General features: G+C 45.9%; 1 protein-coding gene across 2 annotated transcripts; it reads left to right on the top strand.

Annotated features, from left to right (window-relative positions):
* The first annotated feature begins 36,096 nt into the window (after positions 1–36,096).
* On the top strand, positions 36,097–49,070 carry NR2F2 (nuclear receptor subfamily 2 group F member 2). Of its 2 annotated transcripts, none has more exons than XM_082841696.1 (3): positions 36,097–36,152; positions 44,031–44,558; positions 47,298–49,070. In XM_082841696.1, the coding sequence occupies exons 1-3, from the start codon at positions 36,110–36,112 to the stop codon at positions 47,570–47,572; spliced, it is 846 nt and encodes a 281-aa protein (XP_082697822.1). In that variant the 5' UTR covers positions 36,097–36,109; the 3' UTR covers positions 47,573–49,070. The 2 variants fall into 2 exon arrangements, with proteins under 2 accessions (XP_082697822.1, XP_082697821.1); XM_082841695.1 differs by lacking the exon at positions 36,097–36,152 and adding an exon at positions 41,567–42,458.
* The last annotated feature ends 22,417 nt before the right edge of the window (positions 49,071–71,487 follow it).

Here is a 71,487-nt window from a genome sequence, read left to right as displayed (position 1 = left end):
GCGGCCATAATAACATGTGAACATATTAAAGAAAACATCAAAACTAACTTATTCATTATACTAACTTACTTTACAAACCTTAGTTATCCAAGTGTAGATAAGACTCTGAGGAAACTGTATCTGTGTTTGAACGATTTAGGAAAGAATATCCCCCAAATTGTGGGACAAAGAACACTATGAAAGCCAAAACATATAAGGGAATTTTAATTTAAATCCTCAAACCATCAATGAACCCAAAAGATTTCAAAGTAGAATAAAAGTAGATAGATATGCAATAAAATGTTGTATAAATATTAATACGATGGGCTCTTGTTAACTGCGGATTCCTCATCTGAATGTTCAACCAACCAAAATTTGATCCGCAGTTGGATGAATCTGTGGATTCGGAACCTGCCGCTAGGGAAGGCCAATTGTACTACATCATTTATACAAGGGACTTGAGCATCCGTGGATTTTGGTAGCCTCGGAGGTCCAGGAAGCAATCCCAGATGGATACTGAGAAATGACTGGAGAGAGAAAAACAGAGACAGACCATAGTTATCATTAGTGTTTTCAAATATGTTCTCACACAAAGTAAGTTAAGAACCACTGGTCTAGGACCCAGTCCACCAGAAAATTCTCAATTCACCCTGGACAGAGTCTTTTCCATCTGCGTACAAGAATTGCTCTCATTAAGATTTGCTTCTTTAAGTTGGCAGAATAATATTACTTAGATTCTCTTAGTAAAAGATCAGACATGTCAAGGGGATATGGGGATATATGTATAGGAATAGCTGATTCACTTTGTTATACAGCAGAAACTAACACACCATTGTAAAGCAATTATACTCCAACAAAGATGTTAAAAAAAAACAAAAATGTAGGATCTAATTCCCATCCAGAGGAAAGACCTTAAACATTTAAGTGTTGTTTCAGATAGCTACCTGTCATTTTATTAACTGGTGGAAGATGAGTCTTTTCAAGTTTGGCTGTTTTCTCTTGGTTTAAGCTTTCCTATTTACTTTTTCATGTGATTATCATAAGAATAGAGCTTGTCAGATGTTTGTTTATTGGTGTTGGATTGCTTTTAGTTTGGGGTGCTTTTTTCTTTCTTTCTTTCTTCTTTTGTGGTTGATGATTGTTTTTTTTACTCAAAATTAACCACATAGCATGAGGAATTGCCTGTTGTGTAAGGTCTGTCATCAACCAGGATGGGGTTCAAATTTCACCAGCAGTGTTACTCTAGATAAACCAATTCCTGTGACTCTCTTTCTTCATCTGTAAAATGGAGATATAATAAATTTGGCTTAATCTGGTGAGCAGATTAAAGGAGACATGACTATAAAGCATTTGACACATTGCCTTTTATATATTAAGCAGAGAATAAATTTTATCTATTATTATAATTCTGCATATTTTGCCTGTGTATTTGTAATCATTAAGAGTGCATATCCTATTTCAATATTATTACAGCAGCTGCATAACAATGAATATCAAGAAAATATTTTATACTTCCATTTCCTGTTCTAACTATTATAAGCAAGAGTTTGATGAACATTTTCGAGCATAATCTTTTTGGTACTGAGAATGGATTCCTAGAAGTAAAAATTAATTGGTCATGGGTTATAAAAAAATCTCATGGCTCTTGATACACATGGTCAAATGAGTTTCCAAAAGGGTTTTGCCAACGTACCCTCATCTCAGCTATACAGAGTATCAGTTTTGCTGCTCTTTGGTGAATAATGGGAATTCCTATTTACCAGTAATAAAAAGAAAAAAAATTAAAATAATGAAAAGACTCTGCAAGTAAGCCATTGTGTTTCCACATCTAGGAAAAAAACATTCTTTGAATGGTACACATTTCCATTCCTTCAACATCAGCAAGTTTCCATCCAAGTGTTTTCTCAAGTGTTATATTCAACCTCTCAGGAACTTTTCATCCTACAGTCACACACCTTGTAGTTTTCTGGCTGAGCGAAGTCACAGAAGGGAAGGAGAAGTTTCCTGGTTTCCTGCCAGCTGTCCAGTTGTCCCATGAAGACCAGCGATTCACTGCCTGCCGCTGGCATGAAAACACTGCACGCAGGACCATTCCCAGAGAAAATGGGACCTAATGAGACTCATACATAAATATTTTCTTGCAAAGTGGAATACTATAGAATGACACAGCCCACATCAGACCACAAAACATGGAAGGTATAACCCAAGGAGGCATATCACCTGAGCCCTGAAAGGGATAATCTGAGGAGGAACAGTTGGTTTGTGCCGCTTTGCAAGAGACCTAAATAAGAGCTGGTTTTGTGGCAAGAGAGAAAAAACAAAGGAAAGAAAAGAAAGAGAATACTTTGGCCTTTGGTAGTGAATTTACTACACGTGAGAGGTGAGGGATCGACAATGTTGAAATGGACATTTTCTAACTCGAGGTGACCAAGTAGAAGCTTTTTCTTCCCTTTCCACATTAATGTACTGCTGACCCCCTCTTTCTCTTTAAACAAATCTTGAGGAGCCCCAGAATTTCATTTGAAATCTATGTGGGCATTGTTCTAATAAGAAAGCATCTGACCACCCTCCACACCAAACTGTCCGATGAGAAATCTCTTTTAAGATGCTATCACTTAGAAGGCTAGTTCAACAGCTTCTCCTGGCTCAGTTACAATGCAGTATTCACATAAGGCGCAAATCACAGTTGGGCTCTTTCGACATTTATGGATGGTGTAGCATTATTTATTAAATTCCAGAATCTGGTGTTGGTTAAATAGGCTAAAATGATTAGTGACTCCAAAGATGGAGACCATTGGCATGACATTTTATCCTGGCTCCATGGATGTCTGCACACGTGGGTATGAAGCACACCTAAAAGCAGGCAACAGGGTAGAAGGGATAAAGACTCAGCCTCCTATTGCTACTACCTGTGTGACCCTAATCAAGCAATGAACCTCTCTGGGCCTTTGCTGCTACTCTGTTAAATGGAGATAGTAACACCTGCCTTGAAGAGTTATGTGAGGAAAGCGCCAGTTCCCAGTACAGCGGAGATTCACTGTTGTGGCCTCTCCCGTTGCAGAGCACAGGCTCGGGACGCACAGGCTCAGCGGCCATGGCTCACGGGCCCAGCCGCTCCGCGGCATGTGGGATCTTCCCGGACCGGGGCACGAACCCGTGTCCCCTGCATCGGCAGGCGGACTCTCAACCACTGCGCCACCAGGGAAGTCCCCAGGGAGATTTTTATGTCTACACACGTGAGCGCACACACACGCATATGTGAATATGTGTGCGTGCACTTGAGTTTTTGAAAATCAATTACACCTCTCCATTTTTATAGCTCACAAGCTGAGTTTTGAAAAGTCAATCAAGAAAGGAAGGAAAGAAACAGATTTTCCTTTCCAACAAGAAAAAGCAATTAAACGTCAAATATGAACTGTTCCTGGGAGTAAATTTTTTTAATGGGTTAAAGGCTTGGCCATTATAGACCTCCAATATGTAATTTCTAAGAAAGGACCAGGTAATATATATATTTTTTTAATTAAGTGGAAGATAAAACGCTAGAACCAGTGGATCCATTCAGAAACCACTTTTTTAGCCATTTTCCAGAGCTTCCCGATTGCATCATGCCTTTTAAGAGGCCCGATTTATTTAACAGCACTTTATTTTAAACCTTCATTTGTGAAAAGCATTGATTTATGATGGGCTGATTAAAGCAATGGTATCTTAAGCAATAATTATTTCAATTATTGGACTTCCACCAATGTGCATTATTCTGGCTTGCTCTCCATTCTTTCCCCATTTTGATTCACTATAAGAGAATATGGTAGGTGACTTAATTTTGAAAAATTCCTGTACAAATGTAACATGAGAAAGAAAGGTATAGACAGATGGACCGCTGTACCCTTTTTGATGATGTGAGGGTATGGTATTTTAATATGCTCTGACAAACTTGAACAAGTCCCTGATGGGCTCCTACTCAATATCATTTGGATTATTCTGAGCTCCAAGCCTGCTCTATTCTCCCTGGAGCACAGAGGAGTCATAGGAATGTACATACTAAAGATGACCCCTCGAAGCCTAGTACTTAGAATCTTGCCTTCTCTTTTCATGGACCTGGAGAAAACAGTTAAGCTCGCACTCAGATCTTTAACTCAATTCAAAATTAGCACTGATATAATGCAGACCAGATATTCTCTCCTGATCTGAGAGCCTGTCCCGTGGACCAGGCTGGTAAATAAAACAGTGAAATTGGCCTGGAGTCATATGCTAGGGAATAGTGGCAACTTGGAAGGGACACTGTATAATGGGGGCAGCTGCTCCTGGGCCCCAGCTAATTGTCACCAGCTGTGGCCCAAACGGTCCCACATCTTTAGATTTTTCAAAAGAATCCAGAAATCCATACTGTTGTGTGAAGTTGAAGTTTCTCAGTTTCTAAAGGTTAGAAAAGCACTGGCCAAATTTAGCCTGTAGGCCACCTCTGCTCTACTTCCTAGTTGGTGCACAAGTGGTCAATCATCTAGTTACTGGGAAGAAGATATGCCACACATTTTTTAAATTAACAAAGTATTTTTATTCCACTATTTCACAAACATTTAATGGAAATATATTATGTGCTAAGAACTACATGCTGGGCACTGGGAAAGCAAAAAGAAAGTAGCACCTAGTATCTGCCATCAAGGAATTGACAGTCTGGCTTTTATGTATATGAACCATGAAGGACTTGGGGTTTAAAATCTTAAGAGGAAAAGCAACCTAACATTGGGGCTCAGTCTATCACATTCCTTTTTGTACATAGCTCCTTTGTTATCCTTCAGGTAAGTTAGTTTGTCCCTATGTTCTGCTTTGACGCTCTCTTTCAATTTCAGGACTACTCCCATGAATACTAAAGTCCACGTCACGCACATTCCCATAAAACCCTCAACAGCAATTGGAAGGGAAAATTCCATTTGTACCTTGACAGTTTATCTCCATCAAATCAACTTTACAGATTTCTTAGTTTGGTGCTATTAACTAGACTCTTGCATGATTTGAATCTAGTTATTCTATGCTGCTGTAGTTTTTATGAGAGCTGATCAGCAAATGCTTTATGTATTAATCCCTCTGGAAAATCACCTTAATAACTTTTTTAACTTTTGGGGGGGAATTATAGAAGTCCCAAGGCACAAATGAAAGCGTTTGGGTCCAGCCATTAGAATTTTCAGTTTAGCACTTGAAAAATGATGCACCTAATTGCTTTACAGAAGAAAATCAGATCAAAGTTAAGATTCTTTCTTCTTAAACTCTGTAATTATTTCTCAGACTCCTACTTGAAGTGGCTTAAAGTACTTCCATTGAAATGTATATGGGCTTTTTCCCTCTTTCTTTTAAATATGCCTTGACTTTGCTGGGTCGCTTTTCATTGCCCTCTTTGATGGCACGACCTGAAAGGAAAGTCCTCAAACATCACCATCACTTGCATGGTATAGAAACAGACAAAACAGGTGGGGTACAGTGCTAAGAGCCAGGCATTGCACCAATTTAAAAACAGCATTTGATACAGTCTGCTCAAAAACAGGCAATTACAGGTGGTCTCATTTCCTTCTTTGCGTATAATTCCCAGTCAACCCTTTGCATATAGATCCCCTTCCCATCCTCTTTTTCCCAGCCCATCCCCATAGCAAGCTCATGTATGGCTTCTCAGGGAGCATTGAATCATGGGTAACATGCTCTGACTGCTGTGGGTACTGGATGTTGGGGGACATTTGATGCTTCTCATTTGCTTAACACAGCAGGCAATTCTTACAAGGTCACTGACTTTCTCAGTTGAAGCTACTGTGCTGATTCATTGCCAAACCCAGTATTTGACAGATGAAGGAGGAGAGACTGAGAGAAGGGAGGTGACTTGCCTGGGGTCACACAGCTGGCCACAGTGACTTCCGTCTAGCGCTCTCCCCACTGCCACTCACGGCCATGGTACTGTACAAACCTCGTCTCAAACAGAATTTTACTTAGGCTTCACAATAAAAACTAAAGTATGATAAAAGCACAGATGGGCTCCTGTTTTGCGCCAAGAGCCTGCCCATCGCCAGAGACTCAACAATGAATGGGAAGCAGCCTAATCCTGATTCAATCACCTGCTGATGAATTGTCCCCCCGAATTGATGCACAGAGGGATCATTGACTGAACACTGCCTAGATTGTAAAAGGAGGAACCTTAGAACTTTCTTCCCAACTTTTGTTTTACAGAGGAGGAAACTGAGGCCCCTAAAAACCTTAAGAGCTAATTCACACCAGAGGCAGGTCTAGAACCCATGATGCTGATCACTGAGCCATGTTCTCTTCACTTCCGTGCATCCATCTAATTCCGAATGCAACCTAACTTGGGGGCCCAACCTATCACATGGATCCCAGATATCTCCTTTGTTATCCTTCAGGTAAGTTAGTTTGTCAAGTGCTCTGCTTTGAAGCTCCTTTTTAATTTGAGAACCAGTCCCATGAATACTAGAGTTCATGTAAGGTACATTCCATCAAAATCCCCAACAATTGGACAATGGTTCCTGGGACCCAGAGTTTAGCATGCAGTGACTGGCACAGTACACATGGGTCCCAAGGGGCAGAGATTGGGGACATCTCAGTAAAGAGGGGCAGGTCATGAATAGAGCCTCCATTCCCAGCTAGGGGCTCTTGGGTTCTCCCAAGCTCTGGGCTTAAACGTGAAAACTGGACAGTACACAGAACAGCACGTACCCATAGCTCTGACATATTCAAGACAAACCCAGAGAAGTGGAGTGATAAGCCAATGTCCACTGAGACCCTGGGGTTAGTGTTTGTACCTTTACCAGACTAATGGGCTTTTTAGGCTTCCCATAGATATATTTAAAATAGTAGCTGCAGTTTATATATATTTTCAATGACCTTGTAAATCAATAGTATTCAGTAATCTTAGCTGAAACTATAAATGGCTGCTGGACCCATTAAAGAAGTAAGTTAGATCTTCTATTTTTTTTAATATGATCTTCCAGGAAGCTGCCTCTGGACATAAGTACAGAAAATTAACACAATAAGTAAAGCATTATAGAACAGCTATTAACAGATTACACTAATAAAAACCAAATGGGGGCCTTAATGCTGCCCCTCTGGGAGAGAAGGACAGATAAAATAAACAACAGGAAAAGAATATGGAGTAAAGGAAATTGATTTTAAACAATAATAATACAGAAACCTCCCACCACGTTAAAAAAAAAAAATTAGATCTCTAGCTTCACTTTGGGAAAGATAGAAGGAAATTTTCACTCTGCCTTGGTAAGACTTAAGTTTGATACTAATAAGCGTGTTATCCAGGCTAACAAATTGGAAAAATGAAGACGTGCTGACAAGGAAGTTCTTAAATGCCAGGCACATGGCCACAAGGACTATTTACTGTAATATCAAAATGAGGAGCCCTTCCGGTCTCCTTCAGCAGAAGAGGAAATCTAAACATTTGGAGCTCATGGTCCGTCACGGTAGGACGAAAAGTCGGTTCCAATCATACTTGGCATTCACAGCAAAGGCCACGCCACACAGAGGAGTAAGAGTTTCTATCTCCTTGGGAGGTGTTCATGGGGATGTGTAGTTTAGAACTGCACACACACACACACACACACACCCGCCCCAGGTACAGCACTGCCTGTTGGCTAAATCCTAAAATCCTTGAGCGTGCTCGGGGTTAACTCTATGTAGAAATTTATAGTAGAGAAGGGTCTCTTCTTTCCATTTTGTTACCTATAACATGGCCCATATCCCTACCTTCAAACCTAGCCGGAAGCTAACAGTTCGTCTTTGTGAGTGCCTGCTAGTTGCCAAGTGTCCTCCAATATGCCTTACACATGTTGTCTCTCATTCCTGTATTTTGCTTGCAAGGCAGGTAATGATCCACAATCAGAGTTGAAGAAATGAAGGGTCAGTGTGATCCAGAGACTAGTTCCATTTCCCACCTTGTAGACACTCACCCTTCTTCCTTCCCATAGGTAACCCCGGCAGGATCCCTAACTGTCGCTGTTACTCTTTTCCTCACTCTGTCTTCACATATTGTTCTAACCAGCTGAACCCATGGAGCCAATCCTTTTTTGCATGGCATATGCAAAATCCCAGGTTATTTTTACTTTTCACTGGCAAAAAGTCAGCAAATTCAAATGAAATGATAATTTCTATGTGAGAAAAATAGTTTAGCGTTTTCTTAAAATGCAAACTTAAAAAAAAAATCTTACACAAGACTCTAACTTTTAATTTGGCAGAATATAGCCCGGTGGTTTCGTGGGATACACTAAGTAAAACAATAGTGGTTTAAATGTGTTGGTCTCAGAATTGAAGGTGAGCTTTACCACAGTGAAATGTGGGTGTTTCAACTAGAAAAGAAGCGTCGGTAGGTAAGAGATGGGGTTGTCTGTATGGAGATAGACCACTCGTGTATTAAAAGGGGATGACTTGTTCAATACTGGGCAGAGAGGGGCTGGGAGGTATACAAGGGAACCAGTGAACAGAAGATTCAGGAAGGGAGATTGAAATTTGAAGCTTTGAACACATTCTAAAAGCTGTAGCCCTGCAAAAATACATTGTTTTCAGGCCACCACACGTGGTAGTAAAATATTGGAGTCATTCCGAATAAAGAATATTTTAAATAATGTGGAAGTTTACTCTTTGGTAATAAGACAGGGAAAAAATGAAGAAATTATATAATTTGAAGGAAAGGGACAAAATTATCATTTTCTACAGATGATAAGATTTAATTAGATGGCTCAAAAGAATCCACTGGCAAACTCTTTGAATAAGAAACCAGTAAAGTGGGAAAATAAAAAAACAAAAATACAAAATAAAAATCACTTTCCTCAGAAAAGTTATAAGATTTAATAGGGAAACTGTATTCACAATAGCAATGAATAAATTTGACACCATGCACATTGAAAAATACATGAAGAAACTACAAATTTAATAGGAGTTCACGTGAAAAAATAAATTAGAAGGCATGCTTTACTTCTAAATGAGAAAACTCAGTATTAAAGACCTCAAATCCTCACACAGTAATGTATCAATTGTCTTTTCTTACATTTTGAACTTGATAAGTTCTTATGGGATAACAAATAAGGAGGCATAACCCAGAAAACTAATTGTAATGAGAAAAAAAAAAAACTTTGCATTACTGGATATGAAAGCATATTCTTAAATTGTGATAATAAAAATGGAGGGTTTTGGCAAAAAAAGTGATGAAGACAGAAAGATAATGAATAAAATTTTAAAATACAGAAATAAGCCCAATAGCATACAACATTTAGATCAGTGAGGAAATAGATTCTTACCACACAGACCAAATATGTGACAGATTTAAATCCTTTAAAAAGAGCCACAATAGCACTAGTGGAAAATATAGGTTAACATTTCTCTGACCCTGAGATGTGCCTTTCTAAACATAAAAGTAGAGGAAGAAAAGTAGAGGCCTTTCTGAACATAAAAGTAGAGGAAGAAAGACTAAATGAAAATAATTATGTATTTAAATTCATAAACATATACATTAAAAATCCATTAACAGGGCTTCCCTGGTGGCGCAGTGGTTGAGAGTCCGCCTGCCGATGCAGGGGACGCGGGTTCGTGCCCCGGTCTGGGAAGATCCCACGTGCCGCGGAGCGGCTGGGCCCGTGAGCCATGGCCGCTGGGCCTGCGCATCCAGAGCCTGTGCTCCGCAACGGGAGGCCACAACAGTGAGAGGCCCGCGTACCGCAAAAAAAAAAAAAAAAAATCCATTAACAATTAAAACTTAAGTGACAAAATGAAGAAATGCTTGCAATGGGCAATAGTGAAAGGGTTAACAAATTTAATAGGCAAAGAACTTTTACAACTTTATATGCAAATAACTAACACAATTGAAAAATTGAATAGAACTTCTACAATTTTAAATACATAGAAATTAGAATAACAGACAAATAACATACACACAAGACAGCCAAGAAACATGAAGAAGCTAGAATCACAATCGAGGAAATCCGAATCACAGTAGGTTCTAAGTTTCTTATCTTAGTTTGGAAAGAATTAATGATGGTTTGTGAATTCTGTATTCTCACTCACTGCAGGTGGGAATATAAACTGGCATAAATACTTTGGAGGGCAACTCTGCAAATTTTAGCCCCAAAAAGACTTTGACCCAGGAATTTCACTCACAGTAATTTCCAGAGGGAACAGAGATGCACACAAACATTTTAAAAAGGCAAAAAGTTACATGAATATCTAACTAGAGGTCAAATGAACTATGATACCTTCAAATAAGGAAATATGATGCCAACATAAAAATCATGTTTTATAATAGTTTTAACAACATGAACAAATATATATAAGGACTTGTCAGATGGGAAAACCGGATTCCAAAATAGTGGATGACAGCAAGGCGTCAGTCTTACTTTTCCAACATACAAATATATGCGTGTAAAAAAGGAGAGGAAAAAGACGAGAAAATGCATATCAACACGTTGACAATGATTATATACAAGCGGTGGGACTAGCAATTTGTATTGACTTCTTTGTGCTTTTCCATAATTTCCAAATGTTCTGTGATGAATGTGTATTATTTTTGCAATCAAGAAAAACATTGTTTCATGTGTGTTTTAAATCCTAGCTGGCTGGAAGCGTGGAACTGTGAGGTAGGCTGTCCAGAGAGAATGCTGCAGGAGTATAAAGGGAACTTCTCAACCCCGTGAGTCTATGCCTTTACCTTATCCTGGCCTTTTTTTGCTCTTTTTTGTCAGTTCTCGGAAAGTTTGCAGCTTCCAACACCATTTTACATGCTCCTCCTGTGACTGACAGAGCAGTGTCCCAACAATACTTAATGTATTTTGGGTCAGGGGCCCGTGGGTCAGCAAGGTTATTAATAAACATCGCCTCTTGTTCTAATTTGGGTCCCTTCTCTCCTTCTTGTCTCTCCTCCTGCCCTGCTTTTCCTTTCATATCTCTTTCTGTCTGACCCTTTTCCCCTTCTCCCTGATCTCAAAGATTTGGCCTTCATTTTAGCTCGACTTCTGGCACTTTTACCGTAACACTTTTCTGATGTATTTGTTGGTCCTGTTAAGTTTTCATAGGGAATTTCATTTGTGAGGAAAGATTTCGTGTCCTAAATCGATTTGATGTGGGTTGATATGATTCTCTGATCTGACATGCCTGGGAGGTGGGGGGATAAGTCAAATTGAGGCAAATGTGGATGAGCAGGGGAAGGACCTTGTTTTTGAAAAAGAATTTTTGTTAAACAATATTCACTGACCACAGAATTAGCCAGATTTAAGAGGCCACTACTACGATCAGCTCTACACAAGAGGAAGAGAGCTGGAAGGCAGAAGTCAGCTTAATTTTATTATTATTTTTTCTATTATCTTTGATGAGACAAAAAGAATTTAAAGAATTTATCATGTATATTTGGATGTATGTACACCCATTTTATTTTCTTTTTTAGAGCTTGATTTATGACCTTAGCTTATATTTAGAGTAAATCTTGTTGTATTTTTTCTGATTTTATTACACAAATAGAAGTGGCTGCATGGTCATCACCACTACCAAATTTTTACACATCAGCTCTTCAAAGCCCCTGAATTTGGTACAAATTCAATTTTTGTTTTTACTTTCAACATTTTCTAACTGCAATTTCAAACCAGACAAGATTCCTTTGTCAACTGAAAAAAGTCAATTCCTACACACACACAAATTTGCATGTACTCTTTTCAAATTTATTAAACTTCAGTTGTTATTTTCTTCTAATAAACATAATATCGCATCTCCCATCAGAGCGTTCAGAGTTAAATGTGCCAATGGGAGTTACTTAACAATGATAGAGCAACATATTTATATCAGGAAACATATAAAAAGAAATGTTTGAATCTTTACTTAATTACTCATACTTTTCAAATTTACCTATTGCACTTTTTCCTGTTCAAGAATGCCTTCTTTTTTAAATGTGACCTAGACTACCCTTTTTAGAATGACTGGAAGTCTTTTAGAGTGATATAATTTTTTAACACATGATTAACATGATTAATTCTACTATAAACTAGGGTCCTCATATTGAAAAAACTGAAAAAAAAAATGAAGAAATGGCAAGGAAGCTAAATTTATCCAGAAGAAAGATAGTTTTCTATACCTAAACTTATTATCATGAAACATACTAGTTTTGTTGCATTACCAGAATTGCACCTGAGTTTGGTCTTTCACAAACTAAGACAATCTATGTGAACTTTGAATGAACTATGCATTCCGCTTCTTAATATGTTCACCCCTCACCACTGTACATTAACAGTCAGACAGGCAGGGATCCTGAACTCAGTTCAAATCACCATTGGAAGTAGCCATTAATCAGACTTGACTAAATGTCTAATTTGGTTCCTTGCTTACTCTTTAGTTTTTGATTTTCCTTTTGAATAGATTATTCTTATCTGTTCTGTAACAACTATCAAAGGATGAGAATAGCTTTAAATGTGCTCTGTTACATGTGTAGCCATTTGTCACACATGGGATAATATTTATTTTCTTTAAACGCCGCATTTTTCTTAATAGACCTAGGTTTGCATGAGCAGTAACTTATTAGGCTTTCTTGGGTAAGAAGAGAGGAAAAAGAAGGAGGAGGAAGCTTTTCTTGAGTGCCTACTATGTGCCATACAGTATGACATGTGCATCCATCCATTCGATGGAGCTTTTATGTTGTGCTAAGTGTTTCACACATCTTTTCTGGTATTGTCTGCACAGCATCACAGTGAAGAAGAAATTGTTAACCTCAGGATACAGATGAGAAAATTGGGGCTTAGAGATGTTAAGCAACATGTCTAAGACACACAATTAGGGTGACATGAAGCACAGATTGGCACCCAGGCCCTGCTCGCCAAACTATGGCACTTACACTGATTATGAATAGACTTCATTGTCTGCAGTGGCAAGGGCTCAGAATACAGATTAAACCCTGGAGTTTATTGCAGGCTGGGCTTGAGGTCAATGACACCTGATCACTTATAAGGTATGACTTGGGGTTGTCTGAAAAGCCAAGAAAGACCTCCCAAAGAATTACATTAGATAACATGGCAAAAACGTTATGAAAGGACTAAAAATAAATTCTCATATTAGTATGAAAAATATATATTATAACACCCATGACACCGTCTGACTCAGACTAGTGGCTTTCAAGAGGTGGGCATCTATGTACCTTTGTTGTACCTATTTTAAATATTCTCTATTTAAAGAGGGTCACTGGTTCCAAGATGTTCCTCGAAATTTTGATAAATAAATGTTCTGAGGATCATCTGTGTATGGGGAATTTTTCCCTCACATAATCAGGTTGGATGCAGAGCACAGTTTTATGCCCTGTAATAGGCCTTTTTTTTTTTTTTTCCTGATCTCTCTGTTTCGGCTGCTTCCAAGTCCCAGGCTGGGATCCGCAGGCTGTGGGATGAGGGTGGTGTGGCAGGTGGCAGGCTACAGTTCTTCATGCTCTAGGGGTAAGATTTCTTGTGAAAACGGACAGCTTTTTTGTTCTTCCTCAGCCTTTTTAACACACAGCCACATCTCTGGCTGCGCCTGCTGTGGTTGTGACTGTACTGAGCTAAATTTATGCTGCTGACAACTCGCACTGAAGTACATCGGTAGCACGGAGTCAGTGGGAGTTGTGTGTATATAAACTCGGGCAGCCCTTGGCCCGCTGAGTGTAATAGCATCTCTGCCTTGGTAGATTATGGGTATGATACGGATGATGCGTAATGGATGGGGCAGTCTGTGTACAAATTTCCAATGACTTGCTACACCCCTTTAGGATGGTGGCTGTCAAAAGTGTTAGCAGGGCTGCCCTGGTGGCGCAGTGGTTGAGAGTCCGCCTGCCGACGCGGGGGACACGTGCCCCGGTCCCGGAAGATCCCACATGCCGTCTGGGCCCGTGAGCCATGGCCGCTGAGCCTGCGCGTCCGGAGACTGTGCTCCGCAACGGGAGAGGCCACAACAGTGAGAGGCTCGCGTACAAAAAAAAAAGTGTTAGTACTTTACACCCACAACAACCACGGATCCTATTACCTACCGGTGGCCCCTGCGCTCACAGACCGCCTCTTCCTCCGCTTCTAGTAGGTAATTGCTGTAGGGGTACCTATCGAACATATACAAAGGAGGAAACACGGGTGAATTTTCTTCCTTGAGCTCCACTGTATTAATAGAAGGAGGAAAATACGGAACGTGTTTGAATTAGCCTGGACGGAAGTTCAAAGGGAATTCCATGTAAAAGATATCTCTGAAAGATTTCACATACAGAAACTGAACCAAGGGGGGCATTATGTTGCTATGCACTTAAATCAAGACCTACCCTGATATCAGTCAGCGCTTCATTTGGGGTGTTAATGGAAAGGTACACAGATGTGGAAACTTCCACGCTGTGGATGATGTTTAAAACATTTAAATTGTTTATCATGTCTTTTTGAATGAGTCTGACGATGGCTGGGGAATCTACAAAAGTTTAAACATGAAGATCTGACTAAGGAACGCTAGCATTCTTGGGTTAAGAGACTTTTCATGCTAAAAATAGACAGTGTCACCTCTCAGATTGGGGCAGGCAAACTAAGCTGTATCCTTGCTCTTTTTCTGAGCTGAGACTAAACTTCGTAGTGTGATTTTTCTGGTCTTCCAAGCTAAACTGAGACATAACAGATTAGCATCAATAAAGACACTGGTGACAATGATGATCGTTCCTAGAAAAATTGGGGGCAAAATAACCACCCCGATGATGACCTGAGATTGAATGTGGACAACTTCGTTTTTATAATAGTATTGAAAATCTGTTAGCATTGGAAATCATAGCATTGATTATATTATCTGTCTGCATCTAGTGTCTAGAACACTATGGAAACTCACTCATCCATATACTCAATTTACTAGCCCTAAATATATTCCAGGCACAGTGCTAGTCTCTGGAGACACAGATACAAACGAGAGACTGTCCTTGTCCTTAGGGACCCTGTCTTGATTTATTTTCATTGTATAATAAATAGTGTATGCTATGTATCTGTCACTCGTCTAAGTGCTTTACATATATTAACTCATTTAATCATCAAAACAACCATAGGTATAGTTATATTATTCTCCCCCATTTTACAGATGAGGAAACTGAGGTACTAAATTAGCAGGCCCAAGGCCACACACCTGGTATGTCAGCAGACCCAGGATTTAAATCCAGGCAAATCTAGTTTCCAGAAACCTTACTATTAATGGTTGCTTAGGAGCTAATTAAAGAAATAAAGCTTTAACTATTTTCAGCGTAACTACTAGTGACATCAAAGAGCCTAGAAACCCCAGAAATCCTGGCTTCTGCAATATTCAGATCAATGATTGGGCAAAACTGTAAGAGACATGCTAATGCAATTTGTAAAGGAACAAAAGATGAGAGAGATAGACTCTAAAAGCCACCAAAAGCCAAAACAAAATGCAGTTTAATGGGGATAAACATGAGACGTTCTTAAATGCAATAAATCCCCCATACAAGCCGTAGATGACTGAAGTCTGACTCCACAGTATGGGGGCTCCTCCCTGACCAGGGCTCTGATTAAAGTCACGTGACCTGATAGATAGCACTGGTCACGAGACTTCTGAATATTTTATTTTTTTCTGGATTCTTCTTAAGAGACTCTGGCAAACTAAGGCCAACTCAGGAAGACAAAACTTCTGCGTCCGTGTCATATGGGGCACTGGGGAACTTAGCCAATAAAACAAAAGCAGTGGCTTGAAGGGGTGGGGGAGAATGAAAGTTACCTTCAAGGTTTTGAAAGTCTGCCATATGATGTAGGGATGAGGTGTTTCAACTCTGTTGCTTCTGAGGACAGACTCCAACTCTGTAGAAAGATGCTCCAGGGACACCGTTCTGGTTCCCACAGAAGGAACAAAACTTTCTAAAAAAAAGCTCCCAATAGTGGTAGCCTGGGGGAAAGGGAACCCTATCCCTCCCATCTGTCTTAGGTGGCTGGCCAGGGCTAACTGGCAACCTTCACCCAGACCTTCACATATTTACATTACCTGCCTTGAATTTACAACTCTTGAAAATGCTGAATCGGTGTCTGCCTGACCATCTGCCCATTTCCAGACCTCTGGCTTCAGTGGGAAGTTGGACCAGTGTCCTCCAAGCTTCCTTCCAAGGGAGCCGTTCATGACTTCTTGATTCCATTATGGAGCCTTGAATTCCACAATGTTTTAGAAACCGGTTATCCCTGTTATATAGATGAAGAAATATCAGAGGGCTTAGTAACCAGCAGAGTGAGAGGCAGATAACATCTCCCCCTCACACATAGATTCCTGCTCACACTTGAATAGCTACTTCTACACAACCAACCTTAGCGTTGTTACAGAGCAACTTAGCCCTAACCTTATTCTAGAAAATTGGTCTGGTCCCCAGTGGCCACTATATCATTTAGCTGAGAGCTTACTATCATTTCTAAGTTAATTTGTGAGTTAATTGTAAATGTCAGGAAGCTCTGACACTGCCAAAAATGGTAAATTATTGAGATAGACCAGGGTCAGAAGAATCCAAAATTGAATAAATTTGGTTGTTGATCAGTTTTTATCAAAAAAATATGTTGACATCCAAGGGGACCGGAATGCCCTCAGATATGAGTTGCCTCAGAAGACAGCCCTCCATGAAGTGGACCCTGGATTACGGGGTAAAAAATGTTTTCCAAAACAAAAGAAAATGTTTTCCGATCCTAAGATTTCCATAATACTCCACAATCACAATGCCAATCACGTTTTCATCTAAATGACTATCCAACCTATAGAACTTTAAAAAGAGCTCAGTCCCTGCCTCTGGATACATCCAGTTTGATGGTCTAAATGTGGTATTGAAAGTGGTTAAATTCTAAACCTCTGAACACGTGCATTATGGCCATTGGTAAAATAATGACTCGTCTTTTCCACACCACTGGATTTGGCAGGTCTGTGCTTCAGGAATAGATATGCCTCCCATTCTTCTTGCCTTCTGACCTCTGTGGTTCCTTTTCCCCCGGCAAGGTCAAGCCCTTAACATCAGGATTATGTTGAAAGAAAGATGAATATTTTCCCCAAACTTCTGGAATTATCAGGATTATATAAAGTGGGGGCTGGCCTCCTTAGTAAAGGGAGAAAACGAAATCTCATTCCCAAATGATTCTGACCTGTATTGGCCTCCAAGTTTTGGCCAAATGATGCCTCTTTTTTGCCCACATGGCTGTATTTACCATAATCTGTGTCTCTCCATTCTCAGCAGTACAGTCCTCATGGTAATGATGCCACTAACTCCCATTTGTTACTGATTAATCCACAGCATATTGGAAAATGGAGTTAAAGTGGAATGCAATGGTAATTAAGCAAAAGATGTCAGAGAGCCTTTACTTTTAACTTCTTTTGCAAAAATCATTTTTGAGGAGTTGCAAACTGAAAAACCACATCCTGACACAGCATCCACAGTCAATTAGCCCCTTCCCTGAGTGAGAAAATGCACGCTTTCCTTGCAGAGGATCTGTGTTAAACATCTTACCTGGAAGACAACATTCAGTTCCCCATTCATTGACATTTTAAGGCAAGTAACAACAGGGTTTTTCTAGCTGCTTTTCTCTACCCTCAGACACACAGGTCAAAAGAGAAGGCAATGTTAGGCTGAAATTTCTGTAATTTACAATCTCCAGTTTGTGGGCCAGAGCCAAAGGGCTCTTGGCTACAAAGTGTAAACAGAGCATTGTTGCCTCTTAATCTGGGTAATTGGTCCCAAATGCTGTTGCCACTTTTCAGATCAGATGCTTTACATACTTTTTAAAGAACCTGGAACTTTTCTCCTTTGGCAGAGAAAAGTTTGGTGCATTAACTCAGTCTTTTCATCAGCACTAAGACTCCTATAAACAGCCATGTGATTTCATTTGGGGGCCTGTAAACACAGGAGACTGGGGGCCCGCTTGGAGAGTTCCAGTCCATGTTTGAATGTTCATCCATCTATCGTTTGCTCCCCCATCCAAGCCAACTTCAGAGTGTTTACTTAATATACATAGCTTCTGCAAAAGTTGAGCAGACAGGCCACCTCCTAGAGGGTGCCCCCAGTTATCAGAAGCCAGGTTATGTCCCATTCCAGCAGAACGTGTTCTTATCAGTACATGCCTTAAGTGTGATGCACCACAGTAAATTTGGCCTAAAACCAGTTGTTCTGTGACATCATCTTCTGGGAGAAGTCCTGGGGATGCTGTGGGAGAGAAGACAGTGTATGGTGTTCTGGGAGGAGACGAGGCTTGGGACGATGCAGGGGGACCACAGGCTGCATGACCCTGGGCAGGTAACACAACCTCCCTGAGCCTCGGTTTTCATATCTACAAAATGGAGCTAATAATATAAACTTCACAAACTCATCATGAGAATTAAATGAGAAAGTGAATATAAAGGTTATGGGGGCATTCCACATACTATTATGAGGTAAAGTAATTTTAAAGCCATATGGCTTAAAAAATACTTTACATCATAATAGTATATATATATTAATAATTGTATAGTATATATATTACTATCATATAGTAATATATGTAATAGTATATATATTATATATATATGCCTATCTTTCTGCTTCAACCTACACAAGGCAGGGAACATATTTTTGTTTTCCTGTGAAATCTCTGATTTAGGCTTCAGTATTCCAAGAAAATATAGCTTTCATTACTGGTCTTACAAGAAAATGACAAAATCTGAGTTCCCTTAATTTGTTTTTCTCTTAGACCTTCCTCTTTACCTATTTCCAATCTCCCTGGTGACATTTGTAGGCCTTCATTTTCCTTCTAAATATTTCTAGAGTGCTATTGAGTTCTATATTAACTATTGCTTCTCCAAGTTTCCCTTATTTAGTTCTTCTGATCTTTCCTCCCAAGTCAATCTCTCACCCTGTCATTTTTGTACTTTTTTTCTTTGAATTCCAGTCCATTTATCGCTATCTCTTTGGCATTAAGGTATTCTACATATGTAGCATTCCAAGTAGACACTCAGCAAAGACTTCAGGGAGATTTGGGACTTCGACTCCCTTCCTACTTCTGGGTTAAGAAGATTAGACAAGAATGAGCTTTCTCGACCTTGGTTTCTGCCATTACATTTACTTCTGTTCTCAGCAGTTAAAAATGGGAAAATACTTCTCCTATGTATAGTCTGTAGCAGTTTGTTTTCCAAACAACATTGCAATTATATTTTCTCTAGGGAGGCAGTATAGCATTGTGCTTAAGTACAGAGATTCCAGAACCAGGCATCCTGGCGTTCAAATCCCTTTTAGGAGCAGTGTAACCTTGGGCAAGTTATGTAATTTCCCTGTGCCTAGTCTTTCTTATCTGCAAAATGGAGATAATTGTGTTTGTTTGGTACTGTTATGGTCAACTAAGTTGAGTTAATACATGCAAAGTACTTAAAATTGTGCCTGGTTACAGTAAGCACTCAAGAAATGTTGGTTACGGACATTTCATTTAGATTCTCCTTTTTTAAAAAATCGTATGCGTATTTAACTGTCAGTTTCCCCTCTGGTCTCTCATATGTGGTCACATTTCCACATATATCATTGAAAATGGGCTTCATATACTGTTCTTCCCTACTTCAGAATGTTACAGGAAATACGAAATAAAATAGGACAAAACAGCAATTCCCAAAACATCTAGCTCTCTTCCCCAGCCCATCATCTCTTCATCATTAGCTAAAGTGGGATGAAAGTTTTATTATGAACCCAAAACACAACTGTAGTTTACCCCAAAGTGAGTGACTCTGGGTTAGCTTTAGGAAAATCTGGTTTGAATTTTAGGTGAACCTCCTTTTTACTCTCAAATGCCGAAAGAGGATTTACAGTTTCAGGTGGATACCAAATGAAATTTGGTAAGTTCATCTGAGTTTTACTTTGGGTTTGTCATTTGAATGAACTCAAATTTCATGCAGCCTTAATCCTTATATTTATGGTTTTCCTGCCATTTTCACCTCAGTTGATAAAAAACATTTTTAAATAAAAATTGAGACATGCTGTTCAATATTTCAGCAAATTGCAATATTTTAGAGCATATACATTTCTTTGTCTCAATAATATACAACTATGAGGAAAATACAGTTTTGGTAATATATGCTTTAATGAGTCATGTTATTTTTGCAAATATTCTCCTTTACTTCATACTGTGTTTATTAGCCACAAAATTCCAAGTTGACCAGACATTAATTAACAAGATTATCTATTTCTGTCAACATTTAAAGATCTGCAGCTGCATCAATTTTTAATCCCTGGCTCAGGTACCACCATGACTTTAAAATCAAATTTGTATAATATAAGCTTTCTCCAGTTTTACATTTCTTCCCCCCCAGAAGTCAGAAGCCCAGACTTTAGCTAATTTCCTCAAATTATATGCTAGAGGTTTGAGGAGATTTAAGGATAGATCTTTTATGTCAAAATGGTAGGTTCACAGTTTGTGGCTGATGATCTTGGACATATAAATGATATATGCCCATTAAATAAAGAGGCCTTTGGGATGAGAAGATTAGGCAAAAGTGAGTTTAGGGAAATTTCCAAATCCTACATTTGCAGAGATATGGGCAACATGCTTACAGTTTCTGTTTTATTATAAGGCAAAATAATCTTAAATAACTTATATATTGAGACTAATATATCAATGAGATTAAAAAGATTATTTGCCTAGAAGTGCATTTTTCACTCCAATAGTTAACTAGAAGCTTTGCAGTTACATTACTTTGAATACCTACTTTTTTTAATGGAACTAAACAAAGTTACTCTGGGATTTTAAAAAAAAAATTCTCTTAAGAAATGTGCATTAGATAAAATTTCTCCCAAATACTACTGATACTTTTTCATAAATTAACCACACTTTATATTATTTAAAAAATTAAAACCTGAAAACACACACAAAAAATGTCACACGTTTTTTTCTTCTAATCTGTAGTCCCCAAATGACTGGTAACAAAAATAAACTTTACAACATCTTTGAGAATACCAAAGAACCCCAGTCAAGATTATTTTGGCTAGAAAAGAAAGCAATTTTTATATTCAAAAATTTGGGCTTCGGACATATATACGCTACCAAATGTAAAATAGATAGCTAGTGGGAAGCAGCCACATACATAGCACAGGGAGATCAGCTCGGTGCTTTGTGACCACCTAGAGGGGTGGGATAGGGAGGGTGGAGGGAGGGAGATGCAAGAGGGAAGAGATATGGGGATGTATGTATATGTATAACTGATTCACTTTGTTATAACACAAAAACTAACACAACACTGTAAACCAATTATACTCCAATAAAGATGTTAAAAAAAATTTTTTTTGGCCTTCCTTAGTCAATTCCCAAAAGGGAAAAAATCAGCTAATCTTAGAAAGGTGGTAAATTTAAGTGATTCTGTAATCCAAGTTAGTCCTCAATCATGTTTTGAAATATGATGAAACAGTAAGGACTGGGAAAAGACATAGAAAGTTTCAAAAGTAACTCCAAATAGAAACACCGAGCATTTCTTTAAGAGGCTTTCGGCTTCTAAATTAGAGGATGAATAGCGTCTAACTGGAAAATAGCAGCAAGTTTGTGCTAGCGTGCCCGCTTCATGGTATTCATGGCAACCAAAAAAGAAGAAAAATACTCTTAACGTATTCTATTACCGGATCATTTAAATCAGCATGAAACATATTTTTGTCGGTCACGTATTCCAGGTATCACCCTAGACAGCAAGTCAGCTAAATATGGACACATCCATACACAGGTTCTAACACTCATACAACAAACAACTGGGCATGCACGTACACTGGCATACGCATGCGCACACACAAACATATACGTCCGAAACCTGCCCAGGCTTCCCTCTGGGTCCTTGAAAACTCTGGCATATTGTAAACCCAGGAAAGAATTTTAATCTACATGGTTTGAAAATAGGAGCCTTTTAAATATGCTGCATACAATTTGTGATGGTCATCTCTAAAATGCTGCTCCATTATCCTTTTCCATTTGGAATGAATGAGGCTAATTAATTTCAGGCCATACTTGATGAGGTCAGCACCATACGAGGGGTGCGTGCTAGACATTGCTAATCTCTTTCAGCTGAGAGTGATGAATTAAAGATGAAGCATGCCTTTGCAGGCCTAATTTAGAATGTATATCAAAAAGCCTACAGCCAATAATACTATACCCTACAACAAAGAAAAACTGGTTCACTCAAACTCCCTGAGTTGTGTTGATTTTAAAGACATTTTCAGTCCTCTTTCGAATTCCATCTGTGGATGGGTGAACCATATCAAGAAAATCAAGCCATCTCTCACACATAGCCATGTGGACAAAAAGTAGGATTAAAGGAAAGAAAGAAAGAAAACAGAAACAAAATACAACAATCAGGGTTTGATCCCTTATGTATTAAAATTCCACCTACACATTAGACGTTCTTTTTTTTTTTCTAGAGCTACCAGACTGACAAAGATCCCACATTAGCAATACCTGTATTCAAGCAATGACCACCTAGCTCTGCTGAGACATTTCAAAGCAACATGCTAAATGAGGCAGCCTGTTGTTTTTAAAGCAGGTATCTTAATGAAGCTTATTAGGTTTTTCCATGTCTCTCTTTTGAAAGCCAATAGAGATTGACCAGGTAGATAATGTGATACCTTTTATAAAGCCAAGAAAGAAATTGTAATACTGATGCCTCCAGGCCAAAATGTTCTTATGAAGTTAATGCTGAGCCAACTTCCGAGTTGTGAAAATGGAGATACTCGCTGATCTAAACTCTAAAGAGAAGAAGGAATTAGTCTAAATTTCTCAAAGGTAACTACTCCAAGTCCCTAAGGGTGGCAAGAAAGGTGTTTCAGCCCAGAGAGTAGAGAATACACCTTGAAAAAAGTATTTCAACATACCTAGCAAGAGAAATCCTGACATTCTAATGAGCGGGCATTTCCTACTGGTGGCCACAATAACTCCTGCCTCTGTATCTCGGTAGCCTTCACTAGAAAAAAGCTGCTTCGAATTAGGTCCAATCTACATGCTGAATCAATCTTTCATCCCTTTGATTGCTTCTGAAAATATTTATATTTCTTAATAATGCACATTTTGTCTTGCAACTTCTGATTAAACCCAGACGGGGTTTCCCAAAGCAGCCAATGTATGTGGAAGGGTGATTTGGGACAGGAAAAGGAAGATAAAAAACACAGGTTTTTCCCATTGGGGAACCATTAGAGAATATAAATCTAGCAATTTTGGTTATGTAAGCATAAGAGGAGGGTTGTAATAAATACAGATTGGAATATTACAGTGACCTAATGGAGATTACAGAATATTTTTATTATTGTGTGATTCCTCATTGCAGCTTAAACTTTTCGGCTGGTTAGCTTAACAGATTTTATGAAAAATTATTGTGGGAGAGATTTAGGAAGATTTCATATTACAACCAATAATAACCCACACAAATTATCATATCAAAATAATTAGAGCAGCAAAATAGTTATAATAGGGACACGACGAGATCATCTAAAATTTTTTTTTTTTTTGGATGAATAAGGAGCATAGTTTGGAAGATATTGGGGGAGGGAGGGTGGATTCCTGGTTTGGGGCCCAAGAGAAAAGGGGTCTAATTTCAACCCTGTCACCAATCAGCTGGGAGAACTTACAGAAGTCACCCAACCTCTCCAGACCTCAGGTTTTTCTTCTTGCTTTTATCTGGGAAATAAGGGAGGTAAAGTTCTCCTTGTAAGTTTTAAATTCTATGGTTTTGTAAAGCATTATCCTTGTCCTTAAGCATTCCGTGTTCTCTGAAAGCAGAGAGGAAGAAAAGAGACTTTGTCCAATGCTGTGTCCCCAATGCCAGTCTCTGAGAGATGGCAGTCACAACTTCTCAAAGTACCTCATTTGTCACTTGTCCCTGCTTGCCTCCTCAGACATGGCTGTCACTTTTCTGTTCCTTACTTCTTCTCTCTTAGAGACCATGACAAAAGGAAGCACCCAAAAGCAATGCCCATAGTTTCATTTGACCCAACCACCCATTTTAGAGATGAAGAAAATAAAGGCCAAAGAAGTGAAGGTCACATACTTAGTAACTGGTAAAGCTAGAATTTAAATCCAGGTCTATTTCCAAACCAGGATCTATTCTGCTATGACACACTGCCTCAGAGTCTGAGGGATTTTTATATTCCACAAATAAGTGGGTTTCTTGTGACCACTCAGTGCAGTTGAAGACTCCTTGCAATTGGAAACGGGAACATAGGATAGGGAAGTGGCTTTGAATGTAGACTTCCTGGATTTGAATAACATGTCACCAACTTACTAGCAATGTGAGTTTCAGGCAAGTCCCTAACCTCCATAAGCCTTGGTTTGCTTTTTATTTTTCTCTTGGATAATGGAAAATAACACCAACATCTACCTCAGAGTTGTGTAAGAGATTAAATAAAATACATGTGTATGTTTACCATAGTTCTGGTATATAGTCAATGTTGGCTGCTGTTAGTATCACCACCCTTTTCTTCTTCATTTACATAGAGAAAAACCCTGAAAGGATCCTAGGAAACCTAGGTATGAATTCTGACTGTGCTCCTATTAGTTCCATGGCCTCAGATAAGTCTTTGAGCCTCAGTTTACTCGTCAGCAAAATGGGAATTTAAAATATCAACCTTGCAGGATTTTAGTAAAAACCAAATGAGTTATGCATGTGCGAATAACTTTCATAAATAGGTAGAGTCCTATAAAAATACAAGGGCTGATGGTTTTATTAAAACATTATTATTCCTAGGTCAGAAAGCCTCTGGATGCTTAGAGCTGGTTAACAGATGATAAAAGAGATAATGCCACTGATTTGTTTCTCAAATAAATCTCCTTAGAAATGAGATACATGCAACACCATGTAATCATAAAAGAATAAATGCGTTTCCTCAGTTATCACTGTTATCCATTTAATCCTATTCTACTGCTCTCTACCTAAACTTGCAATTCTCTCATAATTTTATCTTACCAGGGAATTAGAAGATGATTAGGTTGCAGGAGCAGGGTTTAGAACAGGAAAACAGCACTCTCTTCTTTGCCTTCCAAGTAATTAGAGAAAGAAATATCTCAAAGTAAAGAAAACACACTTTATGAAATATTCAATGACAGCTTCCAAGAAGTCTTCATACCTTGTTAAAATACTGTCAGACTTTGCCATTGACCAGCTGTCCATTGCACGTGAACTTAAAAATATATACATTATTGAGATACAACTTTTTTTAAGCTAAAGAAGCATCATGGGACAGGAATTGTTTTCTGAGTAGGATTAGTAAAGAGTTGGGGCCTAAAGGTGTATGTCTATTTTAAAAAGAAATTTTCTGATTGCAGATAACTTCTCAATTTGATTTAGTGTCGAACGATAGTGATGGGGTTGATAAGTGAGCATTCATCGGTAATTCATCTTGTGCTGGTAGAAATTTACAGCAAAGCAGTGCTTTCCCAACAGTGACAAGCCCTATTAATCTTCTTCAGACACATTTCAATAGGTGTTCCCATCTGTGGCCAGCATCTAAACATTCTGGCATCACTGGCGACTTGAAGACACCTTCATTTCAAGTTACACTCGTGAAAATGTGATACTAGATTGTACTCTATTTTTTAACCTAATTCTCTCTCCTCATTCAATTAGCCTTTCTTGCCTAGATTTTCTGCTCATGTGTAACATCATTTCCCAGGGAGAGCTCTCAAAGATTTGGTTTCTCAGAGATGCACAATCTCCCCCAAGGTTAACAACTAACAACTTTTTTACAAATTAAAATTGCATAGATTCCTGTTCTGGCAGTCACTGGCCTCAGATTGCATATGTCCTTAGAAAGTAGAACCTGCTCAAATACAGCATGGAGAGGCCTGAGGAAAAGAGGAAGGCTAGAAATTCCATTGTGTTCATATTCGGAATGCAATTTGTTATACTGAACTATGATGCTTAATTTCAGTGCAGGGGAATGCCAGGAAAAGGAGAAGCAATTAGGAAAACCGAAAAAAAAATGAAACAGCAGCCAAGTGTTCAAAACAGCCACATGTACTCAACACAGTCAGTCTATAGGATAAAACCCCTCTCCTGTTCTTTGCATCTGCTGGAGGACCTCCAGTTAAGAAAGAAATACAATAAGCACTTTAGGGATAGCTTATTTCACTTAAATTGCCTTTATCTACAAGCAACATGCTCTATCTGGCTGCAAGGTTAGTCTAGGTGAAAAATCTGGAGGGGGTGTTTGATTTTGGATTGCACCTAAGTGCTTTTTTGTGCCATTTCATCCTCATAATGGATTTGGTCTTGCAAGGTGGATTTGAACAGCATTTTTCTTGTTCACTTTAGAAATCATTCAAAAGAGAAAACTGGCTTACACATTCTTAGTTTGGAAAGGTTAGATCTACCTGCATAATGAATGGATATTTTTAACTTTATTGCACTTTTTTGTTTGCACGTGATCTGACATGTATGTGTGTTACTAGTATGTGTGTATGTATGTATATATGCATATGTATGTGTGTGTGTATATATATATATATGTAATAAAGATATTCATTCTCAGAAAGATCTCCCGCCTTCACACAAACTATTTTTCACAATAATCATCTGAGTTCTTACAGATCTCAAAAACCTTATTGTAGGTGGCAAGTTTAAATGTGCCATATTAATAACTTGTTACCCAAGACAAATTAAGTCCTTATATGTCAAAAGCACTTGGCACTGTATTATCTACAAGACAAGTATTTATTGAATAAATGTTGAATCCAATTTCATTTTAATGTGACTGACTGTATGTTTCAGCCTCTTAGAGATAAAAACACTCAGACCCATAACTGTGTTGCAACATTACACCTAACTTGTCTATTTCTATTATTGTCTCCTAACTTAGAATATGGAAAGAAGGGTTTTTTTGTTTTGCTTTTTTTGGGTTTTTTTGGTTGTTGTTCTGAAGAGCAAGGGGAGAGATAGAAAAACGGCTGGCATTCAGCCTAAAGAGAAATCATTGAAACAAATTAATCCTATGCCGTTTAAATTGACGTGGTAATCCATCATCAGAGAAGGCAAACTCTGAAAGCAATCTAGAATCTGCCCTGCTCTTTCACTAGCCCTGGAGGCACAAAGATGGATAGTAAAGGAAAGGGGGGGGATCATAAAAGTTAGCGATGCCTTAGAAAATAATAAAATTGGTTATATCAGCTTTCACTGTGGTGCCTCTGAAAACCTTCTTTGGAAAGGAGAGGTTAACTTTCAACAGTTGCTTTCCAAACTTTACCTCAAAGTGGTAGGTCATCTGCAGTTGAGCTCAGAGAATCTGCCTCCTTCTTGAGGCTGCCAGGCTATGGACTAGAGTCTAACCACTGCAGGACCCACAGTTACACAGAAACTTTCCCTATAAGTGGTAAGGGTGGGGGTTAGGATTGGGGTTTCTTTGGGGTTTTGTTGTTGTTTTGTTTTTTGCTGGCGGAGAGTGGGAGGGAGTCTTTTCTTCTTTTTTCTCCTATAATTATCTTGTTTTGCACCCAATGAAAAAGCATGTTATTGTAATTTTTAAAGTAAAACTTCTGTAACATCCCTAAAAACGGAGGCAAGCCATTATGCCCTGTCACTTATCTGTGTTTTTTTTATTCTGGAGGCTTATTTTTCAAATTTTCTTCACTTCAAAAAGCCTGTGATATGTTGTTAAAACTTGCTCAAAATTCAAAAATTATACAAAACTGAAGTGTCCCATCTTGGTAGATAAGATGAAAAAAGCCTTGTAAAGAGCTCCATTGTAAAAACAATGATTCTGTATTTCCAACACACTGAAGCCTAAGGTTTTTGTTTTTGATTTTGTTTTCCTCTTTAGCTTGTATATGTAGTGATGTTTTATTTTTTGTTATTAGGGTTTTTTTGGGGGGTAGTGCAGAAACTCACCTCTTTACTATTGTCTGGACATAGAAATTTGAACACAGAAGTGAATATTATTTTCCAATTTAATAATGCATTGAGCTATAAAGGCAAGACAATTTGAAAATATTTTTAATCTCAAAATCTGCTAACAATAGACAGTACGTGAAGACAAAAACCCAGATACCTTAGTGCCAAAGGCAAGAAGGCAGAAGCACATGAATATAAACCATACCCAATAGCTGCCCTATTTAAATTTATCTAGGATAGAGTTTCTTCTAGTTTATTAAAACTTTACATGTTCCTGAAACTTCAGAGTAAACATCACACCTTTTCTCTATAATTAGAATTTTATTCACTTTTTTTTTAAAGGGGATGAGTAATTCTTGCATATGGACTAACACATTTTTAAAAGTATTTAAGCATAAAAGACAAATTAGAGGCATTTCCCTGCTAAACAAGAAGAGAACAAAAGGCTCGTATATAAAATATTCATCCACAGCCATGCCAGTTGCAATTTTAAGAGTTGTTCAGAAAGAATAGATTCAGGTGTTTGTAAGTGTGTTTGTTTTTAATGGAACCTGGGAAATTTAAATAGTAGCTCTTCAATAACTGAACATTCAATTGCATTTTCTGAGAAAGATCTGATGCCTTTGAATTTGTTTTCAATGTATAAACAATGACTTCAGCACAATAGTATATGATTTTAAAAGCTATTAAATTAATCAAAATCATATGAAAAAAGTCAATGAGTAACTAAGCATAATTATTGAAGACTATAAAGAAAAACATTGTTTAATATTTTTTAAACCCCATCCCCCCTCGCTTAAATTTCACTTCTTTCTATTTGGATGGCAATATGGCAACAAAGTATATGCAAAATAAAAAATTCCACCATAACTTTTGGAGTCAGTAAATACATTATTAACATGCATTCTGCAAGAAATAGGGTTGCCTAAATTTTTAACTTCTCCCTGACATGCGATGTAATGTGGTCCTGTCAATAAATACCCAATGTGACATTTATCACTGAAGTCAATATTTTCTTCCTTCTACATTTTCACTTTTGTTTTAAACTATTTTAAGTGATATCATCTCAGTCAATTTACCTCAGTCAAGCACATTGTACTCCCTTTGATAAGGTTGATTAATTTATTATAAATTGTAATGTAGGGATAGGAAAGGTACCTTTCTGTGTCCTGTATTCAAAATAAAAAAGATCAGTGTAAATTTTATTTAAACATTACACTTTGTAAAGCCTCAAGTTGATACTTCCTATGGTCAAAAAAACTGAATATTATGTTAGCCTCCTCTCACTTTTGCACAGAAGTCCTTTATTTTTAATGTGTATGTTCAACATTTCAAGAAACCATCCATTTAAGAAGAGATGTGCAGTTGATAGTTAATTAATTATGTTTTCTAAATTCATACATTATGTTTTTCTATTATGGCAGTATATCTGTCTTTGTCCATTTACTTACTTCTCTAATTATATGCTTTATATTGAAACTGGGGTTTTTCAGCCTTCTAAAAACCAACAGAATGGAAATTAGCCCTTGTTTTCTCCTTCTGAAATTCACCTTGAGTTTGTGGCTAAAGAAAATTAAACAAGATAAATCCCCTTTGTTGTTCTGTTTGTATTTTCTTTAAGTACACTGATGCAGCTAATTAACAACATAAATTTACCTGGATATTTGCCTTACTAACACCTACACATTTAAATGACTGGCACTTGATACCATTTGATTAATGCCTTTTTTGACATACCAAAAATGAACTGTCATTTTAAAGGTTTCATAACCAGTCTCCTAAGAGAAAAAAATACAGAATCAGACACCTTTCCTCACCCTGTCCACTTCTAAATAAGAACTGATGTCCACATGGCTTTAGATATCTTTAAAACTTTCTCAGCTGGAGTTGCCTTGCAATATAATATTAAAAGCATATACAGCCCACATCAGACTTAGTTAAATGGGCAACAAATCCCTTATGCTAGCATCTATAGCTAGAGCCTATTCTCTTTTAATTCTTCAATTCATTGAAAAGTAAAATAAACAGAGTAGCATATTGTTGAATTTTAAAATAAATGTATTAGGCAAAAGATGTTCACCTCTTGTTTAAATGCCCTGCCAAAGCTACCAAACTGAAAACTGACGTTTTTACCTTGAAGTATCTTTCCATGATTCTGCAAGGCACAACAGCTTTACCATTACTAAGTTGCTTCAGCTTGTATTTCAACAATAGAGATTCCAAGGAACTCATTCAAAACTCTTTTTTGCACTGTTTTCTGCCAGACCCCCAGCATGTACACATGAGTGACAGCCTCTGTCTAGTGCTTGAGTATATAAACCTTTAATCTATCATGGAACTTCTACCACCATAAAAATATATACACACCCATGTGCATATACCTTCATTCACATAACTATTATATAACTACTCATTAAAAATGCCACCAGGTGTGAAAACAGCAGAATGGATTTTCCTAATCTCATCTAGATTTCATGGCTATAATTTGGCTGCTGACAAGATTCTAAATTAGCTTTTACTTAAATGAAAGAAGGTAAAACGTATATTAGGATTTGTATTTTTTTAAAAACCTCTCCCACAATAATTAATTGTTGCATATATGTTAGAATTATTTTTCAAGTGAACTGGGTGGTCAGTTAAATAGAAGAAAATATTTCACTACATTGTGTTTTCTTATTCCCTAAAGTCCATCTCCGTGGAGTGAGCTGCCTTGATGGATGAAACTGTTGTCTCTCAGAATGGAAACCCGCTTTCGTAGGAAGGGTGGGGGTGGGGGAGGACCAGTGAAAGAGCTCTAAAATCCTTGCAACTAGAGTAAATTTACCTCCCCTCTCTCCCCCTTCTTCCCTTTCACCCTTCCTTCCTTTTTTGCTACAGCCCCTTTGGTACATTAGTGTAGTTAACCTTCGCTCTGGCCGAGACCAAGAAGGGTTAATGGAGACCCGGCTTCTGACAGCCTCCAGGTCAGCGATGCTCTCGAGCTTCCATCGCAGGAATTAGAGGATTACCGAGGAATGAATTCGAGGCACCAATCGCCTCACACCTGAACACATCACTCCAAGCCATTGGGATTCATACTTAAAAAAAAAAAAAAAATTCTCCCTTCTGAAAAACGGTTAATTAGATCTGCAGTTATATTTCCTGTTGCACCGAGGAGCCAAGTAGGGCAGCCTGAACTGAATTCCTCAATCTGCCAAGGAAATCGAGCAATTTGGGGAGAGGGAAAATAAATAAATAAATAAATAAATAAATAAATAAATAAATAATAAAGCCAGCAAGCTATCGGTTTCTTCAGCAAGGGCAGATTTTTAGGAAAAGCTTAAGAGCGAGAAAGGGAAGAAGAAACGAAAAAAATTCTTCCCTTTCCTCACCTTCCGTCTCCCCTTTTCCCCCCGAAATTAGTGCCTTCTTGATTATTTGCAGCTGTTTCGAACCTCAAGGTTTGTTCACAGCAACGACCGATGCCTCCCGCTTCCAGAAGTGAAAAGCCATTTTCGCGCCAGGACTTCGCTGCTTGAGTTTGGGGAGAAGGTTTTCTTCTCCTTCCTAGCAAACTCCACCCAAAGCCTTGCTAACTTCAGCGAGCCCCGCAAGCCTTTGCGCCCTCGCACTTTAGGCTTCTGCACCCAGCCTTGGGGCCACAGAACCATTTCCCTCGCTGGACTGTCGCTTGAGACCCCCAAAAGCTGATTTCCCGCCCTGGAGAGGACGGGGACATCCAGGGGGCGTCGTTGGTGTGTGTCACCCTGCCTCTGCCTTCCTGCTCCCCCTCAGACTTCCTCCCACCTGCCTAGGAGCCCCGAACCTGGAATCCACTTGCCCTGCGGTCCGCAGCGGGTTCCGCCACCCGGCGGCCGCCCTTGACACTGGGTGGGTGGGATGGAGAGGCAGCCCGCTGGGCTGGGCTGGGCCGCTGCGTCCTCTCTGGAACACTAGGGGAGACAAGGAGGCAGAGGTGCATCCGGGAGAAAGTTCGGGGATGCTGCGTGGCGCGCCGGGGGAAAATGCAACCCGTTGGGGCCACGTCGTTACTCCGGGAAGCTGCCTGGAAAGCCCGCGCTGTGCGGGAACCTGCCAGCATCTCCACGCCGGGCCTGCGATCCCCTTCCGTGGCCACCTGACCACTGGCACTCGCGACGTAGAGCCCCGTGGTGCCCAAGCGCTCTGCCCCGCGGCGGCCCGCGCAGCTCTCACCCAGAGCCAGCCCAGCCGCGCCGGGACGCGGCGGACTCCCTGCCGCTGGCTGCGCCCTCGCGTCTCCCGTCGAGGAGGGAGGGACACAGGCTTGCCCCCGGATGCTCTCTGGCGGTGGTCAGGTCGCCCCCCTCGAGGCTCGCTCCCCCCTCTCAGCCTCGCCAAATCCCTGAAAGCCCCGGCCCCCTTCGTCACCCCGGGGGCTTCTAATCACTCCGTATCGATTTCCCTAACTCTTTTCATCCAGTTGAAGACACATCTTAAAACACTCCAGCCCGGAGTGTGCTCTGGGCTTTATCCACACTAATAAAATGATTTACCCTTCTCTCTGCGCTCTCCTCACTGAGGAAAATCGTTCGAGCCCCGGCTATTTGTGTGTGATCAGTAAATATTTAGTGCGGTGACATCCTCAGCTAGGCTTCTGATCGATTCGGGGCCCACCGGGAGGTGCGCACGGTCAGGGCGGGGCCGCGCCGAGCCCGCCGAGGGGGCTCCTCCCGCCCTCGCCGCTGGCCGCTGATTTACGGCCTCTGCAACCAGCAAAGGGGGGCGAAAGCGCGCCGGGAAAATTGGCTTTTCAACCTTTTCACTTTTGACATTCAGCTGCCTCCCCAGGCTCTAATTCTCGCCCTACTCCCCCCTCCTCACCCCAACCAAGGGCGCCCAGTGCGCCCTGCGCGCCCTTCCTGCGGCAGCGCGCTGCGCTCGCGCCCCCGAGGCCCGGGGACCACCTAGCACAAGCCTACGCCTTGACGCGGGGAGGCCCAGTCCCCTGCCCTGGGAGTCGTCGCCTTCGGGGCGAAATGCACTCTGCCCGCCCACACCTCAGAGGGTGGAGGGGTTGTGGAGAAGCCGAGAGCTGCGGTGGCCCGGACGGGGAGCCACTGTCCTCGCTACCTTTTCTCCGACCCTCAGTCTTTTCCCCACTTCTGTGGCTGGTCCTCGACGCCCCTCGGGCCGGATGGCGTCGGGCGGGAACTTTACTTTCCTCGCAGAGAAGCTCCCGTTTCCTTAGAATCGGAAAAAGCGCTTAGCTTGGAGGAGTTGGAAGGGGGCCTCCTACCCTGATCTTGGCTGCCAGAGGGTTGCGGCCGCGGCAGTGAGAGTGTCCTCACCCCCACTGGCCTCCCCGAGGCGCACACTCCTTCCTTATTTCAGGGCCGCGCCCTGAATCTAGACACCAGGCAATGGGCCGACCTGGAGTAAGGCATGACACGCTCTCGCCCCCTCCTACAGACCCACCACCTCGGGCCGCTGCCTTGTCAGAGGAGGAAGATGTGAAAGATACTAACCCCCTGGGCTCCACCGCTCTGCAGTCGGGGGCACGGGCCTGAAAAACTCCAACACTGTTGCCCACCTGTTAGCGGCCCTGATCCCCTCTCACCTGAGGCCGAGGCTTCTGCAATTCCCCCCGGGTCCAGGGAGGGAGGTGAGCCACATCGCTGGTTCACGCACCCCTCCCCAGCGCTAGCACCCTCTCCTTTGTCGCACACGTGATTTTCTAAACCACTTTATCTGCAGACTATATCTTTATACTAATGCATACTTAATTGGTCCGTCTTGACTGTCCATATAAAACAATTTAATTAGGGTGCTTTCTTGCTTTGGAAAGCAAAGAAAAAAATCTGCTCAGTGCTTATTGTATTTAGCACCAATACAGGCAGAAAATGTAGCACAAGTTTTTGGTTGAAAGAGCACCTCTGTGCCCATTGAAGGGCGTTGATCCGAAAAGACAGAAAGGACAAGTAAAATCGATTTGAAGCGACCCTCTCTGTCCCTTTCACACCATTCAGAAACTCCATTCCTTCTAAGACAAAGACCAGAGCCTTGGGAATTCTCAGGGAAAAAGAGGACTCCAGTCCCACAAGCCTAGGGCACTTTTTAAAAACCTTCAATATTGCACTTAAAACCCGCTCTCGGTTCTGTGCCCCCCGCATGCGGGTTTCACTGGCACCCTCTCCAAAGCGTCAGGCGGCGTGGCTGACAAGCCCCCACTCCTCTGCGGGCTCGGCCTTCTGGCCAGGCCGGACCAGGCTTTTAGGGTTAGTGCAGCCCTCACCTTTGACCCCCAAGATCGAAGTGGCTGCCACACTGCAGAGTGCAAAGCTACAACCCAGGCCAGAGTTAAAACAAAACAGCAAAATATTTCTCTACTCCCAAACCCAGGGAAACCAGTTCTGGTTCAGCCGCCTGAGCCACCTTACCCAGTAATACCTCACTCAACTTTTTTTTTCTTCTTCTTTTGCAATGAACTGCCCTAGCCACCTCTAAAGCAGGGAACTTGGGTTGTCAGGGCTGCATCGCTGGGTAGCGGTGAGTTGTCCTCCATTAGGAACCCAAACACCAGGTTATCCGACAGGCGCCCTGGCTGGGGAAGGCAGTCATCGATCAGACCTGGCAGGAAAGGGAGGAGGGAGAGGAGGAGAGAGGAGGACGAGGGGAGGGGAGGAAACAGGCTGAGCTGTGATCACCTTCACCTGCCCTGAGCCCGGCCCCCCTGTTCAACTATCCCTCGACCTTCTGCTGGGGTTAAAGGGGGCGGGGGTGAAAGGGAGGGGGGCATCCCCAGTTACACAAGTGGCCTCCTTCTATAAGAGAATGAGTTCATCACCTCCCCAGAGAAGCCTCACCATCCATCCACTCGTATAACTGATGAGACAAACCACAAGGAAAAACTTCTGTAGCCCATATTTATGGTATTAATGAATAGTTAAAAAAAGATTTACACTTCTTATGATCAATATTCTGAGTTATTTCCCTCAAAGTGTATAATTACAGTGTCTTCAGAGTTTTCATCATTGTTTGAGGTGGCAAAACTATTTGTAATTTTCATTAGCCAGTAAACATGTAATTAACATTCAGCACTGTGTTTAACTTAATTCCTGTTTAAGACAAGGACAAGAAGCAGCCGAAGAGGGTTAGTTCCATTTGTCAAGTCTGACATACATCTTACCATAACAGTTTCCTAAAATAAAAGATCCGTGTTTCCCCATTATTCTTCTCTTAAAACAAAACAAAAAAATTCCATTAGTTAAAACTGTATTAAACTGCGAGGGGAAGCATAGTTTATTCTCAAATTTTGCTAGTTACTGTATTCCTGCTTCCTTTATTCATTTTGGGAGGTGGATGTAGAGAGGGGGTGAATTAAGCATGCATTATCTGAAGACAGAAAGTGGGGAAACCCCTCCCCCCAAAGAAATAGGTTTCCTCTTCAGGAAAGTTCTAGAAGGGGAACTGGGAAGGGGGGACATGAATCTGCAGGGGAGAAGGAAAAATCACTTGGGGGGGGTTGAGTTAAAAGTAGAAAATGAGGATTTCAACGGATTCCTAGGAAAGATGTTGCCCTCCTGTTTCAAGTTCTATCTTTGATCTAGGGTGAGGGGAGCCTGTCTGCCAGTCTGCGAGGCTGCTGCTTTTTTCCCCTCCTCTCCCACCTCTGTTTTTTTCCAACTTGCTTTAGGATTAGCCTCCATCCCTCTCGACCCCAAACAGTGGAATTTGGCTGTGCCTTGGGTCGTCTTTGCTCTGCAATATCGCCTATAGTTGTTGGCGGTTTTCTGCTGAGGCTGAGCCGTTAGCTCCAGCCTCCGACTAAACTCATTAAGTTGGGAGATTTTTTTCAATTGGACGGGTGTTTTTAAAGTCTCGTCTTTCCAGCCCCAAACAAGGTGTAACAACGCACTCTTCCTTCTAAGGAATGAGATGAGAGACAAGGATCACTCCAGACATCTCCTACCTACGGTTTGGGGTTTTTTTTCTTAAAGGCGAGGCTTGCATTCCTCAGCAGCTATGTACAAAGCTCCCTGAAACCTCGTCTCTCTAAAGTTACTGTGCAGGGCTTTCCAAGGCTGAGAGCGCCTAATACATGGGGAAGCACTTCCCTGAGGTGGAAGATCTCTCCCTTCACCTTTCCTCTTTTTCCCTGCAGGCTAGTGCCTACTTTTTATCAGTTTGCACAATCGCTTAGATAAACACCGAGGAGGAGATTCTCTTTAATTATCAAAGACACATCTTTTCAGGGGGCCAACAAAGCATTTATTTCACCCGCCAAACTAAAGGAGAGTTATTCCAGTTTAGAAGGAAGATGCAAGCGGTTTGGGACCTTGAACAAGGCAAATATGGTTTTGGTATGTTTACTTACAGTATTTTTTTTCTCTCTCTCTCTCCTTTCTCACTTTCCTCCTTGTGCTGTGTGGGGTTGGGGATGACTTGGGGATTTTCAAAAAATCGGATTGCTAACGTGTATGAAATGCCTAGGACTGTGGTTTAAGGTGTTCGGGGAAGGGGGGACAGTCAATTCAATGCCTTGCCATATTTTATTACATGTGTGCGGTAGGAGAGGTGGTGGGGGGCGGGGAGAAGGGGAAAATACAATTGCGAAGCTGCCAAAATATGATTAAACCGAAGCGTAAAGACTGCGGTGCCTCCCATCTCCTCAAACTCATTTCCTTCGCTAGAGCAAACTAAAAACCAGTCCTATAAGCGTGTTTTTCCAAGCAATAGACGACTCGGTTTTCTAGCAAAGGAGCTGCTAGGCTCGCACTAAGCGTCAGAATTTACTGTTCGATCTGCCTCTGCGCTGTATTTTGCAACCTTGTGCAACTGACATCCAGCCAGGCAGGGAGGGAGAAAAGCTCTGCCCGGCGCCCTCGCCCGCGGCTCGGGGAGCAGAGCGCTCGGTTAAGCTAGGAGAATCGCAACGAGAAGGGTACTCACCATCGGGCGGGGTAGTGGAGCTGGCGTGCGGATTTCAGGCAAACGTTTACCTTTTTGCTGTCTATTACAACCGTGTCGGGCTGACTTAAGCAATTCTGTGCTCTGTCCAGAACGTTCAAGGAACGGTTCCTCATTTTTAAAAAGCCAGCGAGAGAGACGACAGAGACAGAGAAAGAAAAAAGAGAGGAGGGGGTGAGGGGGACGCGCATAAACCCAGTTCAGAAAAAAAAAAAAAATCATCACCTCTCCGGCAGTGACTCAGGAAACGCAGAGGTGGCGAGATCGGAGTCCGGTCCAACCAAGCCAGAGCCAATTAATTTTAAACCCTGAAGAATTATTCAGATTAAAATGTACAGAAGTTTCATTCTGCTATGCCTACGTGAGCTCAAAGTCGTTTCCCTTTAAGAGCTCTTTTCTTTTAAAGTTGCGTTTTAGGCAGCGAGGACTCTTACACTAGGGGGCAGACAGATACTGTACTTGCTCCAATCTTAAGCAATTTTTTCCCTCCCAGCATATGCTCTGATTTAGCACTGTAAATTTTTCAGAGGACCCAACTCTGACAGCCCCTGGTGATTTTCAAAGTACCACAAGCCAGTGGTTAAAAATTGCATTGACTTGGAAGTTCAGAGAGACACAATGGAAGCCCCTTTCTCTATTCATGGAGCTCCAGTGTGGTGGAAGAGAAAAACACACACGGACTAGATTGAGGGGAAGGAGGAATTCAATGAATCCTGGTGGACAGAACTGGTTTCTACTGAGTTCAGAGTTAATCTCGACATTTGCTGAGGTCTGTATTCATATTATGATTTAATTTGTGGAGAATTACAGCCACTTTCTGGAAGAAAATCATATTCCTGGGTGGCTTTTTCCCCCCTACAGTAAAACAAATGTTTTTTCAACTTTCTCCGGCCAAATTAAAGCTTGCCATTCTTCTCATTAAAATAAATTTACATCTACAATAAAAGACTGGGCTGGATTTTCTTAAAAAAAAAAAAGTAACAACATATTGATATTTATCTTTTAGCCTTAGAGCTGTTTTAATCAAGGAATATGAGCATCTCAGAAGAAGACATTTTAAAATATTTTCTCCTTGTTTTTCTTCTCAGTCTGCAGTCTTCTCTCTTCTTCTATACAATAAATTAACTACAATTGAAATGGTCATTTTTTTTGTTTTTGTTTTTTGGCTTTTTAATAGTACCCCCATAACTGAATGAGTCCTAAAATACAGAGTAAAACACCTCTGACTTATTGGCAGCCCTGTGGTTGTATGCCTATCAGGATCCAGAGCTGTAGGAGATGGTTGGGAAATCCTTCATTTTAAATCTGAAGCCATCAGAGCGTATTTCAAATACCAAAAATCTCAAAGTGTCCTGGAGAAGCTCTTCTTCCTCAAAAATTTCCGACTGCATGTTTGTAAAAGGTGATCTTGCCATGGAAGTGTCTGCACCCAAGAGGCGAGTTTAGGATTTCCTTATAATAAGTTATATCTTCTATTAAATTGAGATGGGGATGCCCATTAGATTTTCTATCTCAACCCCAGCCCTACCACATCTCTGCTGAGTTTGCCCCTAATCTACTGACATTTGTAGCATTAGGAAATTCCTCAAATCATAGAGGTTGAAAAGAAAAAGAGTAAAAAAAAAAAGCATAGCCTTCTCCGAAATGATTTCTTTTCCATCCTTCTCGTCCTCTTTAGGAGAAAGTTATATTGTGTCTCTAATCAACCTGAAATTTTCTGCCTGGCTTTGCTCTATGGCAATCTCATTACACACCAGGTTTATGATAGCTCAGTGTCCACTATAGTTCTTTTTTTTTTTTTTAACAACTTCCAAATAATCCCAGCACCTGCAGCCTTAGTGAAATATGTGATTTCAGCGGAGGAAGGGTGAGGGCTAAGGAGGTTTCAAGAATGAAGCATAAGGAGAATCTTTCCTTCCCTATAAACTAGTGCCTATCTGCCTACATCTTCATTTAGTTCCTACCTCGTATTCTCCCCATGTGTGTAAAGGGTATTGAGTGCAAAGTGCAATCTATACATGTAAGTTATATGTATGGTTTATTATTTTTTAATCCTTCATCACTTTGATTTTTTAAACTATCAAGGATGCTTTCCTATGGTCATTAATTTACTCTTTGTGTTCATGTTTCCTGAAGCTCAACATGTTTTGTGTAAAATATCTTGTTCATAAACCTGGTTGCATTACCAGTCTACAGTTTTTTCTTGGTGCAAAGAGTGTATGATGGAGTCACAGTTTTGTTCTATAAATTTTGAATAATCATAATCCACTAACTGGTCAAAATCCAACAGACAGGTTACTGATTTGGAATACAGTGTGTTCTGAGGGGCAATTCTAGATGTTTGATGTTTAAAACCAAAAGCCCTGGAATTCAGAGACATAACTGGCTTGATGATTTTAGCACATTGAGCAGAATGGCACAGGAGATGAAGTTGTTCTCATTGCAGTGAATCTCCTGAGGAAGAATATGGCTTGTGCGTGATTCCTGTGAGTTGTACTTGTTATTATTCCCAATTTGGGGCAGAATCTCTGGGTGTGTTTTAATGACTGTATGAATGCTTAAAAGGAACTTGAGGAACAATGAAGTCGTACTCAACTGTTCTATTACCTAGAAGCATAGTCGCTGAAGCCTTTGTCTGTGTACATTGACAAATGCGCATCTGATATATGTGCGCTTACATATGTGTACAGAGGGTATGCACAGGGGACGCTGGGAGGCTGCCTCCGCTTGTCCATCAGCGGGCAGAAAGGTCTTTTCACCTCTCACCACGACTGGGTGTGTGGCAGGACGTGGGCTTGGGAGTTAGCTGAAACTAACGAGAGAGGATAAAGTTGAAGAAAATTGATTTTAATTGCATCATGACAATGAGATGAAGTCTATTTCTGCTTCTCAGCATCCGAGATGCTTTATTTGAGCAATTAAAATGTCAGGCCACATTCCTGTGAAATGTTAACCCTACAAGGAAAACACAGCCACTGACGGCTCCTTTTCTCTAAAAAAACGAAAGAGAGAGAGAGAAAGAAAGAAAGAAAGGAAGGAAGGAAGGAAGGAAGAAAAGAAAGAAAGGAAGAAAGAAAGGAAGAAAAGAAAGAAAGAAAGAAAGAAAGAAAGAAAGAAAGAAAGAAAGAAAGAAAGAAAGAAAGGAAGGAAGGAAGAAAGGAAGGAAGGAAGGATGGAAGAAAAAAATAGCCACCAAACCAAGCAAGTGATCAGAGTAGACTAAGGGAAGGGTCTACCATCACCCGGATTTGACCAAATGTTTCGTTTGGAAAATGCCTGCAAGCTCGGCTCGAGGCAACTTCCCATCCTCACCCACTACCCCTCTGCAAAGAAACCGGGGAACTTTTCTCTTTCTCTGGTACTGTGGGCATAAAGATGCGCTGGGAGTCCCGGGTGGTGCGCGAACGACGGATTTGGTGGCATCGCCAAGTTGCGAGAGTCGAAGTCCTCGATTCCATCCAAAGCCTCCCGCGGAGCCTTTAAGAGGCGTTGTGTGTGCGCGCCGCGGTCCTCTCCCCTCTGGAGCGGAAACCTCGGGTGCGGGGTGCGGACAGAGCCGTGGCCGCGCGCCCGGGGCCAGTGTGGGCCCATCCCCCGCTTGGCAGTGGCGGCGGCACAGCCGCCCCCTCCCCGCCCCCCTTCGCCCCCCGCGCCAGGGCCGCGACACTGCTCGCGCTAGGACCGGGCTGAGCCCGCGGCCGCCATGGCGGGGCCGCCGCGCTCCGGCCAATGACGGCGAGGGGGCGGTGCGCGCGCGCCTGGCCAGGCCAACCCCGGCTGCTGCCTTATAAGGCGCGCCGTCGCCATGGCAACGTGCGCTAAGTTGCAGCAGTCGTGTCAAAGTTCACTATATAGAGAGCTCAGTGAGCTGATCGCGGAGAAGCCACTTCTGCCAGCCCCGGCGCCTATAAATCGCATTCCCTCCCGCGCCCCCCTTTTTAGCATATTTGATCACTTTGATTCTCTGTTCTTTTCTCTCCGCGGTGTGTGTGTGCGTGCGCGCGTGTGTGTTTTCTTCTCCTCCTCCTCCTCTCCCCGAGTTGTCTTCTTTCTCCGGGTGCCGTGCTGCCTTTTTTCCCCTCTTTCATTCTTTCTCTCCGTCTTTTCCTCCCCCCTCTGCGCACGAAGGATGTGCTTCTAGGTGGTGATCTGCCCTCCTCTCTCTCTTTTATCATTTCTCCCCCGCCGCCGGCGAGTTGACTCTTTCCCTATGTGTGTGAGGCGGCGGCGGCGGCAGCAGCAGCAGCAGCAGCAGCAGCGGCTCCGGCGGCGGCAGCAGCGGCTTCAGCGGCGGCGGCGGCGCTAGACGCGGCGGCTCCGGGCCCGACCCGGCGGCTTCGGCGGCGGCGGCGGCGGCTCCAGCGGCGGCGGCGGCCCAGGCGGCCCGCAGGGAGCGGCGAGCGGCCTCTACCCGGCGAAAGCGGGCGGCGGCGGCCGGAGCAAGCGAGGCGCGCGCCGGGCGCCTGTGGCAGGCGGCGGCGGCGGCCCAGCGCCAGGACGACGCCGCGCAGCGCCCGACGCGGACCACTTTCATGCTGATTCCCCCGGACCCGGGCAGCGCTCCGGCCACTCCGTGGGCCGCCGGCCTCCGCCCCGGCCTGCCTGGCTCTCTGGGTGCGCCCGAGACCGGCGCCTCTGCTCTCCTAGTCCTCCTGATTTCGATGGCTTTCCTGAATGGCTGACTGTGGGCTGCCCTGGACTTGGCCCCCGGACAGTCGCCTCTCCTCCTCCACCTCCTCCTCCTCCTCCTCTTCCTCCTCCTCCTCCAACTCCTCGGCTGCACACCAGCTCTGAGAGCGAGAGAGTGAACGAGAGAGGGAGGGAGAGAGTGAGAGCGAGGGAGATCTTTGGAGAGATTTTTTTTTTTTTTTTTTGTCTCTTACTTCTGTCTTGAAGCCAGACAATCGACTTGCAGCTCTCCCTCCCCTCCCTCTCTCTCCACGTTCTGCTCCCACTTGCTCTCCCCCGGGCCCATCCCCTCCCCTCCCGGCGGAAAGCCCCCCGAAAGCAACAAAGCTGAGCCGAGAGAAACAAACAAAACAAACACACCGGGCCAGACAAGCAATCGACAAAACTTTGCAAAGCAGAAACAAAAAAGGAAAAACTAACCAACCTCAACCAACCAGACCCCGAGCCACCCGGGGCGCCCTCTCGCACCCTTGCACACACAAAAGGCGGCGCGCCGGAGCCCGAGACCCGGGAGCCGCCGCCGCCAGCAGCCAGGGGAGCAGGAAGTCCGGACGCGGCCCCCATAGATATGGCAATGGTAGTCAGCACGTGGCGCGACCCCCAGGACGAGGTGCCCGGCTCTCAGGGCAGCCAGGCCTCGCAGGCGCCGCCTGTGCCCGGCCCGCCGCCCGGCGCCCCGCACACGCCACAGACGCCCGGCCAAGGGGGCCCGGCCAGCACGCCGGCCCAGACGGCGGCCGGCGGCCAGGGCGGCCCTGGCGGTCCGGGCGGTGACAAGCAGCAGCAGCAGCAGCACATCGAGTGCGTGGTGTGCGGGGACAAGTCGAGCGGCAAGCACTACGGCCAGTTCACGTGCGAGGGCTGCAAGAGCTTCTTCAAGCGCAGCGTGCGGAGGAACCTGAGCTACACGTGCCGCGCCAACCGGAACTGTCCCATCGACCAGCACCACCGCAACCAGTGCCAGTACTGCCGCCTCAAAAAGTGCCTCAAAGTGGGCATGAGACGGGAAGGTATTGGCCTCTCATTTCTACCCCCCTCGCCTGGGGTCCCGGGGCCCTGGGTGCGTTTGGCTAGCCTGCTCTGGGTAAGGACACGGAAGCCCCAAGCTCTTCTCTTCGTATTGCAGCTGAAAGGGGTTTTATACTAGAAGCAAGTTTTGCATTGGAACCCAGATCCCCAAATCCGCATGCTTTGGCCGACTGATTTCCTCTTCTACTCTCTCTTCGGGCTCTTTTAATTTTCTTTGCATTGACTGCCAGTTCATTCGAGTTCGCCTTTCTGCAAGTGATGGGGTGTTGTTTGTTGTTGTTGTTTTAAAGCCTGGTTTACTTCTCTCTCTTTCCTCTCAGTTTTTTTTCTCCTTGGTTTTCCTGCATGTTCAACACATGTCCCTCCTCCCCACCCCTCTCCCCAGCCCCCACCCGCTCAAAAAAAAAAACCAAAAAAAAAAAAAACCCAACAACCTGAGATTGTACTTTTGTACAGGAGGTTCAAATTACAAACGGCAATTTTACGCACTTCGCCGTATTAACGCTGCCGCCCGGGCAGCACTCATGTGACCCTCCGTGGATTAACATTCGGCTGGAAAAAAAAAAAAAAAACCTCTGTTTTCTTTTTTCCTTTCACTTTTGAAAGGAGGAGAGCGCGATAGGGAGTTAGGGGAAGGGTGGGCGAGGGGCCCTGGGCGGCTGCTTTCGCTCTGAGCGAGTTGGGTCTTTGTGATAAGAAATTCGCCGAGCGCCGCAAGCCGTGCTCGGCCAATGGCGCGCTCGGCGCCGGGCGCGGGCTCCGGGTTGGGGCGAGCGAACGCCGCGGTTTCTTTGTGTTTCTGCGAGAGCGACTCTCCCCGTCCGGCGTCAGATAACAGCTCGTGCCCGAGCCTGGCCGGCTTTCCCCGGCCCTCCCCGGGCTGCGCCGGCCGCCCGCTCCCCGCCTCTCCCCGGCTTCCTCTCGCCTCGGCCGGCCTGTCTCTCCGCCCTCTCCCTCCGTCTCTCTTCCTCCGAGCACACCGATTAGGATGCCGCCAGACCTCGGTTCTCAACTTGTCTCTCACCGGGGGTGGCCCGCGGGGCTGGGGTTGCGGGGTTGGGGGAAAGCGGTTCCGGGGTGGCCACAGGCCGTCCGGGGTGCAGCTTGATGTCTTTTGCAAAAGCGTCTCACCCTCCCCCCAGCCTCGCCCCTCCCGCTCCCTCTCCTCCAATCAATAAAAAATATCAGCCGTTTAGCAGTAAGGAAGAAAGATGCCCCCAGAATGCTCCATCCCTTCCATCGTGCCGGGGACCGCGAGGCAAAGCGGCCAATTCTGGGTCCTCGGCCGCCCAGCCCGGAGTGGGCCTCCGAGGCCAGTGTGCCGCCCTGGCCGCCAGAGCTTGCCTGGGTGGTGATTTGAGAGGAGTGCAGCCGGGCTCCCGGCGACTCCCAGGTCTGTGGCCCTAGCGCGCTGGTGAGAGGGGCAGGCCTGCCTGTTCCTGCGCCCCGCGGGGTCTGGGTCAGGTGGGGGTCGGGCTGGGGCAAACCCTGACGGGGGAGCAGGGGAACGAAGCTGGTCATTAACTGCGGAGTGTCTCCTTTCCTACCTGCAGCGGTGCAGAGGGGCAGGATGCCGCCCACCCAGCCGACCCACGGGCAGTTTGCGCTGACCAACGGGGACCCCCTCAACTGCCACTCGTACCTGTCCGGATATATTTCTCTGCTGCTGCGCGCCGAACCCTATCCCACGTCGCGCTTCGGCAGCCAGTGCATGCAGCCCAACAACATCATGGGCATCGAGAACATTTGCGAACTGGCCGCGCGGATGCTCTTCAGCGCCGTCGAGTGGGCCCGGAACATCCCCTTCTTCCCTGACCTGCAGATCACCGACCAGGTGGCCCTGCTTCGCCTCACCTGGAGCGAGCTGTTCGTGCTGAACGCGGCACAGTGCTCCATGCCCCTCCACGTCGCCCCGCTACTGGCCGCCGCCGGCCTACACGCCTCGCCCATGTCCGCCGACCGGGTGGTCGCCTTTATGGACCACATACGGATCTTCCAAGAGCAAGTGGAGAAGCTCAAAGCGCTGCACGTCGACTCCGCCGAGTACAGCTGCCTCAAGGCCATAGTCCTGTTCACCTCAGGTAGGAAGGAGCCCTGCCCTCTCATGCCCATGCGCTCCTAGCTCAGAGTTAGGGCCTAAACTCTTCGGAGCCCCCAGAACTAGCCCAGCCTCCCCCTTAAAAAGCCAAACTGTCTGTGCAACTTGGAATGGGAACTTTGCATAGCTGTTGGGGCCCCACCAGGCCTGTCCTGGGGAGAGGGGAGAGGAGAGGAAGGCTGGGTTGCAAGAAGGATGCTTCAGACACAGACTCTCAAAATAGGCCATGGGGAAGCCTCTCAGGCCTGTTCCCCTCCCACCAGACTAGGATGCATGCTTCTGCTCTTTCCCTTAGCTCAGGCCCTCTGGGCCAGCTGAGCCTGTGGAATCTCCTCTACCCCATGGCTGTCTCTGTCACCCTGGCTGAACCTCTAGAAGATGCCCCTAGGCACTGGAGCAGTCTTGGTATCATCCCTGCAGGGGAAAGTTTGCCCCTGCAGGGGAAAAGTTTGCCTGCTAATTCAGTAGGAGTTGGAGCTCCAGGCACATCCAACCTGAGGGCAGCAATTTTCAAAATCATATTTTTATTAAAACAATGCAGACTGCCAGGAGAGGGGAAAGAGCTGTCAGAAAGGGGCAAGAGGAAGAAAGGGGCCATCATAACTCTTCAGAATGCCTGTAGGGGGTTGAAGACTCTGGCCTCTCGCTTCCCCTGCCCAGGCAAACAGTTAAGGCAATTTTCAAATAACCCAAAGTGTATGCCAACTTGGGCTGGGTATGAGTATTGCTTGAGATATAAAACCATCATTGACTGCATTATGAAATCTAATTAGTTTGCAGGTAGTTTAACCTGTGTGAGTAATAGACCTTATATTAATTAACTCTTGAGGCCAAACGATTGTTGAAGGTGTCTGGCTTACCACTTTGGGCCACACCTGAGCCTTTTGGCTGCCTCCAGGCTGAGTTCAGCAGAGCCCAGGTGGGTGGAAATCACCCCTTCCACATTCCTGTTCTAAGTTGTCAGCTGATCCCTTTGTCACAGCTGAGAGGGGAAGGGGTTCCCAGTTCAGGATAACAAACATCTGGACCTGGGTAGGGCTTGGAACCCAGTCACCCACTGCAGGTTTTGCAGCTTGTAATCAGGACACGAGGAGAGCTGTGGAATTCCTGTGGCAGACAAAAAGATCCGCAGTCTCTTCCTTACTGTTCCAAGGAATTCTGGGGGCCCAAGTCATTAGCTGAATCTATTGCAGGTTCTGAGTCCTTAACCCACTGTCTTTTACATATTGCTGTTCTTCACATAAAATCCACCGCCTCCACTGCCACCCCAAATTCTGCCTTTGAAAGTCCTTAGGTAATCAATTAAAGGACAGTGTCTGGGCAAGGAAGAGCTGTATGCAGAGGCTTGGATCTGGATTATTTTTCTCGGGGGACCTGTCATAACTAGAACATTTGCCTGATGCAGAGGTACAGGCAGGATCTTCCCCTAGCTTATAGCCACCTTCACCCCTTCCCAAAACCCTAACCCAGCCCAAGTTCCCAGACCATCTGGGTGGTGGTTCATTTCTTGATATCCTTGTTAGCTCTTAGACTTACCCTTGGTCTTCCAAGGAAAGAAATGTCTGATACTGTCGTAACAGTTTAATTTATTACTATTTGCAAAATGTAGAGGCCTGTGTGGAGAATGCAAATCACCTCACAAAGAGATAAAGGCTCCTGTTATCTGATTCTGAGACAGTCCGCTGTAAGAAGGAGTCCTATGCAAACAGATCTTTTAATTCCTGATCACAGACACCAATGCATTCTGTATACATGCAAAGTCCTAGATCCACACATGATGAGATTGTATGTGTGTTCTGTTTCTTGGGGTGGACGTGGTGGCAGCTCTTTTTGAATATCTGCTTTGAGAATTCACAGTATGCATGTGTTAGCCCTCGTCTTGCCTGGGGAGCCCCCAAAGGTCAGGTCACAACCTGCACTGCCTTCACTGAGAAGCCTCTCATTTCAAAAGCACTTATTGTATTTTCACGTATCCGAAAAAGAAAAGTGTTTTCCTGAAGATAACGGGGAGGGGTCTCTTCTTGCAGGGACCTGGGTGTAAAAAAAAATAAATAAATAACGGGGGGTGGTAGTAGGAGAAAAAGGGAGAGAGAAGAAAAGGAGGGAAAAGAAACAGCTCAAATGAACAGAGAGATCACAGTCTGCATGGCTGCCCTTCAATAGGCTAAACTGACAAGATCAGTTTTAAAGGGCCACTTAAATCAGTTTCAAAGACTGGAGAAAAATGAGTCGCCCTCTTTGGGGAGAATCTGAGGCTGGGTCGTGGGCGCCATTACCCGGGGCTGGGCCAGGTTGTTGCCCCCCCACACACTGTATAGTTATAAGCCAAACTATTATTTACAGAGGAGGAGGGGGCAGAGCACTGGCAGTTTTGGTTTCATCTGTTTGTCTGTCTGTTTACTGACCTGGGCCAGATTTACCCAATGCACTTTGCTTGGGCCTCCCAGTGACCAAGCCTGAGGACTCGGACAGGGAAAGCCTGCGACGCATTGAGCTGTGTTTTTATTTTAAAGCAAATACCCCAGGACCATCTCTTGCGGTCCCCACCCCCCCAACCCCCCCCCCATCCCAGTATTCAGTATGTAGGCATTTGCTCCAACTCCGGTTGGGGCAGTTTGACAGAGCACTGTACACACACCTCATGTGACCCATTTCAGACCTCTTAATCTGATGACTGAATTCTTCGTCTTCTTCTTCTTTTTTTTTTTAAACTTTCTTCCAGATGCCTGTGGTCTCTCTGATGTAGCCCATGTGGAAAGCTTGCAGGAAAAGTCCCAGTGTGCTTTGGAAGAATACGTTAGGAGCCAGTACCCCAACCAACCAACGCGATTCGGGAAGCTTTTGCTTCGTCTCCCTTCCCTCCGCACGGTCTCCTCCTCAGTCATAGAGCAATTGTTTTTCGTCCGTTTGGTAGGTAAAACCCCCATCGAAACCCTCATCCGGGATATGTTACTGTCCGGCAGCAGTTTTAACTGGCCGTATATGGCAATTCAATAAATAAATAAATCAAGATAAGAAGGGGGAGTGAAACAGAGAGAAAGAAAAGGCAAAAAAGACTGGTTTGTTTGCTTAAATTCCTTCTATTAAGAAAGGATATAAAAGGATGTTACAAGTTTGCTAAAAGAAGAGAGGGGAAGAATTTAATGGACTGTGAATTTCCAAAAAAAAAAAGACTGTCAAATGAACTTTTACAGAATGCATTAAAAAAAACAAACTCCTGTGTCGGTCAGAACAACTTGCTACTTATCATTTTTGTATAAAAAGGAAATTAGTCTTTTTCTTTTTTTGGTAAATTTTGGAAAAATATTGCTAAAAGTGCATTTAAGGAGATTGGGAGAAAAATTAGCAGAATGGAGAAAGTAAGTCTTTTTTTTTCCAAATTATTAATTGTCCTGTGTCTATGTACCTCTAGCTGTTCTTTTTTGTACTTTTCTGGTTCCAAACCAGTTTATTCTGTGGTTCTATAATAAGTTTTGATATAATCTTGGCTTCTTAAAAACTGTGTATCCTTAAAATATATGTTCTGCAAGAATTAAAACTCAGTCCATGAAAATATCATAGGAAGACATAAAACTTTAAAAGGCAACTCAAAGATGATGGAAACGCACTTACAAGTGGTGACCAAAAATTTTAGGTGAAGTTGAGCACTCTAATTTGAGAACTGGAGGAACCACATACAACACTTAACTTCCCCTACCCTCCCCACCCCCCCCAAAAAAAGATACCATGACAAACCTAGCTTTTTAAAAATATTTTAAGAAAGAGAATGAACTGTGGAATTTATTGGCAGCCAAGGAATGTGTCCAAGACACATGCTGAGGTTTTGAATAAAAAGTGAACTTTTGTAATTTGAATTGGGTCCCGCTTACTTCTTGAATTGTTATGAAAATCCTATATCTGTTTGTATATTTGCAAACCCTTTGTATTATAATTGTTGATATTTTCCCTTTTTAAAAAATACCATTGAAATCAGCATGACAAAATAACACTGTTGGCACTTATAGGTAACGTGATTGATTCAGTATCTTAGAGTTTACAGTTTGTGTTTTAAAAAAACTGAAGGTTTTTTTTTAAGTGCAACATTTCTGTATACTGTAAAAGTTATAATAACTGAACTGTTTGGTCGAGTCTTTGTGTGTTATATTCCAAGGAAAATTGAAAGTATTCAGAAATTAAAATATTATTTGATATCTGAAACCTGTTTGGCTGTCCCCACTCACTGTCTTTCCTTCAAGAAGCCCCTGTGAGCTCTCACTGAGCTGGGCCGGGGGCTCTATTTGTTTACTCCCCTCAGCCAGTTTGTTCAAAGGTAGACTAGTGTATTTGCCTGTTTAATTTGGGTGTGTGTGTGGGGGGAGCTGAAGTTAATGGTTTATCTATGGTTTAGGAAGTGCCATACTGATATAGTAAACCACCCCCATTCACCTAATCCTTCTTTTAATTAAAAATGGATTTTCCAGGAAAAAAAAAAGGCCCTTATATTTGTCACACTTAAGTGCCTGCTTAGGGAAGGTATTGTGAAAAGTATTAGAAATCTTGAGATCAGTATCTATTTTATGATCAGGAAAAAAATACTGTTTTGTACATTTCTGACAGTTACGCAGAAGACCGTTCAAGCAGGCTATCACAGCCTTGTAAATAGAAGGCAGTTGTTTGCAATGAGTTTTTCCTTAAGTAGGTGTGATTTTTAAAAATATTCTGTGGTTCTCATCTAGTGTGGTTGTTGAGAGGATTTCAAATTCAGTGGTATAGCTTAGAGCGGCTGAAGGGTTTATTTTTAATGTATATATGATAACTTGCAGTTGGCCTTCCTCCCCCCTCCCCCCGTACGTTCATTCTGTGAGAGCATGACCACAGGTCAAGGGAATCTTTTCCATTGGAGTTCTGTACATAAAAACACGTCGACATTTTGACATTTCAGATTGTGTAGATGCAGCCTGTACTGCTCTTGGGATCCTTTGTCCTTAAAAGCCAAATTAAGAAAAGGAAGAGAAAGAAAGAAGGAAACTTTACAGGGTGTGCGGATTTGGAAGTATCTTGTTTTGGAGTCTTTTCCTCTTTCTCTTTTCCTGGTTCGGAGGAAGCTCGGTGTGTGGGAGCTTTTGCAATTTTTGTTCCTATTGAGGCTTTGCAGCAGCCCCACCACTATCCCGTGCCGTGGTTTGATTTTAAAAGGGGGTGGTGGGTAAGGGGATGTGAAAGAAAAGGGATCATTTTGTAAAGTGTATTAAACTTTGATACTCAGTTCCAGTCAATACATGTAGACCAGGAAAATCTGTCTGATTTGTTTGTGCATTTGAGCGGAGTTCTCCATCTGACCCTCAGCTTCTTTCTGTAGATATATACATACATAAATATAAGTATGTTCTTATGGCAGAACATCGCTGACCTCTAGATCGAGGTTTTGTAGGTTGTTGTTTTTTTTCTCCTCTTGCAAGTGCTATCCATGTGAGTGTGTGAAGTTTCTCTAATAAGTAAAACACAGGCCCTTTTCCTTGTTTGTTTTGTGTTAGTTTATTGTAAACAGCCATTTGTTGTAAATTATTATTGGCATTAAATTATAATTTATGATTTTCAAAGCAAAAGACAGTCCCTGTTTTATTATGCTTTAAGCATGTGTTCTAGACGTTGGAAATCTCTCTCTCACTCTCTCTAAGTTTCAGCAGTGAGCTTGGGGTCTGCGAGGCAGAAAAACAGGACCCAAAATTTTTCAAACGGTTAAAACAAAACCCCTTGTATATGTTTAGAGTGGCCGGAGGAGGATCTGTTTAGAGTCTTGAGTTTGGTTTAAGTTTATTGCATTTAAAGAAAGTTTTTCTTTTCACGCTGAGTTAGAACAAAAGATCTTTGCTGCGACTGAATTGGACAAAAGACGAGGGCTGGGACCCAGCGAGTGCGTTCTGTGTGAAATTGACGAGATCTTTAAAAAAGCTGCTAAACATGGCGACTCTTTCCCTTTAAGTGTCTCTTTTTCCTTGCTGGTTTTTTTTTTTTTTTTTTTTTCCTCCATCTGATCTGAGCTTGCTTTATTTCTTTTCCCAACCCCGCTCCCCCTCCTCCTGTTGGTGCTCGGGGGAGTGAGAGAACCCAGTTAGAGGCGAGATGCAACAATAGTCTGAGGAGGGAGAGAGAGAGAGAGAGAGAGAGAGAGAGAGAGAGAGAGAGAGAGGAGAGGGTCGGTCGCTGCTTCTCGACACTTTCAAACAAACCTGGGGGGAAGACTAAGCTGGGGTGGGGGACGGTGAATTCTAGCCTGTTCGCTCGGCTCGCGGTCGTCCTGCCTCGGCCTTTCACCAAGAGTTCTCTCTGGGCCGCCAGGGACTGGGGCTCAAAGTTAGCGGGCGACGTCCGGGGCTGGTTCCGCGGAGACCGCTGGGTTAGCATCCGGCCGGCTGCGGGGACGGGAGCCTGGAGTTGGCAGCAGCTGCTGAGAAGTGCCTGCCCCCCCAGCCCCCGCCCCCCACTTACGTGCGGCGGAATTCCGCCCGCGCCCCCGGAAAGTCCGGGGTGCCGGGCGCGCGGAGCTGCACTCCTGGGATGTGCATTAAGCGGCGACGGGCGGGGGGCGGTCAGGGGGAGCTCGAGCGTGTGAAACTCTGCCTCGAAGCTCGCTTTTGACTTGGTCCTATGAGCTGAGCCAACATGGCGTCTCCCATTGCACCGCGAGCGCCGGGCTGCCAGGCACGGCAGGGCCGGGTAATAGAAAACACATTGGTTACCAAAAAGAAAAAAAAGGGGGGGGGCGGCTAAAGGCCATTCCATCTGCAGGCAGAAAACCCTCTTTTAAACTCTCTGGCGAGTGAGTGCGGTCCTCGATTATTCTGTAATTAAAGCAGCAGAATTACTAGGGAACATATTGGTGACACAGTATCCCCTTCTCTGTTCGCCCCCTCCCCCTTATAATCTGGAGAGTTTATTTCAGGCCTCCCCTCCCAACAAGAACCAAATGAGAAAAAGTCTGTATCCTCAACCGTGATCTTAAATGTTTGAATGGTATAGGGGGAGGGGGAGAGGCCAGTATTAACAGACCTCGGTCAGTTCTCGCGCTCATTAATGCAGGGGCTGCGCCGGGGGGTTGTGCCGGGGCCTCCTCCGAGCTGGGGGGTGGGGACCGGGCTGCGATCCCCGCCGGACGTGGGCACAACTTGCTGCTTGCATGGCAAACTTAGAGGAAAGCTGGCTTTCTGGGCGGAGGGCTGACTTGGGGGTGCGCAGGGGCCGAGGGCGGGTTCCGGGCGGGCGGTCGCAGGCGCTAGAAATGTGTGAGCCGGCGTGGACGGCGCCCCTGACAGGAGCACTTCACAGCGGGGGATCCCCTTTATCTAATAGGTTTGAGAGGAGGCGAGGTCGGCCGTGGGACAGACCTGGCCGCCCTGAGAGGGTCTTCTGAGAGCCTCTGGAGAGACAGTGTCTTGGCCCGGGCTGAGCCTTCAGTCGACGGGGGAATCGCCCCTTACGTCCAACTGCAACTCCAGCCCAGGCCTGGAGACCCTTACCCTTAGCCGCCTGGGAGGGGAGTGAGGTACTCTGAATTCTGGGCCGCGTCAAGATTTATTGAAGTTAGGTTTAAAAAACGTGCTTCAGATGATTTTTCCCATTTTCTCAGATTTCAAAGGCTCCCTGCAGTGCGGCTGCCTAATTAATGGTGAAATTCAACTAAATCTAATTATGCAGTAATTTTAAAGCAGTTAGTGCTGGGCGTTGGTTTGTAATAGGACCCCAGTTTTTTAAAGTTTGCTTACTCTGTTGGTTTAGGGGAAAGCTATCTTTTGTAAGGCAAAGAAAGACGTGGAAATAGTTTTACTGCGTGAACTGGAGGGCTGAGAACGGCCCCCACCCCGTCCATTTCCATCCCCACTTCTATCTCCCTTCCCCTCTCTCTCTCTCTCTTTTTTTTTCCTCTCTCAAACTCACGCTCAAAAACTGAGCGAGGTGCTAACCCAGCCAGGGGACCCAGTTTCATAGCCAAAGGGGAAAGAGAATTTTTCATAAGGAGACACAAAGGGACTTGGTATCTGCCCTCTTGGACGCATCTGTAAATGCCCGAAAACAGGGAAGGGACTCTCATCTCTTCTAATAGAGAACAGATTTCCTCTCCTTAACATCCATTGTCATTAAGGAGAAAAGCTGACTCTTGGAGTTATAAATCTTATCGTCCTTCTGATAACACACTTGTAATAAGCGTCTTATTCAAAGTGAATTGTAAAACTGCCTCATTTAATATGGCATCTGTGTCATTAAAACTTTTCATCCCCCCCCCCCCTTGCGTCTTGCAGGCTTGGCATTCGAGCAAGCGCCTAGGTGCCATGTGGGCCTCTGGGGTAGGACCAAGGCAGAGAGAGGTGTAAGAGATGGGCTACCCGGATTTAGCCTGCGGATCTTAGTCTGGGGTGAGAGACCCCTGAGGCAGAGAGGGCCTGGTGGGGGGGGGTGCTGTGTCCCCCTTTCCCATCCCCCGGAGCAGCCCCCTGTAAATGACGTTCCTTGAAAGAAACATGCTTGTGATTAGCTAAGCAAACACATCTGCTTTCGGAGTTGGGCCTTCGTTAATTAGCTGAACAAAGGGCCGTTTTGCTTTTTACCTTTTGCTGGGGGAGAGGGTGTTATTTCAGGAGTGTCGCGGGCCCTCCTCTTTTCAATTGCAGCCACGACGTTAATTTTATTGGGATTACTGATGGGAAATGAGGTGGCGCAGGCTTCCGAGAGGAAAAGCTTGATCATTACCCCCTTTGGAACTATATTTTTCCACCCAACCTCCTGCTCGCGAGGAGGGGGTGGGGGGCGAACTACGCAGCAAGTTCGGAGCAATTGGAATCAGGTTCGCCGTCCGCTGATATCGGGTGACAGAGCGTGTGTTGAAGCTGAACTCTATAATTTGCGCCTCTGTTTCTTTATTAGGCCTGGACAACGAACTAATGAGCTTTGGCCCAGCACAGTGTCACTTGTATTTATTTTCTTATGGCAACTTTGAGATAGCGGAAGTGTTCCTTACCAGGAGCCAGAGAGGGCTCGGAGTCCTGACTCAGGCTGTCCCCGGCCGGGGTTGGTGGCTGCGTCCCCGGGGAGCGAGGGCCTGCGCAGAACTGACGGAGCCCGGAGACTGGGCCTTTAGGTGAGGCCCTGGGGCGCTCAGGAAGGGGTTAGGCCCTTTGTAGGCCCAGACATTCCCGCAGGCCCAGCTCCCTGAGGTTGAGGTCGAGGGGCGCGGGGCTAGCCTAGGGCAGGTCCCCAGGCAGGATGATGGTCGGAGGTGCAAAGGTGGCTTGGCTCCCTCCTGGCGCCGGGCGGAGGAGGGATCCACAAGCAGAGCGTGTCGGGCCAAAGAACCCTTGGAGCGAGCGGGACTATCCCACCCTGAGGCCAAAGCGTCTGTCTGCTTTGTGTTGAGGGAGGCCTGGCTCAGCTCTCTGGTTAACTGGTTTGGGGGGTGGGTGGGGGAGAGGATGCTTTAAAGGAGCTCGCGGGGTCCTGAAGTGCGGGGGCTTCCCTTCCCTCTCTCCCTAGTTTGCTCCAAAGAGTCTCAGTTGGAGAGGCCTGAAATAAAGTAAAGGAGGAGCTGGGGGGTGGGGACCGAAAAGGGTCAGCGGAGGCAGCACGAATATCCCTTGTGCTGTGGCAGAGAATACGAGCCCCCCACACGGAAGGGGGGTGGGGTGCAGGGAAAGGGGAAGCCCAGGGAACTGCGAGGCGAGCCAGGACTTCTCCGCTCCGCAGCAGTCGGAGACTTCCCGCGGCTGCCGCCTTGCTCCCCACCAGGCAGCCCTGGCTAATAATGCCCAGGCTCTGTGTCCCCGCCCGCCCCATCTCTCCTAGCTCCATCCCTCTGCCTTACTAGCCCCCTCCCCACCTCTTCCTTCCTTCCTGCAAATGGGTGTTAACGTAGGTCTTTATGTTCTGTCTATAACTAGGATGTAATCACGCGCCCCATGCCTCTCTCTAAAAGCATTTAATAAATGTCTATTAAAGCGCTACAAATGTAAGATGAATTTAGTGGCGCGGCTGCCTCCCTGAATCCGAACGGTAATGATGGATTTATCAACGGGGATTCGCCTTCAGCCCAGCAAGGAAGGTTTACTCAGCAAATATGTCGTTGAGCACCCACCCAAATACAACCATTTGACCCCCTGCAGGCGTTACCCACCTCACCCCTTCCGACCCCTGCCTGGTGGGCCAGGGTTGCCCCGGGGCCAGCGACGGCCCGAGGACCAGAGGGGCACCGCCCCTCTCCTGGCCTCTCGCCCCCTCCTCTGCCTCCTCTTGGCCTGCGGGTCTCATCTTTTGGCGAGTGGGGGACCTGGTTTGAAGGTTTAGATGTGGGCAGTGGGTGATAGCAATATTGGAGCACACGACGAAGCGTGGGCTGTCTTGGTGTTGCCGACTCACATCAGTGGGCGCCTTCGCGCTCCTCTTGGTTTTTAGGGGGTAGCAGTTGTTCCTGAGAGTGGGCTCTTGAGCACTCAGGCTTTGACCAAATCTTAGGTTGTGGGATCCTCGCTGGGCCCCCAGCCCATCCCTGGGCAGCATTCTAGGCGAGACGGCTCGAGGACAGAGGTCTCGGCCCCCAGGCCCTCCGAGGGCCCTAAGTGTGTCCAGAGTGGGTGCCTCTAGTGCCCACATTCTCCAGGCTCCCCGGACCCGGCCAAACCAAACTAGAGGCGGCTATTTTCCAAGGTTAGGGTGTAGCCCCCAAGGCAGAGGACAAAACTTCCAAGTGTCTTCCCCTAAACAGATCTGGCCTCTCTCCCACCTGCCCTGGCAGGGCCCACCGGCCATTTTAAAGTTTCTGTGGCTGTGGATTTTATAGAATTTGGTTTGGACTGTGATTATTAACGCGCACAAACCCCGGTGACCACCACTTCTTTCTTTTTGTCTTTTATCTTTCTTTGCGAGGGGGAGGAAAGTGCTGGCCTGTTCCGTCAAGCCCAGTTCGCATTTGCTTTGGCCTCTGATTTCTTTCTTCTTTGGAAATTTCATTGAGATGTCTCTGTACTTCGCTTGTCAGTTATCTTTGTTCCTTTTAAATAAAGGGCTTTTAAATGGACTTATTGCTCCCAGCGTGGGTTCCTCTCTCTAAATGTTAGAAAATTGTGCCATCTACCCGCTATGCTGAGTACTGTCACACTCGGAGACCTCGGGGACCTCCGGGCCGGCTTCAATGCAGCGGTGTCAGGGGCCGCGGGCGGCAGGAGGAGGGGTGGCTCACGTGGATTTTTTACAGATCTCCGCCTGCAGTCGGCCCGCGTGGCCACGGCAGGGCACGGCCAGCAACGCGCGCAGCCGCCGGCTTGATGGCGGCCGCGAACTTGGCGGCTGCGGCTGATCCGGCACCACATCGCTGGCGTGGCTGGGACTCTTCCCTTCTCAGAGATGCCCCGGGCCGCGAAGGGGAGCGCCGGGGCTGCTTTTAGACCCGAACAGCCGCTGGGGGTCGGGGATAACAGTGGACAATGTGGGGGGAGGCTACCAGGGAGGGGCCGAGGGGGGGACTTGGCCACGCCGCTTTGGAGCGCTCCTACCCGCCTCCAGCCCTGCTGTCTCCCTCGGGGAAGCCGGGCCGAGGCCTGCGGAGAGTCACAGCCGCCAACTGGCTTCCCAGCCTGGGTGAGCGAGAGGAGGGCTCGGGCCAGGCAGTTCGGTTGCAACTTTCAGCTCTGTCTTCTGGAAGGCCACAACTTGCTTTGCGTTAGGGGAGTGTAGTTTAGTTGGACCAAGTTTGAACGAATCAGAGGTCTGACGTGGGGTCTCCTCGCCCCGACCCCTTCTCTGCAAAACATCCCACCCGCAACCGCAGGTTCTTTTTGAATGAGTTAGAATGGATTAACAGTTCCGATTTTATTATGTGGCTACCCCTCTCAGATGCCTTTGTTTTTTAAAAAAAACCCATTAAAAGTATTAGCTAAGATCTTCAAGTGTCATTTGGGTATTTATGCTTGTGTGTGGGAGGGGGTGGGGAAATCTCCGATACGGTTTATGACTTTTATTACATGTTTCACACTGTTCGAGAAATGGAGTTTTAAACAACATACAATTAAATCTATATTGCTCTTTGGAGAAGGGCCAAGGAACTCGACAGTCAATTAGTTTAGATCTTTTGATACTTGTTGCTAAAATCGAAGTGTGAAACTACAACCCCAATGTAGAGCTGCTTCCCCATTTTTCCTAAGGTCGTGGAGCCACCACATAAGAAATGGCAGTGGCTTTTTTCCACCCCGGGTTGTTTCTCCTGATAATTCTGCACAGATTATTCTTTTAAAAAATCAGACTATTTTCTATGTTTTTCCCCCATTTCTCTCTCTTACTGCAACTTCTCATCTCCTGACTTTATCAGCCCGATTTAGTTTTTAAAAATACATTTACTTTTAATTTGTATTATTTGAAAGTGAATTTTCCATTCACTCTCTCTCTCATCCCTCCTCTCCTTGCCTGACAGTAAGAAGGGAAGCCAGGTTGTTTAATAACCACAATAATACAGTGGTTTACAGACAAAGGCAAAATTAAATTCTTTATAACCACAACAGGACGAGAATCGGGGATTCATTCTCCACCCCCACCCCCACCCCCGCTTTCTCTCATCTCTGTCTCTTTCAATAAGCAGTTTAGGAAATAATCTGCATTGAACAGAAACTGCTTCCTCCTTGAAAATGTCACCGTTCCCACCTCCCTGACTCTCTCTGGGCCAATCCCCTTGACTGCCTGGTGGCAGTCTGCCTGTCCTTGGCCCGAGCAGGGGCTGATGGGGGTGGGGGCGCCTATGGAGACAGAGCATCACGAGAAAGCGGTGGGGTCCAGCTCGCCTGTACCGGGCCGCTGAGGCAGGGCTGCTAGCAAGTTCCAAAGAGGGGCTTGCTAATTGATTAGATAATTCTTACTTCCCCTCAACATCTTCTCCCTATAGACACCCAGGTTTTCAAAATGAGGGGGAGGGGTCTGAGGTCTCATATCTGTCCCCCCATTTTCTTCTCCATTTTCCAGGCTGGGTTGCCCTTTCACCAGCTTCATCACTGATTTTAATACCCTGTGGCTTTGGGACTGAACAGGCCAGTCATTGAACTGTCATCTCCACCAGGTTAGAACATCCAGAACCTCCTCTCTTCTCCAAAAGAAAGGTTCTGAACCGAGTGAAGTGATTGGGTGGAATGTCATTAGCCTCTCTCCAGAAGCCTTCCTTTTCCTCCCAGGGAATGAGGACTCCCGGGTGGGGAGGAACTTTGCCTCCACCAGTGCTGTGGCCTTGCAGGGTCTGGGCCTCGAGTTTCCACCCCGTCTTGTGCCCATCCCTATGCTGTGGCCCTAATTGTAAGGAAGGTCTGGGAAACATTTTCTCTGCTAATTTTATATTTCCCCTTTCCCCCTTGCAACATTAAACATAATTTTGCGCTGTCACTGTCACTAAGATTGTGGTTTGTTGATGTCTCTACTTGGAAACATGACCCCTTCGCCTCCAACAGGGAGTCCTCCCTGTGCAGCTTCTGGGAGGCCCCTTCTCCATCCGGGACTTCAGGGTTTCTGGAAAACCCTGAGAGAGAGAGAGAGAGAGAGAGAGAGAGAGAGAGAGCGCGAGCACGGGAGAGAACTGCAACAAAGGCCAGAAGGGTCCCTACCAGAACCCCACAATCATTTCAAATCCCCTTTCCCTATGACAGCAGGGGCCAATGTGTTTTTGATGTGCGTTTGGTTGTTGGCTTGTTTGTTTAATAAAATCTGTGTGTTTTAATGTCTCAGTGTCTGTGATGTGTAACCATAGCCACTCCACTTTAAAAATTTCCCTTCAAATTTCTTTTTTGCTTGTTTGTTTTTGTGTCTGTCCTCTTCAACCTCTCTCTGTTCTTTATCCCCCCACGCCCATATATTTTCTTTGCCTAAGCAATAATCCCCTGGCCCAGTGACCACGTTCCTGGAGATAAAATCCATTTATCCCTTGTGTTGCCTCACCAACGCCCAGTTATCCGGGGCATTTGGTGACAGACTGGAGCAAGAGAGATGAAGATATTTTTTATTTTGCAGGCCCTGCTCCTTTCTTTAATGTGCCAGCCTGGAGGGGCTTGGGAGTTAAGCAAATGCACCAGGGTCTATGGGTTTGCTCTCTGTGCCTGGTTGTGGTTCTGGTTGCTTCTCATGTTTTCCTTTTCTTTGGAAGAGCTGCTAGCTACTCTGCACTCTCCACAACAGTGTTTCAGAGCCTGTGTGCACCAAGGCTGGTGAGTTTCAGGGCGATTATCTCATTTCGCTGGTGCAGAGTGAAGCGGCTTGCAGCTCCTGGGTCAGGCATTCAGCGGAGGGCCCATGTCACAGACCCAACCCGAAGGTTAATTTTCCCTCATTAGCATGTCCATAGTTTGCTTCTAGCCCAGGATCTCAGGTCCTTGCTGTGTCACCTCCCTGCTCCCCTCTCAAAGTCCCTGGTATATTCTGTCTCTCTCCTGGACCCTTCTTCACAACCTTACATTCTGCCAGGTTCCTACTGGGTTCATAGACTCTAATCACTGAAAACCCATTTCATCAATTTTCAGTTTGTCTATTTTTATTCTAGAGCCTCTTTCCTCCATCCACCTCTCTCCCTCTCTCTCTCTCTCTCTCTCTCTCCTCCATGCACTTCATTTACAAAGTATTCTGCTTTATTTGAATTAGTTCACTTCTCCTCTTTTACTTTCTCTCCCCCCCCCCACCCCTTATCCTTTCATTCACTGCTAGTAAAAGCAAAAGATACAAAATGGCCAAGTTCAGCTGCATGTGCGTGGGGGGAGCCAACCATCCCAGCCACCTAAAGGGAAGCTGGAGGTTTGTAATGACAGAAGAAACAACAAAGAAAAGAGAATTGCATTTGCAGCTTAAGTGGGGGCGAGTGTGTTTGTGTGTCTATATCTGTGTGTGTTTTTAAGATTTTTTTAAACTGCTTTTGTGCTGACTTGACAGAGGCGTTTGCCGAAGCTAGTCACAGTATAGGAACTTTGAGTTAACCTCTTATATCAAATGAATCTTCTCATTTAGAGACCAATAAATCTCAATCTCTAGCTACGTTGTGTAGACCCAGCCTGAGCTCAATGATACAAGACTGGAGCTTATAATAAAGACCAGATAAAGTTTGCCAAAGTTATTTTTTCCCCTCCATCCTTTTTTAACTAATCTAAAAAATTCCCCCATCTAACAAATAAAAGTTCGAGGAAGTAGCAGCTTTTCCTCAGTGAGCAGAAGGTTGGGGATTTCTTTACCTTTTCACAGCAAGCCTGTTGACTGAAGTGGTTTTCCAAGCTCAGACGCTGAAATGATTTATAGTTTTTCAACGTCATTATTTTGGTGTGTTGTTTAGGTGGGGCTGAGACAATCTAATAATCAATGTAAGGCTGGGGGGAGGGGATTGTCTGTGACCAAGAGGAGAGTTAACACCAGAAACATGAAAGCCAGTCCGGTCTCCAGGGATGGAATTTGGGAAAGAGCCTGCACACGTCTGCTCCTGGGCTATAAAGAAATACATTGTTAACAACAACAAAACAGACAATGCCCTGAGCTCTGCCTTGATTCAGAGCTGAGCTACTTTCAAGATTTTTTAGCAGCACTGTTCATTTTGATGGGGTTTCTGGGCCATTTGAAATTCAACCTTTAGCCAGCCTGCTCATGGGGTATGGTTACAGAATTCATTTTCTGATTTACTACCCCTCCTCCTATATTTTCTTTATTTCCTGATGGCCTCCCATGAGGCTAATTTTTTTCCTTTCTTTTATATTTTCCAGTTTTGTTCTCCCCACAAACGACTCAGTGTTTTTCCTGTTTCTACTGATCACTCATTTGCTTCCTTTCTTTCCTTCCTCAAGAGACAGAGGAAAATAAAAAGCATGGGAGGGGGATTTCCAAATCGTTCCTCTCTAAGTGTTATTAATTACTGTTACAAGGCAGGCGATTCTTAACTAATAACAAAGTTGTAAATTATCCCTGACTTTCAAATATTTCTCATTTGTCAGCTCTGATTGATTTGATTAATATTCCGTTCTTTGAAATAATTTTAGCCACACTTACAGTCAGCTCTACTCATGAAGCACTGAGCAGATCATCACCCCTGCACAGGACCCTGTCCCTCTGGTTCTACTTTTCAAGTGAAGTGTTGGTTTTCATCCTGAGGTCCATGATTCTGCCTGCAAAGCGGTGCTGGAAAGGCTCACGGGTAGTTAAACTGCAGAAATTGAGTGGATGGGGTACCTGCGTATGTTCAGTGATTATATGTAATTTTGAAAACATTGTTGGGGAAATTAATTGTATTGAAAGAACCAAAAAACTTCATTTCCTAGGTCTCCTAAACATTTTTTCCCCCCCAGATTCAAGGCTGAAGGAATGGATGTTTAAAGGATGCCTAAACCCGGGACATTCACCCAAGCTAAGACCTATTTCTCCTTATTCTCCTCCATACCATTTCTAAGAAAGAGCTGGTCTACTCCTAGCTCACCTAATCAGAGATGGGAATTACTGATGGGGAAAAAAGGTGTATGTTGGGAGTGGGGGGCAGAAAAGGTCAAAAGGGCTCCCGGGACAGGAGCACTCTGAAAACCCCACCTTTGGGAAAGGGGGCTTATATTTTCCAAAGGTCTTTTTCCCTTGCACCATCATATCCAGAATGCGATTTTTGAAGCTATCAATACCTGCTGCTTCCAATACCTCTGGAGTTTTAATCTTAATTATATTATTAAGTGAAGTACTGTGCTGTCAAGGAATTGAACATGATTTATGACGTCTGCCTATTAAAGAATCGATTGTGAATATCGCTACCATCATCTGTCAATATTCTTAGGCCGGGGTTATTTCTCGCTCCACGGTTGTTATTTGTAATACCGAAATGATAGACTGCAGGATAAGGCTATTTCTTCTTCGCAGGACTAGCTTTCCAGGTGCGGCGGGGAGTGAGCGTGCGGAGACAGGAAACTCCGCGCGGCCCACCACTTCTCTCACCCAGGGAGAGTTTTAAGTGTTTTTTTTTTTTTTTTCTTAATGTGAAAACCAGTGAATTCTCCTTCGGGCGCGTAGTAGAAGAAGGAAAGCCAGAGTCGTTTTTAGGGAAAGAAATAACCTCTGCAGGTCGATATCAGGAGCGACCATTTCCGAGCTGCCAGGTGATTTGCAATGAGACCAGAAGCAAAAAAACAGCGACGAGGGAGCCCCTTTATAGGAGAATGGCTGGATGGGGGCTGGTGGAGCGGGCTAGGGCAGATACCCGGGTCGTGGCTATGCCTTTGGACTCGGAGGTGTTCAATTTCTGGGATCAATCAAGGCTCTCTACTACGAGCCACCCCTACCACGACACTTCCACCTGCTCCCGGATGCTCTGCATAGGTGGAGGCGGGTGCGAAACTCGCAGCGGCTGAGCCCGGAGGAGCCTGAGCGCGGAGGCCTTTTGTCTCCAGACAGAGAGCAGCGCCTGCTTTTTTCCACCCTCGCGGGGCACGGCACGGGGTCATCGGCGAGTCTCAGCCCCTGTTTTAGGGGGATGGGAGGGAGAGGCCATGCATCGCGCCAAAGTCCGGCTCCCGGAGAGGCCTCGGAGCGGAGGCTGGAGCACCCGTGCGGCGTGGGGCGTGGAGAGCAGCCCGAGCGCGGCCAGGGGGCGGCACGGCCTGCGCCCCGTTCCTGCCCTGGGGCCCGCACCGGGCCGCGAGGGCTGCGGAGGCCCCGGAGCCGGTGCAGTGTCCCCGGCCCCGCGAGGGAGGCGCACCTCGCCTGGAGCAGCGCCGCCGCGCCCTGGGCCTGGGCGGGAGGAGGAAGCGCGGAACACGGGGCCTCGGGCTTGGCTGTGGGCCTGGTCTCGGCGCGCCCAGCACTCGCCCTGACCCTCGCCTGGCCTTCGCCGTCCTCACGGCCCAGTCGACTTGCCTCCAGAGTTCCAGGGGGAACAAATGAGCACATCACTGAAACTGTTGGTATTCCTTTTCCCCGGCCAGAGATTTGGGGCCCACACCGTGCGTGGCCACGCGGGGCAGGCCGGATATGGGAAGAGGACCACAGACAGGGAGGGAGGATGCCATGACCCGGCTCCTGGCAGCCCGCAGTGCCCCCTTATCACCGGGCAGAAAACGGATTGCGGGACAGAAACCTCTATCCTCAGCCATGGGATCCCACCTAACTGGCTACCTGCCTGCTCCCTCCCGGCTTCCCTGCTCTGAGGCCTACCCTTGGCCACGATGGTGTATCCTCGGCCAAGGGTAGGCCTCCCTGGGGGGATGGACACGATGTCTGGTACATAGTAAGCACTCAATAAATGTTAGCTGTGGTTCTTATTATTATGAGGCTCATCCGGTTTCCTCCGTGAGCATCTCCTCTCTCCTACACGTTGATCCCAGATCAACCACCGCATAGCTGCGGTCCCCAAGCCCCTAACACGTGCCTAGGTGTCCACCAGCTGCTTCTGCCCCCTCTAAGCCCCAAAGGCACAGCCCTCCACCCCTAACATACGGGGAGAAAACCCGAGGCCCCTGCCCTTCCTCCCCCAGCGTGTTTGTTCAGGCCTGGACCACTGTGAATGGAAGATACGGAGGCCTGAAGCAAGTGTTAGCAGGTTTCTAATGCGCCCTGCCCCGGTCAGCGCCAAGGGAAGGGAATGTCTGTTAAATAAGAACTTCCTGGGAAAGGGGGTGGTGGTTTGTTTTTTAAAAGCAAACAAGAAAAAAGAAAAGACACTTCAGTGTGGGGTTTGGGAGGAGCAAGGGCAGGCCGAGACAGGGGGAGCAATAGTAGCTGGGTCAGAAGCATCGGAATGACACCTTTTTCTTCCAGAAACAAGTTCTTGGGTAAGCCTTTAATCGGCCTAGGCCGAGGGGAATAAGTTGTCAGAGACAGGCCACTAAATATACATAGGACGCCTTGAGGCCGGAATTTATCTTAAGACCTCAAATAAATATCACCCCGCCTTCTAGATTCTTCTTATTATCAGTAGTACTCCTAATATTGTCGTTATTGTTTTGCAAACGACGTTTCGGTCCCGGACAGCCCCTGAATCCTCAGCAGGAGCCACGCCCAGGACGGCTATCACCTGCAGCGCTGGGGCTGGGACTTTGCCCCCATCATCGTCCCTGCCCTCCTCCCCACTCCCCTTAGGCTGATAGATATTCTTGGATGTGGACCCCTTTGAAAAGGACAAATGTCTTGTCAATACAGACCATCCATCCCCTCTTGCTTTCTAATTGTGTGTCGGAGCGAGGAGGGACCCAGGCGCAGGCCCAGCGGCGCGTGCTACGCGGCCTGCGTTGTACTGTAATCACCAAAACCTTGGCCTAATTTACAGCTAATAGATCTCGAGCTAGGGAGTCGGGAAGAAATCAGTGGCCCAAGGAGCTGATTTAAGCTTTGGAAGGATCGGAAATTAAGGGACTGGAAGGAGGATGTGATTCATATTATTCTCTCCCCCTCCCCCTCCCACACAGGACCAGGCGTCTCCCGGCTCGGCTTTTGGGGATGCAGCCCTTAGCTCTCCGCGGCCTGTGTCCCTGTCGCTCGCTTCCCTCGATCCGGACCACTGTGCGTCTGGGGCGCCCTTCCGTGCGCTCAGACCCCGCGCCCTCCGCCTGGCTTCTCCCAGCCCCCGAGAGGAGGCGCTGGCGCCCGGGTCGGCCTCTGATCCCTCCCAGCCGGCGTCCCGGAACCCCCATTCACAAAGCCCCGCTTGGAGGAGACGACACACACACGCACACACACACACACACACACGCACGCACACGCACACGCACACAGCGAAGAGGGGAGCTTGATCTTGTCTCATTGGTGTCTCGGGCCTGAAAGGAAAATCGTTTGGGTAAACAGCCAAGCTTCCAGGCTTAACGCCCGGCTCCCGCCTCCGCCCCCTCCCCTCCCCCCTCCGCCTCCCCCACTCCCCTTCCACCCCACCCGCCACCCACACTCCGCGCCGCAGCCGGGCCCCGAGCGAGCTCCGCGCGGCGGGCCGGGAGCCCAGGGCTCCCGGGTTCAAAGGGCCGCGGCCCTGAGGGGATGCCCTTCTCGCTGTGCCCCGGGGGGCAGAAGCAGACTGCAGGGCGGTGGGACCGGCCCGGGCCACGGTAGGAACCGCGAAACCTCCCGCTTCCCTAAATAGAGCTGGTCCCGCGGGAGGGCGCCGGGGAGTTCGGAGCCCGGAGGGACCTTTTCGCCAAGACCAAGCGGAGGGCGACCCCCGGGCCCAAGCTGGGCCTGGGCGGCCCCGGCGGGTACCCTGAGCCCCAGCAGGCGTTCCCAGGCAGGTGTGCAAGTGTGTGCACGACCGCGGGCGGGGGCGGTGACCCTCTGCAGGCCGCGTGGCGCTCCGCACACCCCGGGGTGATTACCGGGTCCCCACCTCCCTCCAAACGGGGCGGCTCCTGGAAAAGCCTTTAATCTGATATGAAGCGTTTTCCGAAGTTAGATTCTTTCCGAAAGGAGAGTTCTTCACCTAACTGACTGTGAACATAATGAATAGTTATTAACATGCAAAAAAAAAAAAAAAAAAAAAGCAACCTTTGTGGTGTTTAAAAGGTTACTGCTCTCTCCCTAGCTCATACTCTCAAGCATGGAAAGAACCTTGAAATCTGAAAATATTCTGATTAGATTATTAGACTTGATTATACGGTGACCCCCCCTTCTTCTAATGAAATTCCTCTCTCTTCTCCTTTCCTCTCTCTCTAGTTCTCTCTCTCTCTTTCTCCTTCTCCAAGTCTCAATCTTGCTTTAATCCAGGAGTCATTAGCAACACCCTCTGGCTACATGTTTTGCATCAGTGAAACATTGTGACATAGTTGTAATACAAACTCTGTCGCCTTGCGCTGCATCTTGCGGTAGGAAGTGTAATAGCAATAAAAATCATTTTTCATCTCTAGGCATTATTCGGTGGAAAAAACAAACCCCAGAAAATCTTAATGTGAGAAGTGGAGGGGGTGGAGGAGAGAGAAATGAAGGGAGGGAAGAGAAGGAGGGAGGGAGAAAGAAAGAGAGAAGAAAAACCTTTCCAATTTAGACTGCTCGAAACTAGAGACACAACGATTCAAGCATATTATTTTCTCTGCTTTCCTCTTCTCTGGTTTTGTCCCTGGTCCCCATGGCTGTCCCTCAGTGGACCCCTGGACCCTCTCAGGAATTGCCTCTTAGTTCCCAGGATGTCTCAGCAACTCCCTTCTCTCACAGCACATCATCCCTTTGGGCGAGAAAGCCCCAGGACTCCCAGGGTCTGGGCCACCCCTTCTCAACTGTCTGGCGTGAGGAATCCTTATTCAAATCCTGCTAAGAAATTGGGGCCTCTTTCCTGTATTGTATCTCAGGAATGTTTCCTTGCCTGATGAAGAAGGGACAAACCACCCAGCAAGCCAACCTGTCTGTTTTCCTGGCACAGCCCTATAATTTCTGAGCAAGGGCTCTCTGAGAGCCTCCTAATCTTCAGTGAGGAGTACTGCCTCCTTTGCCTGCTGGCCCTTTGGGAACTCACCCTGCCAACTCAGGGAGGGCAGAGTTTCAGAGAAATGGTCTCTATGTTGGATTTGCTTAGGCAGGGAAATGCAGGGGCTTACACACCACCATGTGCACACTCCCCCACCCCCCCACACCATAGTTCCCAGTTCAGCAATCATTCCATATGGGATCCACCGAGTTCCTTTAAACAAAAACAAACTTGCAGTCAAAACTAAATTAGAAAAAGTTTCTGTACCTGCCTGAAAACAAAGAAAACACACAAATTTTATCAACATAAGGTATACACTCTATTTTTAACAGGAAAAATCTTTTTTGTGTGTGAAAATATTTTACTATAACCCTATCTCTGGGACAGTGCACTTTGAAAACAAATTGAACAAATTCACATATGAGTTAAATTTTCTGTATATTTTTAGTCTTGTGGGCTTAAGAGTAGGGCAAAACTCCTAAGTTACCAACTGGATAAAATAGGGTCAAACTTGCACCTTAGAGAGAAATGCTGTGTGATTTGTAACTCTTGCCGTTCCTGTTTTCACTGGCCCACAGGTGTACAAGTTAGGGGCTGCATTTTGTGGTTATTTTGTCAGCAGAGCCAAGGGCTGCAGGGAACAAGTCCCAGTAGGCTGGCGACTGGCATGGCGCAGCCCCCCTGATGTCCGTCTGATCAGAATGAGTGGATTTCGGTGGAACTCGTAATTGGGAAGGGATGACTTCATAAGCACCCGCCTCATGGGAGATATCTGCATTGGCCACAGCTGAGTGGCCCGAAACACACGGCGGCCCGAACCCGTGGCAACCCGTGGCCTCCGAGAGGACATCGCTCATTTATTTTATCTTTTCCATGAAAGCAGCATCACAATTTAGACTTGGAGATATTGTACCTATATATTTGTTCCTCTTTCTCCTGTTATTTGCCCTTTATCCCAGTGCAGACATTACGGGATATGTCGGTCACAGATCACGGGTTTTAATTGGTGGGAAGAAGGCCTGCGCGTTTCGGCTTCTCTTAAGGTTTAGATGAAGGAAAAACTCCGGTGACGGTCAAGTTAGGCAGGAGGCTGGGCGGCATGTCCGCGTAATTCCAGTTTCCGCAGCGAGGTGGCGCTCCAGGGTACGGCAGCGCGCCGGGCTGTCCGGCGCCGAGCGCCGCGGCCGCGTTCCCGCAGTGAGGCGGCGGCCACTGAGCATCGTTCACGCCGGCTTCCTTTCGCCTCGTCGTCAAAAGTCGGGGAGCGCTCAGACCCGCTAGGCCGACCTGTCCTCGGGGTGGGCGAAGGTCCGAGGTCACGACGGGGAAGCTGGCGGCGGCCGGGAACGCGGCGGGACCCAGGCCGGGGCACATTCCGGGCGCCTTGGCTCCGGGGAATCTCTGAAGTCCGTATTCGCGGTGGGACCCGGGCGGGGCCGGTGCAAGGGTGCGGGGCCCGCAAAGCCCGGGGACCGCGCGCGGGGTCAGCCTTGGTCCAGTCGTGGAAGGCCGAACCCAAACACACCGAGGGAGTCGCCCAGCTCCTTCTCCCCGGGCTCGGGAGACTTCGCTTCTTTTTTTTCTCCCCCCCTTTTTTTAAAATTAATATAAAATAAAGGAAAGAAAATCTAATGCATTCGTTTTTGGTTTGTCCCCAAAGTAGGTAGTTTTCCAGTTTGATAGGTTTTTCTTTTTCCTTTCCTTTCCTTCTCGTTCTTTACATTTTTCCCTTTCGTCCCCCCCCCCCCGTTTTTCTTTCTTTTCTTTCTTTATTCTTTTTAAAACCTACTTCTGAGAGCTGGTACCTTGTGGGTGGGTGGGTGAGAGAGAGGAAGAGAGAGAGAGAGAGATTAACACCAGCCCTGGAATACCCAGCATTGGGCAAATGGCAGCGAAATTGAAGAAGAAACTATTTTGATTTATTGAACTACTTCCATACATGCGATTTCATTTTCACACAATTGCCTTCTGCGGGTATCTCACAAGCTCTAAGTCAAAGACGACTGGGCGGAAATGCTTTTCACCCTGCCACTCTCAACTTGTGGTTGTTGGGCCCATTACGACCAGTTTGGAAAAAATGCTAGAAATAATAATACTAATAAATAGTCATGATGAACAGCATTTCCATCCTGCATGAACTTCCTCCTACGTAGCTCTGTGCCTGGATCTCTGGGACCCGGGCGACACGCGCAGCCATTTAGGCTGGGCCCTCTTTTCAACAGTTTGATCCACTGGAGGGCCCTGCCCCGAGAGCTGCCCCCTTACCCGGTGGCTTTGGGTGCCCGGCCTGGGCCCTGGCCGCCACCGGGAAGCTTTCCTGAGGCTGCACCCGGTCGCTGACTTGTCACCAGCTGCACTTCTTCTTTTAGTCCGTACTTTTGGCCACCTCACCTTCCTTGAAGTTTCCTGGTATAAACGCAGGAAATTTCAGCATTAGGAGTCTGCAGAAACTCAGAGGGTCAGGTCATGAGGAATGTTAACGTGGCGACCAAGGATTATAAACATGATCTAAAAGTCTCTTCCAATTCATTTCTTCAAGTATTTATTTGAGTTAAGCGATGAAAAGTGACAGTTGTGAAATAGACAGCTTTTAAAAGTAATGAAGTCAGATGAGGATTTAACCTGTCGATTGCTATAAATCAACTTTGAAAAAGACAAATTAAGAATATTACTTGGGCGCCTAACCGCCAGCATTCGCTGTGCGGGCTGCAGACCCTGAAATCTGCTTGCTATTGCCCTGGGAGCAGCGGCCCCGCAAGGCTCTGAGATTGGAGCTTGGCCCTTGGGTGACTGAGCGGTCCTGGGACTTGCGCTGCCTGAACGTGACATTTTGGCAGAGGTGGGTGTCCACTTCCCCTCGGACTTGGGCAGATTTGGGCCACCGCAGTGTGTCTTGGGCAGGTGACCCCAGCCCTCAGCACAGCTGGAAATTCAGAGGGGCCGCCACCCACAGTAAATGCCATGATATAGATGGGCGCTTAGCCCAGCTCCCCGCCCAGCTGAGGGTGCCAACTTCCTCCAGCCGAGCGGAGAAAGACCAGGGCCTGCCTGACCCCCAACCCCTGGCCTGCCTTAACTAACCCTTTGGAAATGGCGGCAGAGACAGGGAGGAAGGTGAGGAAGAAGAGCAGGAAACTAAATTTCCCAGGGGCCCAGGGATCCTGGGGGTGGGGTGGGGAGGGGAGGGGAGGGAGGTGCTTCGGGTTCTCAGTGACATCAAATGGCCTTATCTACAAGGGAACCCGGAAAAGAAAGGGACCGAGACAGGCATCCGGAGGTCTTGTGATGGGGAGAACGATCTTAGTTCTCCACCTGCCCCAGTCAAGGGGTTCAGATATGGCTTCTAAGGAAGGTGAACTGGTGGGGTGTTTTGAAATAAACGACACAATTTCTTGGAGATCTTAAGTTTCCCACAACTGCAACTTTAGTCAAAGCCAGGCTTGGGGGGACAGTCCCCTTCCCAGTGACTTCACCCCCAGGTCCCCATCCCACCCCAAGTCTGAAGGAGCATGCCCGGAGCTTCTGGCCCTCTGGGTCAGCTAGGGTCTCTTTCCACCAACACTTCTCCCAGATGAGGAGGGCATAGAGGTTCCCCCCTTTTCCTTTGCCCCTCTCCGACGTTGCTTCTTGGAGAAGTCGGGCATCCGATATCCTCCCGGGAGAGGCGCCGCTCTGCTGGAGCACCAGCAACAGGTCCTATGCACTTTATCCCCTGAGTCCTCCACCTCTTTCCCTCTCCATCCTCACTTCTTGGGTCAACTGAGAAGAGAGGGAGTACCTCTCTTTTGCTCTGTCCTGGGACCACCAAGCGCAACTCAAGGAAAGTGAGGAGAGAGCGCCCGAGTTTGGGGGCAAGTGCCAGGCCACTTGGCTCTTAGAGACGTTCTGTTGCCCCCGCCTTAGCCCTGCTCTGAATTCTGACTCTAGGCTGGAGGCTGTGACTCAGAGGACTGAGGATGAGACCCAGGAGAAAGTGATTGGGAGAGAGAGCGAAGAGGACCACACCCTCCCCAGGGACAGTCACTAGCGACGTGGGGGCAAGTTGGGCTGGTGGCTCCACTCGGCCCATCGTGGCCTGCGACGCCACCTCGCGGCCTGGGGGCCTGCTGCCGACCTCGTGCAGCGTCCTCTCCCCCTTCAGGTCGATTTCCCTTCTCTACAGACCGCGACTCGGGGAAGGAGGCGCCCCACCCGGGCGCACAGGGCTCCCGCACTTCCCGCGCCCAGCCCGCCCTCCGGGTCAGCCGGGCTGGAACCCGGCGGCTGGGACCCCGCCGTCGGCTGCGCGGCCACCACCCTCCGCCCGCCCCGCTGGCGCCAGGGTTCCAAGTGTCCCAGGCTGGGGCATGAGGGGCACAGGGCACGTCCGGACCCGCCGGGGTGGAGGGTGGAGGGCGGGGACGGCAACTTCCAGTTTCCGGCCGGGCGGAGGGAAACTCGTCGGAGGGGGCAGGTGGAGACTCCTCCTCCACTCCGCCCCGAGGCAGCCGGACGCGGCGAGCAGCGCTTCTCCGCCCGCCCGAGCGTTTCCATAAATCAGGCTGCTGGCAGGCTGCTAATTAGCTCAGGCCGAAAAGAATAGGAAGAGGGAGAGTCCAGTAGCGCTCGGTGGGGTGGGATGGGAGCTCAGTAGGTGGGAGATCAGAATTTCCCGGGGACCAACAGGAGAGTCCTTGGGGCACGTCAGCAGCCCCCGCGGAGGCCACCGCAGGTCACTCCCTCCGCCCCCCACCCCCAGCCAAGGCCTCCAAACTGGGCCTCCAGATCACCAGCCCCCAGCACTGAGCGCACCTCGATGTTCGACCCGGCCCGCCCACCCACGCCGACTCCCCCTCTAACCCTCGCTGAGCCAGCCCCGCGTTAATTAACTCTCCCCTCACCCCCTGCAATATCGCAGGACTTTCACAACTCATCCCCGAATGTTTCCTCAAGGAGGGTCAGTCACCTCAAGGCTTTTGGAATAACGGGGTTCTCCCAGGGATGGAGGATGGTGTGGGATAGGATGTTGTAAACCTGTTCTTCCTCGCCCACCCAATGAAAAGGCTAGACGGGTCATTCAAGATTAGAAATAACAGTAAAGTTGGATTATTGATTTCCATGTAAATCCAGAGCAGAGGACGCAGCGAGTGAGAGCAATTACTGTTTATTTTCTCTCTTTTCCTCCACTACCCTTCTCCCAGTCCGCCTGGCTCTGGTCCCCCCGCCCCCCCCGCCAGTCCTCCCCGCCCTCCGCCGGGAAGGGACTCTGCGATGACATCACCGCGGAGACGCGCGGCCTCCCCGCCCCCCGCCCCAGGACCCCAGAGCGGAGATTGACAGGTGTCGCTCGCAAGGACAATGCTTTCCAGGTGTCACCATCACAGTCTCAGCCCTCTCAACCTGCCCTTTCTGCCCCCTTCACTTCCAACACTGCTGCCCCTCTATTTCTCCTCAGAGAGAAGCCCTCTCATCCACCCGCCCCCCCCCCCCCCCGCGCTCCGGCTCCTCGCATCTGGGCAACGGGGCCCGGGTCTGGAGATGCGGGCAGGGGTGGCGG

The sequence above is a fragment of the Leucopleurus acutus genome (genome assembly GCF_964270905.1).
Source record: "Leucopleurus acutus genome assembly, chromosome: 1".
In the NCBI taxonomy this organism is placed as follows: Eukaryota; Metazoa; Chordata; class Mammalia; order Artiodactyla; family Delphinidae; genus Leucopleurus; species Leucopleurus acutus.
This window is presented reverse-complemented; position numbering and strand designations above follow the sequence as displayed.

Bases quoted from the DNA above. Each gene is read 5' to 3' on its own strand.
- NR2F2 (XM_082841695.1), top strand. From the start codon at position 42,017: ATGGCAATGGTAGTCAGCACGTGGCGCGACCCCCAGGACGAGGTGCCC. The intron at 42,459-44,030 runs GTATTGGCCTCT...TCCTACCTGCAG, and splicing joins AGTGGGCATGAGACGGGAAG to CGGTGCAGAGGGGCAGGATG. The intron at 44,559-47,297 runs GTAGGAAGGAGC...ACTTTCTTCCAG, and splicing joins CATAGTCCTGTTCACCTCAG to ATGCCTGTGGTCTCTCTGAT.